Source organism: Rhea pennata, chromosome 3 (genome assembly GCF_028389875.1).
Source record: "Rhea pennata isolate bPtePen1 chromosome 3, bPtePen1.pri, whole genome shotgun sequence".
Classification (NCBI taxonomy): domain Eukaryota; kingdom Metazoa; phylum Chordata; class Aves; order Rheiformes; family Rheidae; genus Rhea; species Rhea pennata.
This window is the reverse complement of record NC_084665.1, coordinates 22173434-22245522: the sequence shown is the minus strand read 5'-3', so window position 1 is coordinate 22245522 and position 72089 is coordinate 22173434. Positions and strand designations below refer to the sequence as shown.

Here is a 72089-nt window from a genome sequence, read left to right as displayed (position 1 = left end):
ACTCGCTGCGGTTTGGGGGATACGTGCTACTGGAGCAGTCCATGCGTGCTGGCCTCAGCAGAGGCAACGGCACCAGCTTTGCCACCACCTCGGGGAATACAGTGCTTGGAGCAAATGCAGCACAGAAACTACATCTTGTTGTCCTTGTAACGCTGCATTTCAGATCAGGAGTGTCCACAAATTTGCTGCAAGTATAAGAGGCTGAGTATATAGTGATGCTGGTTTTTGTAACTCTCAGCATTGTCACTTCCTATTTGTATGAAGCAATATCTCACCAGCACTGAACATCTTCCTTTCCAGAGGAAAGTATCTGGAATGTCAGGATCTCTTGGGAAAACTCCCTGCTACTTTAGGATGAACTAGAAGAATTCACACAGTATTTAGCACAAGCATATTCTCCACACAGGCAAGGTACAGAAACTCCAGACTAAAGATCATTTCTAAGTCATATTTAAGCACTGCCTAGAAATTACATCAACATGTCATTTTCTTTGATAGTTCTTACTCCCAACTGCCTATTCCCATGCTTTCCAATCAGTTACAAAAAGTTACTTCCTGTGCAAGCCCAGTTCTAACCTCTGGCCTCTTAATCATGTCTCCCCCTCCCTGATTAACCAGGCACAGATGTGCAGAGAGTGGAGGACTCTTGTTCCACTTACTATCCGAAAACATATTACTACTTAAAATTTCTTAAGTTTGCTTCACTGAAGATACTTGGCTCTGCCAGGGTGACAATTACTACAGCATGAGTTTCTTTCAGGATTTATGAGAAGTCTTCCATAGATTCTGACGGCATATTTGTTTATTTCTATGTAACATTGATGAACTACAAAGTGTTACTGCCAAAGAATTTTCTCCAGGTTGGCGATAACACTGTATTACTATAAAATAAGAGAAGAGGTAGCTCAGTTTCCCTGCTCATGCAAGTCAACTACCAACAACAACTTTAAATGATAACTAGGCCAATTGATCCTCTATCATTAAACTTCTTACATATTTTTTAAAAAGGCATTTTTTTCTGAACAGAGGACTGCAGGATCCAGTCTTCAGCTGGGTTTTACTGATGTTGAAATCGACTCACTAATAACTGATTCAGTTCACATATACCACAGATATCTATTGGCAGCCTACAGCTTTTGGAAACTACCTGTATGGACTGAATTTGAGCAAGTGATCTGACAATACAGTTGGACCTGTTCATTACCCATCAGCTGAGCCATCTGATCACCAGAAGATACAGATTTAACACAAATGCAAATCTAAATCAGTTTCTCAAGCACAAATTTAAAGATCATGGGGCCCATTATGAAGAAAGGAGATCACAGGAACATCTTGCTTCAGGAATTCAATCTGTCAGGTTAGAGTAGCTCAGAAGTCAGGAATGATACTTACTTCTACTTTCACATGTTAATGAGCCTTTTCTTTCTTAGAAGCCTTCCTATTCCTTAAACACATACAGCATCAAGAGCTCTTCAAACACTTCCAGGGCAATTCCAGAGAAGTGCACCAGCATTTGCTCTTTAGCCCATACTCCTTCTTTAAGGATCCCAACCTAACTTCTTCCCTCCATACTTTCTACTAGAAACACTGAACTCTGAAGACATAAACAACTCCCTTCCCTCATCTTATAGGTGAGGACACAGTATGAGAATTAAGATCACACTTGAGCACATAAATGCCTGCTTGGAAAAGGGATATGGATCAAGGAAACCTCCTCTGATATATCTGTTGCATTACATACTGGACCAGGGACAGCAACTACTACTCTAACATCTGCACTGGTCACCAGCCTTGAATTGGGAATGAACTCCATGAAAAATGCCAAAGTAGGCTGGATCCCTCAGAGGTGTAATGTGGCATTGCTACAGCCATATCATTGTATTCAGAGGCACAGCTGGTTTAAGCTGACACTGAATGCCTAGGTCAAAGGCATACTAAGAGTCAATAGCAAAGGCAGAAAGAAAGAAGGAGTCACACTTCCCAAAATTATAAACTTAAAACTGCTATTAGGCCTTCTCCTATTTGTAGGCTATTACGTGAAGGCTTTTGCCGCTAGGCCTATTTGAATTTCTTTTTCAGCCTTAGCACTCCAAACGGGATCAGGCAAATGAGGATTAGGAAAGAAAGGAGGAAGGAAGGAAGAAAAGAAAGGAGGATGGAAGGAAGAAAAGAAAGGAGGAAAAAGAGAAATAGTAGCATAGAGCATTTTCATTGAAACTGATCTAGAAGGATGGCTCTGGCTTCACTTTCTCTAAGTTCTGCAGGCTGAAGAGATTGAAGTAGCAGTCTAGATAAGTTTGAAACTCTGGGGAGCTTATATAAGCCTATGTTTTTGAAGATCTCTCATAGATAAAAGAATATATCATTATTTTCTATAAACAGATTTTCATCTTCGTGTTAAGACCCAGTTCAGGGAGACATGCCTTTGTACCCACACAGGTTTAACAGAACAAATACATAAACAACATCTATCCATTAGCCACACAATGACAGTTTTGCAAGTGCTATCAGTCATTGTGCATGTGCATTTCTCCCTTTCACAACAAAAACGCAAGATTTTCTTTTTCCCCTCTCTTAAAATCTAGTTTAGTAATAGTATGACTAGGAATACCTGCCTAGAACCTCAGAACATACTGTACAAAGACATGTTGTACAAACAGAAAACACAATTCCATTTCTTTTGTTTTTCTCTCTCACCAGTAGGGCTTGCAAAAGGCCAGGCTGGGCTAGATCCTTTTCTTATTTAGCTCCAAATGTGAATGAACTCACTGATTCACTTTGGAGAGCAGTAAACATGTTCCAGTTCAGTGAGGGTACTTTTCATTTACTTGGTGGTGGTAAAAAATTCTTGTTATAACTCTCAGCACTTTGTTAAATAATGTATCTTCTCCCTCAAAAATACAACAGACTACTCCCCTTGAATATTTGATATGGCCAGCTCTTGCACTTCTGATGGGCTTAATGTGCCCCTCCTCAACCCTAAGGGCTCCCATCAGGAACATTTTGTGACAGCTTTTGTTACCACCCAGTAAGATGTCAGCACAACACTTTCTGACATTAACAGATCGGGGTGGTGACCACTACCCCATGCAGCTCAGGCAGCAGAGATATACGCTGCATGTCCAGCACTTCCACAGATAACCCATATTCAGTTCAATACCAAAACACACTGCAGTTTCAGTGCACATTAAAAAAAGTCAGTAAAACAAGTGAGATAATTAGATATAGCTCCTCTCTCCACTCACATTTACATTTTGAAATGGTTAATATTTGAGACTATCATTCACTAGGAAACATTGACATTCCATATTAGGAGAAACTCCATCATTTCAAAAACTGTCTGCACCAAGACATTTCAAAGGTAGTTCATTTACAGATGACCAAAGAGTTTTGATGAAAGTCAAAGTGCTCATTTCCAACAGCAACTTTATTTCATTTTAGGGAAACATTCAGACAATGAAGCCCTCTTTCAGAATGGAGAATTGAAGGGCTTCATTATTAAAAAGGTCAAAGTGAAACATTCTGACCTTATCAAAAGGCTTTCTTTCCAATTATTTTCTAAACAAAATTTTATCAGAATTGTGCATTGTATGCAATGCCTTGCTGTTAATGAAAGGCACTTCCTAATAAAAAAAAACAAGACATTTCAAAATTTCTAATTAGTTCAAGTTAAAAAAGAATTATCTAAGAACACAATGAAAATAGAAAAAACCAGCTTCAGCTCACAGCAAAGCCTAGACATCCATCTGTCATGGAAAATTTTAGCCCAAAATAGCTGAAGTTCAGCAAAGTTATAAGGAACTGAAACCTGAGCCATAAGGAAGTGTAAGGAAACATCAATGAGACTGACAGTCAGCAGGATAATGACAAAATGCCCATTGTCTCCTCCTTGAGGCAACAGAATTTAACCTTCAGGGCAAAAGGTTTGCCGGGAAGCCTGTATGCCTTCCAGGTGGGGAAAGCTGCTGAAGTAGCTAGAGGTTTAGCCTTGTCTCACAGTATTAGGATAAGTATCGGACTCAACTGTCTTTCAATCATTAGTGATGTAGCTAAATTTTGGCTCTCACAGGGAAACTGAAGACTCCAGGAGGATCACCAACCCTTGGACATGCACGATATGGCTCCAGTGCTGGCTCTAGCTATCTCAAACAGGGCTTAGGAAACTTCATTTCTTTTCACAGCTCTACTACTAGGCTCATAAGAGGCTGCCTGTGTTTGAGTGACAATTTTTTCTAGCTGAACACCAGCACACCACCTTTTTTGGGTCTCTGAATTGCTCTTGGGAGTCATCACTTGCTCTCTCCATTGCCCAAAGGGAGGGACAATACATCAGCTAAATATTCACAGCCTGCTGTGGAATTTTGGCTGTGGAGAAACTCCTGTCCTACCTGGATCACTATTTCCCTCTCTCTAAAACAAGTCAATGATAAAAAGAAATGCATGAAGCAAGATTATTATTTTCCTCCAAACCACCTTCCAAAATCCATTTCTGCTCCCTGAGAAGCAGCTTATCTCAAATCATATAGCTATCAGTTGCCCAAGGCAGAATTGCTGATTCTGCACTACTCAGCAGAGACTGTGCATTGTCCCTCAAACCTAAGTGAGGAGAGACTCTCACTTGTGGTTTTCTGCTATGCCATCTCCTACTTCTAAGCAGCTCCCACAAGTAGTATTTTTCAGCAAGATAGTTATGCCTTTTCCTCCCTACAGTCATTAAAACCTTGAAGAAGTGTGCATGCATGTGCATGTACATGCACAAATGCTTTTGTGAGTGGAGGGAAATCTTATACTACCTTGCTCTGCATAAACCCCTGCCTACCTCATATATTGTTAGAAAAATGACTTGGAAGCAATTAAGCAACTGATTTCTTCCACTACAGGTGGCTAAATTCCACACAGTAGAATCATCAGCAGGTGAAGCAAGAAGCAAAGAGAAATATCATCTCCAGCTGAAATGGAAAGAAGAATTTTAAGCAGGCAGAACATCAATAATGTGTGGATGTAGGCTCTGTGCCTAAACTGCTACTGAAAGCATCTGGCAGCTGTAGAAATAGAATAGGAGAGGTTAAAAGAAGCAAAAATACTATAGAATATTCCCCTGTAGACTTTATGATGAGCCAGAAATCCTTTTGCCCACTTTCCTGACATGTGGCCTTTGCTCTGATAGATTGCAGTAACTCTTGGTTCCTCTGTTCCTCATGTACAATATGCGGTCATCGTAGCAAAAGCAAGGCAAAGGTATCAGGAGTAAACAGATTATTCCTCAGTAATTTACCTAGCAGGCACTCTGGTTAGGAAGACTGCAGCCATATCCAGCCCTAGTCATCCCAGGAATTCAGCCGAGGGAGAATTAGATGCAATGTAGTCTCGACAGTTCACAAGAAGTAGCTCTTTCCAAGGTAGTGAGTGGGAAAAGGACCAGCTCTACAAAAGACTATCTTTAATTGTGTTGGTGCATATCATGTAGCTGCAGCAGGCTGTGAATATTTAGCTGACGTATTTCCATTGAGTAGGGCTGTGCTATAAGATGCTGCTGTCTAGCCATTTGGTGTTCAAAGCCAATAGTATGTGTGTAATTAAAATGAAGAAAATAGACTAGGAAAACATTCCTAGCCTTCAATAGGCATTAACTTGCTCCAAAAACCAATTCTCCTGCCTATACAATACTTTGATTGTACAATACTGTCATTTGGGTGCCATATGGGTGCAGAAGTCTAAATTCCTATTTAGCAGCCAAAACAGCAGTACCGTTGCATGTGTACTTGCCCTGTCACTACAATCCTTATCTTTGCACAACTTATCTGCCATGTAACACCAGGCAGGTAGTATCTTGGTATCTCCTCTGAGAGTTTAGAATAGCACAACACAAAGTACAGCTTACACCCTAAGCAACAGCATTTCCAGAGATTGCCTGATTCTGGTCTCAATTTTCTCTTCTGTGTAGTACCTGACTCTAAACCCCTATCACGAGCATTTCAAGATCATTGTAACAGTACTGAGTGTTATTAGAATGTCAGGTTCAGTTTTCAAGAGTAGCTCACATAGTCACTTAAGAGAAAATTTCTGCAAACACTGCTTAGACTGAAGTCACCAACAATGTTAAGAAAACATGGATTTTGCTGGTTAACAGTGCCAGCTATAGCCTCTGGGAAAGCTTTGATCAGGTGCCCAGGAAAAAAAAACCCTCAAAAAGTGCATGGGCCCTGTACGTAACAATTCTTGCCCTCTTGCTTTAAAATTAAGGCTTTAGCCTATGTAAAGCTATGTCAGCTGAGCCTGGGGAGGCAGGGAGGACAAGGGGAGCGCTGTTCCCATCAGACAGGTACTCACACTGCCACAGTTGACAGTCGCTGGCAGAGCGGCAGCCCAGCCAGCCTCTGAGCACATAGAGGTACTGGCCCAACCATACTGGGCTCAGCAGCAGGAACACATGAGCTTGCCTACACCAGGCAGGGCCTGCTGCATGACTTGCCAAAGCAGCACTCTTGCTCAGTCATGCAGCCTCAAGTTGGAAGGTGTGCAAACTGCTGCATGCAGCCATCTCTGAAATGATGCAAAGCCTGATGAGCTCCAAGTTATCTCTGCCATATAAAGTCAGCTCGGCCAAGCGGAAGTCCCTTTGGGCGTCTGCTGGAAGCCTGTCTTATCCAAATACGTCGAAAACAGAACCCCAAGGCTGAATGCAGGTTTGCTGAGATCAGGGCTATTCTCGTGCAGACAAGCTATGTGCTGCTGATAGCAAGGATTAATGAGCCAGGCTGCTCATCCGTTGCAATTAGAAACAACACTACAACTATTTTGGTGCCATTTCTCTGCTGAGAACTTGAACTGCTGATCAACCGCTTCTCCTTGTAGATCTCCATGTAATCATGGCCATGTTAAATATAGGATAATAAAGTGGCAGCAACGTTATATGCACTGCTGCTCATTTAGAACTAAGATGCAAGGGACTATTTGCTAATGCTCATACAGCAGTAAAAAGTGGTTTAGTGAAAGGTATTAATATGACTTTAGTGTCACTTGAAGTTAAAATTGCTTTAGCATTTTCAGTGCATATATGATAGCCAGATACAATCAGGACCTAATCTGCCTTGCCTTCGGTGCCTTCTTATGAAACTTTAGCCAAATGTTATACTTATCAGACACCAGCTGCAGTTTTAAGAAATAGTTTTGTGACGTTAATAAAGCAAAAGCAATTCTAGTTCCTGGGGTCTGTTCTTTACCCTGTGCTGTGACCTTAGACGTCTTGCTCACCTACCACAGCTGTAAAATGAAAGGAACAATACTTGTCTAAAGGTTGAAGTCTTGCTTCTAAAAAGTTATTTACTTATATGAGGGCAAATTATGACTCCCAAAGGGGCCTAAGTCCATCCTATACCAATGATACTGAGTTTTATACAGGGCCGCAGAGTGGTAAACATTTATCTGCCTCAATTCTCTGAAAAAGTTATATATCCATGAGTTAATTCATCCTCCAAATCCACCACCAAATCCATCCACATTAGGCATCAAAATTTCAGAGTAGCAATTGAACTTGGTCACTTCAAGCTTTCAGAGATTTTTATGGGGCTACATGAGCAGGAATTGAGTCAGCTGACACAACAGCCTATCTAGTGCACTTGAGTTTCCATTCCAGCCAGTGTCCAGGACTCAAGCTCAAAGTGGTTTCTCTCTAGAGGTCACACTCTAAGGCAATCAGCACATGAACTGCAACTGGACTCAACACTGTGCTCTGACTCTCAGCACTGCAGCCCTCACTACTGAAGGATCATACCCGAAAACCAAGGAGGGTCTGGGGAACAAGGCACAAACCGGGAAAGGTGTCAATGTGTTCCTCAGCACCTTTTCACCTCCTCTCGGAAACAAATTGCTAAAAGTGACTATCAGTAATGGAAAAAAATTGGTCTGAAGAGTTGGAGTATTACAAGACAGAGCAAAGCCAAGCCATTTGAGGTAGTTGCTGCATTCTAAACTTGAAAAAGTTTTCAAATGGTTGCCATCAGGGGCAAAACTTTATTTAGGACTGTAGCATATACCTTTGAAGGCATCAAACAAACAGCTTGAGGTAAGTTTCTCAACTCAGCTGTCAATATAACACAATTCTTCATTCCCACATTATTTTCCAGCACCCCAATGGATTTTAACAAATGACCAGAATGTTTTCCCTCAGTAAAGCTACTGTCTAGGTCTCTGGCTAGAATGTTTTATACCTGCATGTGTCTTGTACCAAAGAGACCTTACAAATTCAATGGATCTCTATTCAGAATCCTTGCAGCATAGGCAAATTGCTGTCCATCCTTATAGCAATTTACTACTATGCTCTACAATGCGATACTTCTTTAAATGCTCCATGTGTGTTCCAAAAGTGCAACACGATATGAAACTCCCAAGCGCCAGATACCTCCTTCATCTCTCCATTACAAATAAATCTTCATGATAAATTCATCCTCTCTTATGTGACATCTTATATATAGACAATCAAAGAAGTTAAGGTACAGCAAGTAGAGGTGTGAAATCAAGGCATGAGTCAAATTACATTTGACCGCTCATACAGTGCTTTCTTCAAGCAGGAATAGCTCATAACAAAGCTGTAAGGCACTTTCATTTACATGCTTTAAATTTATTCCCTGATTCATGCCAGTTTTATTAAGTATTTCTACACTGGGGGGGGGGGGGGAAGAGAGGGGGAAGGGAACAGGAAGAGGGAAGGAACCCTTCCCATCACGTACATAGGAACTCTTATCCCCAGGAATAAAAATTTAGCTTGTTTTTCTTGATGCTGAAATGAAATCAGCCCTGAAGCAGGAGCTTATCTATGTGCTCACTCTTACAAATCCACCTCATAGCCTAGAAACATGACAAACGCAAGCGCATTTCATGATGGAGAATTTAAACCAGACTGTAGCCAACAAAATTCCACAGAAGCTCAGTTAATATCTGAGGCAAGGGACAGTATCTCTAAGTACTTTAGGGTATTGACTCCATGAAGACTCAAAGAGAAGATTATCCACTGAATCACTAGCAGGATTTCTGACTACACACAAGGTAAGTACTGCTACATCTCATTTCAGACCTGACAAGCCTCTCCAATCTAGACAGCATTGACTAGAGAGAAAAGCAGGCTATTCAGCAGGTGATTGCAGTATGTAGTTCTTCATCCCATCAACATCCTTTGCTTCTAGTAACAAGGCAGTTCAAAGCTTGCAAGCAGGAGCTGCTGCAGAAGGATGACTTTGGCAAGGCCTTTTCCAGGAGCAGTGCTCTCTGAAGAACAGGAGTCAAACCAGGAGCCCTTCACTGTGGCTGAAACCAGAGAATCCCTCTGAAGTACACCCCCAAAATGACCAGCTTTAAATCTTTTTCCTCTGGTTTGAGGAACAATAGGATGGAATAAGAGGAAGAAGACAGTAGAATCAAGACAAGGAAGGTGCCTTGTTTTTCCAGCTAGTGCTCTGCTGGGAGAAGAGTCTAATGGGGGAGGAGGAGGGAGGAGGGGACAAGGGAAGAAAGCAATGCCCCAGGAAAAGGAGCAGCCTATTGAGCAGACAGATTAAAATTGTACCCGGCAGTGACAGGAGCTGACAGAACCCGGGATCACTCCCGGGAACATGGCACAGCTTGAACCATCTCCCACTGCTGCCAACAGCATGTTCTTGGGTATGCATGGGGGAAAACCAAAGGCTGTAATTATCACCTACTGATGTTAGCCTGCTGCATTTGGAACCTGCTCATCAAGTACCTCTGTGGTATCTACAAGAGCAGTAAGCAAACACACCACAGGAAAGTAGATACCTGCTAATGAGACAGCCATCAACTATGTGTTATCCCTCCCTTTGATTACTTCACTAATTCAGTCAGGACATAGCAGGCTTTATTTTTGTCTTCCCTAGTGAATCAGCATCTTGAGCTCCTGGGAGAATTTCCTGCTGCTCATAGGATATGTGCTGAAAGCCAATTCTAAAAGAGCTGATCAAGACTTAAGGCCAAAACGTTTTTCCAGTCTGACATCTTTCTATATCCCTTGTAGCTGTTGTCTTGGTCTCATCAGCTCCTGCGTGAGCTTTTGAACACACTTTCCTTTAACTTACCATTGGCTGATCTTACGACCATAAGGTAACAATGCACTTCCTATGCAATTACTTCATCTTGAAATACTTCTAGCCTGCATCTGTCAAATGGATAGGAGAGGAATCTTTGTCCTTCCCCACAGAATGTTAGCACAACATTTCTGAAAAGTAAAGTAGCAGGGAACCTTAGAAAAATCAGTTGCCAAGATAAAAAAAAAACAAAAACCAAAAAACAAACAAACAAAAAACTATTCAGTTTCATCCCAGGTGTGACCCAGAAAAATGAAGTACACTGGCTACTTAGCACTGAAGATTAAAGCATCGTCTGCCTCTGACAGCCCAAGATTAAATTTGGAATAGCTAGTAAGATCAATGAATTAAGCCTTTTCAGCTTTAACAGAGGTTTACACCAGCTCTTAAAACTCGCTGATAGTTTACAATTCAGTAGAGTTCCCAGGTTTCTACATAGAAAATGTATTTACTTTTGGAAGTGATATTTTCTTCTAAAACCCTTCCTTTCTTTGCAAGTTAGACCTAGGGACCCACTTCCATGACCTGGGTCTTGAGAGCAGCACTCTCGGAAGCAAGCACTTAAGGGTCTACCCCAAGCTCCCTGAAAAGGGAAATCAAAATAAATTTCTAGGCAATTAAGTATATTAGCATATCTCATATACAAGTACGAAGTGCTGACACTGAGCAGAGAAAAGGAGGTTCTGTTCTGCCCAACTCCCACACATGCCAACAGCTACTGAATGATTTTCCCAACTTGTGTTTTTGTTTTAACCAAGCTCAACTTAGAGGAGGCTGGGAACGTCACAGACAGCTGTAGGAGCCAGTGAATTGGTGAACGAATCTCTATTCTGCAATGAACATGCCAGAACTTTAAAGTCAGAAATAAGCATTCTGGAATTCTCTGAGTTATAACCAGAGTTATGCCGGTGTCTGCTTAAATTCCTTTGCAAGTATGGCCTTTACCCCTTCAGCCTTGCTTCCTTTCAGAATTGAGGGTAATTCTGTTCTTTTTTTGGGGTAAGGGTGTATGCAATGCTCAGACAGGGACTTTCTACTGATATGTAGACATACATCAGCAGTGTATCATATCACATACAAGAAATAGAGGCATCTCCTTCCAACACAAACAGGCAAGGCTCCCAAACAGTCTCACATATACAAATCCTGAAATTAATTTCTCCTGCCCTCAGTCATAGAGATGTCAAATGATCATCCACCAGCTTCAATAAATTCTGCCTGAATAATCAGCATTCCTTCCCCACCTATCCCCTGCTAAAGTAGTTTCTAGGCTACTGTTTCCAACCATTGCCATTAGTAGGACAGATCTTCCTGAACTCCCATCCTCCAGCCCAGCTTCAGACTCCCCATGAGGGCTCCCAAACAGCAGAGGAATGGGCTTGCACAAAGCAGGGGCCGGATACAGCCTGTCCCTGCAACCAACATGCCTGCACCACACTCTGTGTGCACATCACTGCACACACTGATCTGATTCCCTACTGCTGGTTATTTATCCTGGGCTGCAAAGGCTATTGTTTGACTTAAAAAAAAGCAAAAAAAATTGTGGCAGCCATATTCCATATAATCCACTTGCAGGCTCATGTGTTCCTCTTGTCCAACAACTGATATCCCTCATGGAGCTTAGACATTATTACACTCATCTTACAATCACTCACATGCAGCACAGGCTGGCAGGACTAAATCTCAAGCCAACCACTAACCTTACTGCTGCTTTTGCAAAAGACCTCAATTTGTCTGCCTCAAAGAGGTGCCAGCAACAAACAGCTTTTCTAACCTGCTCTGCTATCAAACAACAGGCACTCAGGTGAAGTTGTCTGCACTTGGAGCTCACGGAAAACATCTGAAAAAGGAGGGTCCAAATGCAACGAAAGGTGGGAGGGAGACCTTGTATACTACGGGACATCCCTTCCCCCTGGAGCATGAAGACTCTCTAACCAGCAAATCATGCCTTTTGTCTGAAGTAGCTCTTTCTTTAACCCCAGGAGTAGTTAGAATTCAAGTTGTTTTGCTGTGTGGACAACATTCACTGTCAAGGATGTCACAGTAAAAAACACCAATACTGACCACAGAAAAGAAAAAAAAATCAATTCCAGTAGAAAAATAATTTAATAAAGGGATAAGTTTCAAGAAAATATCTTTATAGTAACAACATTTTAAGTAAAATGTCCACAAAAATATACATGTCTAATGTGATTATACATAAGTTTTCTGACAGGTCCTGTTTTAAACTTGGTTCAGTTCACGGAGGTTTTGATTTAGGAGAAACCTTCAACACTATCAGGCTTCCTGGGATATAGCAGTTTGCACAACAGAATCATACAAGAAATGTTTTCTAACTCATTTTAGACTCATACAAATAAATTTTGAGTTGGTAACAGTCCAGAGGAGATCAGGTTATACTATATCATAAAAAAAAAAAAAAAAAAAAAAAAGGGAAAGAAAATTAAATGCAAACAAACAAGCAAAACAAAAGAGGTCAGCCACCTAAGGAACACTATCAGCCAGAAACATCAACCCTACACTACACACCACACTTAATACTGACGCAACTAGGAAAGGAGAGCAATGAAGGAAAGATGTGCAAAAGAGAGGAAAAGAAACCAGTATAAGCAGGAACTGTGGAACTTGTTACAGCAGTGGGCTATAGGAAAGCCAGGTAAAGCACACAAGATGTATTCCTACAAACCAGACAGTTTTGAAACATACAAGATAAACTAATTGCATGGAGATGGAAAGGAATCAATGGAAAAAAAGTTTATTTTTTATTTTTCCAAATGGCTACTGAGCTGCAGAAATACCAGGTCTATCCCAAAAAGCCCTCATCAAGAGTACTAATTCAGCTGAACAGCTCCAAGTTTGATACACTTCCAGAAGGAGAGAAAATTACAGCTGCAGAAATTAAAGGATGTAAGAGTAGAGTAGAAAATAAGGAAAACACATTCCACCAGCAGAGGACAGAAAGGAAACACTGAAGAGAAGATGACAAACAAGGAATATCAGTTCTGTCAAAGGGAAATGCATACTGAGAAAAAAAAAGAAAAAATAAAAGGAAAAAACCCTAAAATCCATCCCATAGAAAGCAAATGGAAAACTGCTAACAAAATAAAAGGACACACATTTTCTAAAAGGTTTTTTGTTTTTATAATCAATTTTTTTTTTACATAGACAACTGAAACACACCAATATTTTGTGCGAAAAATAATCTTAAATAAACTTTGCTCATTCTGGATTTTTGTACATTCTGATATACATATGTAACAAGGTTTATGGCACTGTAACCAGAATCAAAATCATAAAAAGGAACAAAATAATTGCTTTCATTTATGCTTTCTGAACCAAGCTGGCTGCCGTTGCACTACTAAACTTAAAAAATTATTATCTTATTATTAGTGGGCAGCCAACTGTAATCGGTCTGAACACTCAGAACAACCCCCAAATTATTATTGCACAAGAAGCCAGTGAAGGCATATGGCATAGAATGATCAAAGTCCCTTACTGTTAAAACCTTACACCCCAAAATAGAAAAATAGAACTGGAACATGAAACACGCCAAATAAACTTTTTTTCCTTCTTCTTTAGTTTGACTCAGGAGTATGAAAAGTACCTTGCAGACTTTTTAAGCTGCTCTGAGCTCCTTTGCATCAATGAGCATTTTGAGAAGTTACCTCTAGCAAAGCCTTTGCAGAATGAAGGCCCTTATGTTTCAGGGAGTTTTCTCTGCTTTGTTTTGGCTGTTTGTGTTTTGTCTTCAACTCAAGATTTCTTCAGTCTATGAACCAGCACAGACTACTTAGCCATAAATTCTACAAGTAGCTGGAAGGGGGATGTATATGTGTGGGGGGAAAGGTCAATATTTCTTCTTCTTGTTTTGATTTTTAAAAGTACTCATTTTGCTTCCAAAACCTCCCTGCTTTGTCAGTTCCTGGGTAGGAAATCACAGCATTCCAAACACTGCAAAGTGCCTGGATCACTTTTAAAAACCTTTCCTTACCCCCCCCCCCCCCCCCAAAAAAAAAAAAAAAAAAAAAATTTCACAGAAGTTTTACCTCCAACCCCCCCTCAAAACCTAAAAAGAAAAACCCACAACCCACCCATCACTGCCCTAAATTAGGTGAAGAACATATTAATCCCTTCATTAACCCACTCCTTGTAGCTTCATGGTCACACTACAGTTTCTACGCCAATCAACTTTGGTGTGAGAATTCGTGGTGTAATACCATTATTTAGATCTTCTTCAAACTCCAGTAACTGCCCCATAAAGTTAAGATTAGGAGAAATGATTGGTCGTTTGCCTTTTACAAATTTATAGGCATCCGTCATGGTCATGCGCGTGTGCTTCATTAAGTATGCTATAACTATGGTGGCAGATCGCGATACACCAGCCTGGCAATGAATTAGAAGACCTTTTCCACACTGGTGAGCTTCCTCTGGAAATGAGAAAGAAAGAAAAGAAGAAAGTAACGTTTTTGCCAGTTTGCAAATCAGAAAATCTCAATGCAATTAAGAATAATGGAAAAAAAGTTAAGACAGTAAAAAAAATCTTTTTTTTTTTTTTTAAATAGGCACAGTAGCCTTTCCTCCCCTTCCACTCCAGTTGATCTTCCCTAAGCATTTCAGAGTTGTTCAATATGAAAAACACAGGATAATTTAACACTGAAGATCTTCATATTTGCTTATGTCTCTTTATCAGATCAACTACACATTCAGAGACACTGCTCTACTGCTTGTGTGCACTGCCAGGGAGTATTTCTTAGGAGGTCAAAGCCTATGACAAAGAAGTAGGCAGCCTTGACTCTATTTCCACCTCTGTCACAATCTGGCTGTGTTATCTCAGCATCTTAACTTCCCCAACTTTCAAAGAGAGCCATCTCCTTTCCAAAAACAGATATGTTCAGATTCAGTTCATAACAAATATATATTTATTTCAAAACCTTATTATTTGAGCTTTTTATTAAGTTATTCTTGAAATGAGCTTCCATTGGGCACTCTTCTATAGCACCTCCGCAAAAGTAGCAGTTTTATCTTTTTATACCTTAGCAAGACTCCATCGATGTTGGCAGGAGACTGCAAATAACTCCTCATTTCTTGTTGTGTATCAAGTTCTGTGTGTTTCTACTTGTTCTCAGCCCCTCAGTCCAATTTTTTCAACTTCAGCAGTGTGAAAAGGGTATTTGCCATCACTCTTCCTAACTGATTTGCTGAACACAGCTGAACCTCTCCAGAGGTTCTCAGGGACTGGTGGGGAAGGGACAAGGGAGGCACAACCGTCACACACACACACACACACACACACACACTCTGTCTCTCTCTCCCCCCCACAAAAAGACGCATGACCTACACAAAAGCAAACAACACGGGCCAAACTTAGGGAGGCTTCCCTCTCTACATTTGGCTTAGACATCTTTTGTCCTGCACTGCAGAAGCAGCATGAATTTAGTTTGCAAGATTTTATGTGAAATCCAGCCAGACCAGAAGTAAGGTGCATCTTTTCTGCATGCAGTGATGTTTCAGCCAGCTGAGGGTAACCAAAGAGTCAAAGAAATTTAATTTGTTTTATGAAAGCATAAGCAAAGCCAACTTTCCTCCAGGTATTTTTGCTAGTTAGATTTAAGAAAACTGAAGCTCTGTAACAATATTTTTTCCCCTTGACACACCTTCTCAGAGTTTTTGATGATTTTACTTCCTATGGCTTTAGTCTAGTCTAAAGCTGGGTTTGGTTGTGTTTTTTTTTTTTTTAATTTTAATAAATATGTTTAAATAGATGTAATGATCTGCTGTTTAAACGTTTCTACACCTCCTCAAACGCAACTTGAGGCTTATACTAAAGAAAGAGAAGGCTTTAACTAGTTACTTTCTCAGCTGGCTAAATGTGCTGTGGGGGAAAAAAATGGAGAAATATTTATCAAAAACAAAGACAGACCATCAAGTTGTAATTTTCAGAAAGTGTCTCAAAGCCATTTTACTTTCAAACTCTTTCAGAGCAAGGCTGTTTCCTCTGCCCTTGGCTAGGTCACAAGCCTCACACTATCTTTGCATGGCTTCAAGAGCTCTAACCCTGCAGATCCTACAGATGCTGGATGTGGAACTTTCCCTCCTCTCCCACCCCAGAAGATGTTAATGGAGTTTTGCAATTTCTTTATGCAGGATTTGCCTCCTGCATCTCCTTGTCTTACTGAATGAGAAATCTAAGGTATTATTGGATTTCCTGACCCAGCTTTCCTTCCGAAGAGATCAAAGGAAGACTCCCTCTCCCTCATCCTCAGATGGCTCCATTCTTTCACTTTCCCCAAGGAAAGCGGTTTGCCTTCCCATACATACAGTAATAATTTGGGGAAACTCATTCAGTAAGCAGGGGGCTCTGACAACGGCAGAGTTGCTTTTATACGATAAATACCTGAACACTACAAAGCAGGTAAACAAACACCAGGACAGCTTTCTCTCAGCAACCTGGCAACACTACTGGTAGAGCTGAGGTTGGGTCAGGAACCATAGGAAAAAATTGGTTCTTGGGTAGAGATCCTTCAGTACTCTCTGCACTATAGAGGCAGGATGACAATCCCAAGGGCTCCTCCTAGAAGGCCTTTTAACAGTAAGAGTCAAGTTTTAATGTAAGGAGCACTCTGCTTTTTCATCCTCACTAAAATGAGGTAACTACAGCTTGTACACATCAGTGCATTGACCCTCCATCCTCACCTCACCAGCCAAGATACAGGAGGACCAGGCAGTGCTAAAGAGCAGCCTGCCTCAGAGCAGAGGTTCCCACAGCGCCCAGCAGAAGGCAACACCATATGGATTCAGCACACCCTGCACCTGCATTTCCCATGACCAGAGCACAGTCCTTGTTGACCTTGACAGTGTTTCCAACATGAACAAGTCTAAATGTACTCACACTCCAAATCAAGTAGCATAAACTGTGGTCATTTGCAGGCAGAAAAAGGAACTGCTCCCTCCCCACAGACCCAGTATGTTTTAGAAAACCAAAGGCACTAAGCTCCAGGGCATTGCAAAAGGCTGAGCTCCACACATGCAGCTGTGCCCAAGAAGGTACAGCCAGGGGCAATAGCACTGAAAACTTCTGAGGGTCTTCCCTTAACTGATGCCCTCATTGAAGGAGCAGTAGGTTACCAGACCTGCTGAGAGAGGCAGCCTGGCTTTAGGACAGATGGGTACACCAGTAAACTTAAGTAAGAAGCATGTGTTGATCATAGCAAGGTTAGGAGCAACATATGGGTAACATCAGATCAGTTCTTCAGCAATATCCCCAACTTCAGATGGAGATGCATTTCTGTGGCTGAACTCTCATGAAGCATACAGTATTTTGCAGACTATTAACACAAGTTTCTACCACACCCACTGATCCACACACACAAAAAGCTATCACCTCCATTTATTTTACCATAAGACTTCTGAAAGTTCAGTTTTCTCTTGAAATTGAATTAGGAGAGATTCAGTCTTCATTAAAGATAGTAACTAAGAAAAATTGACTAGAAGTTACTGTAAAGCCTAAGAAATGTAAAGCAATTAGGAAGAGGAGATGAAAATCTCAGTATTGTGGGGGTTCCTGAATTTGGAGGGCTGGAGATAGGCATTATTATCAATGAATAAAAATCATACCCCTAAGCTACTTAACCAAGAGATGCCAAAGAGCAAAAGTTAGCAGAAACTAGGCACTCAGCATTTCCGATAATGCAAGTAAAAGTAAATATAACCTTACACAGCCTTTGGAGTAGTTAGTGAAGCACAAAATTCATTCAAGATTCTTATAACAGGTAAAAACAAGCATTTCCAGTCAAGAATAATTACCAATGAATTCAAAAGCCTCTTCAAAATACTGCCTGAGATTTTGCTTGTTGCTGTCAGTGGCTGGTAGCCGCTTGTAGTTGAATATGCCTTTCTCATAATGATACAAGGGCAGGTGAGTGGTCACATTGATTACATAGCCTATGTTCAACCTCTGCATTTTCTCCGAGTCCTGAGCATCATGCTCGTTTCCGAGGAAGAGGAAGGGCAGGATGGGGGTGAGCTCGGCATTCTCGATGTCTGGTGTGGTAGGGATGGACTGAGGTAGCATGGGGGGCACCGCAGATGCACCGCCGCCTCCACCTTCCGGGCACTCTTGCAGCTGGAGAGAGTTGTCGCAAAGGTTTTCGTGGTTCTGTTTGAAACTGCTGAGGCCGCCTGGGAAAAGAGATCAAGCAGATAGTGCAATTAGATACCTCGAGGTAGGCACAGCTCTCAGCTCGCCACCCTGGACCTGCCTTCCCTCAGCCGTACAGCGGCCATCAGAACAGAATCTAGGCTCTACTGTCCCCCCTCATCTCCCCACCACTGTCATGGTGGTGAATGCTGACAATAGAGGTGGTAGTGTGAATCAGCAGCAGGCATCATCCCGGTGCTGCCAAGGCCGACGGTGCCAGAGAGCACGTTTGCAGACAAACGCGTCTCTGTGCAACATCAGTACACGGGGGCTGCCTCACCTACAGGTCTGCGGAGGAGGTGAGAAGAAAAGGCATTTATCCAAAACTGAAAACATTCTCAAGCCACAAGCGAAACAACTATAAGTACCAAAGTAGAACAGCAAGTCGGCTGGAACAGGTCTTTTAACTTTGCCTGTTCACAGCCATTGCTTATTTATTTGCCAGAGGGCAGGCCTGCAGGGCACCTACAGAGCATAGTATTTCTGACAGGCGAGGGTCAGCGCAGGGAGGGTGTAGTTCATTCAGACTTCACTCGTGAGAACAGTACACATTTGTGCAGTTGAACAAGAGAGCACCAGTCCTCATAACCTATCAGGGACTGAGGTGCTTGCTTAACCTGGGGCAAACAGGTCTCCTTTTTCAGCCCCCGTTGACTGAAAATACCTATCAAGAGTTGTTTTTAGGGCATTAATATGGATTGGGAAATGGATCTGAGGGGGAAGGGAAAAGGAAATTTTTGGCTCAGCATCTTCCCTGGCTTTATTGCAAGTTATGTTGCTGGGTTTTCTTTTTTAAAGCAGCATTTTTCCTCTTTTCAGGAGGGTGGCTCCACAGAACTAGAAAGAAAAGCAGACGTTCTTTCTACACCTCATTCAGCAATTACATCAGCCCCAGGCTCCCCACCTGCCTGGTTTCCATAGTGATTATACAAAGCATACAATGACATCAGCTGGCATGACATCAGCTCTTTGAGTGCAAACAATACAAGAAGAACTACTTTGTTTAAGGCCTTTGGTACAACTGCGTTCCTGGGAGCCAATGATGTAATGCTAACAGGTGGCTTGGGCTTGCCTTTGCCTCCTTCAAAAGGAAAAGGCAGAAAGAAATGCAGTGATGTCCTCCTGCCTGTATGCAGAAGTATGTTTGTGTTCTACCAGGTTACTTGGAGTAATGCAGCACATTGAAACAGTCCAAGTGTTCAGATTCAATTGCACTTAGTTAAAATGTGAGCCAAAAAAATCCAGAAGTGGAAGGGGAGGGGGAAAAGAACTACACTGAAGTTACTAGAAGGATTTACAGTAGCCAAAATAAATGCTGAATGTCCCCATCCTGCTTTTTTTTTAAAAAAAGGTTATTTATCTTTTTCATGTTTTTTTCCCCACAATGATCTAGCAGAGGAAGATTTTTAAAACAGATCAAAATATGTTGTCAAGTGGGCTTTGGACCAGATACAAAGGACTTCAATGCCGAAGTCTCAAGCACCACAAGACCAAGCATCTAAGTGCCTGTCCCATAGGATGGGACCCACCCAGGACCATTCCAGTATCCTACACAGTACATGCTGGGCACAAGACACCCCTGACCAGCTCACAACCAGTCAGGGCTTTGAGAAAGTAGATGCTTAACTAAAGCCTGCAAACACACAGACTTAGCCAGAATACATACCCAGAATCAGCCAACAGGGAGGAAATGAGGCATATTTGGGTCCCACACTGATGACAGAAGCAATCCCAGCCCTTCATCCTGGCTCCAGGCACTTGTAGTTCAGTTCTGGATTCTTCTAAGGGCAAGTTTTCATACCTTTCCTCCTTTCAAGACTCAGCTGACAACCAAAGGATGATTGCTGCTTCCTTTTCTGTATTTTCACCTCCTTGAACATTCACACTGGCTCAACTCCCTCCCCTCCACTGAAGCAATTCAAGTCCTAATCTCCCAGACAGCATTAAGACCCCCAGCCACTGCTGTGGGATGGACATGCATGCCAAGAGAAGGAACACAGGAGCAGAAGCTAAACATATAGACACTCAGTCGTGTCAAGAACAGAGTACTTCCAGGTGTGCACTAGGATGCATATATCATACAGCCACAAAATCTTCACAGTGGTGGCACCTATGGAGCTTCAGTACTTCAAGGAAAAGCCAAACAGGGTCTGCCATTTTAGCTCTAAGCACCTGAAGCCCTGATATCTTCTTTTAATACCTGTGCCTGCTCCTCACCCTTTAAGTCCAGACTTCCGTCCTTTAAATGCTGTTAACTCACATTTTCAGAAAAATCCAAGAATTACAAACAACATGCAGAATATTTCCCCTGCCTCAAAACTATACTTATCTTCAGCTGGTTCTGCAGTTTACAGAACAAGGAACAAACATCTACCTTGAAGTTCTCTACTCACAAAGTTAATAGGTGAACAAGAGGGGAGGAAGAGGAACGACAAAAAGCCTGAGCTCATCTGACAGCTGTATCACCTAGCCTTGACAGGATCTTCTCAGGAAGCTCAAGCAAGCAAATGTGACCATGGCCCCCAAACTGAAGATATCTGAAGATTCATTCAAACCAACAGCCCCAGCCTTGAGTTTAGGCTAAAGGCTAAACCCTGATCCACATTCTTATTCTCAGCCCTAATCCAAAATTTGTTCTGCTTTTACACAGGCAAGCAATCCATTCCACTTAAGTATTTCTGTCTAAACAATATCCAGTGTGTGTTAGGATTCCCAAGAATACACCTGAAGAATAAGCAGCTTGGCCACAGTGACTCTAGCCTTAATGCTTGTTTTTCAACACTCCAAGTCCTCTGGTCACAGGCAGAAATAGGATCCTATTGCTTCATCTCTCAGGTACTGATATACTTGTGGTGTGGCAAACATCATCCTGCTTCTCCAGCAGCCTTGTAAGATAAGAGCTGGAAGGTCTGGAGAAAGCTGTTTTCTCATTATCTACGCATCTTTCTTTCGGTGCCTCCACCTGCTCTGCCAATTAGAAGATGCTGTTGCTGCTATTGCCAATTCTTCCTCAGTGCTGCATGAGAGCTTGGATCCAGCAGGTGAAAACAAGGAGGAGAGGACAAGAGATCACCACAGCATGCAGAATTCCTCTATCACCATACCCAGAGGCGAGCAAGAGGAGGTGCCAGGCAACCCTCACCACTCCAGCATGGTTGCCTGGCCAAAGGATGGGAAGGGGATCCAAAACACAGCACTTGCAAGATGCCCAAATACCAGTACTGTGTAGCAGCTAAAAAACATGAAATAACCTCATCAATTTCTTTCCTGACACCCATCAGTAAAGCAGTCACCTTTTCCTAATGTCAGTCCAAGCAATTCTCAGAGCACTGACTCCTGAAACCATGCAGTACTAGGTAGAGTATTAAGCTGAATTAAGCTCAGACACATGAACAAGGAAGCAGTGTACAGGAACATAGGTGCCTTACTCCACTCACACTGCACTTAGCACAGAGCATACTAGTTGATTTACGTAGCACTAATGTAATTTAAATGGAGCTCATGTATGTATAGCACTCAGGTTTGTCGCATGTTTAAAAAAATACTTCCAAAAAAAAAAAAAAAGCCCAAGTGAAATTCTTTATGACCAGTGGAAAAAAAAAGGCATAGAGTCAAGAAGGGATGAATACTCTACCAGAACTATATAAATTCAGCACATGGAGTAATTCAGGGGTGTCGGCATCCCTTTTGACAGGTGGCTGCTCTTTCATTGTTTAAGGTCTTCATGCAGAAGGGGGAAAGGAGGTGGGAAATAAGAGGCAATACCCAGAGAAAAAGCTGGCACTTAGCTATAGCAAGTCTGGTCTAAGAGTTCATTCATGAAGCTTAATGAGGACAAGAACCTGTCTATATCCCTACTACTCACAGAAACTCCAAAGCACAAGGAAGCTGGAAGTATAGATTTAAAAACACATCAGTTGTGGCCATAACAGAATCTGTTGTATGACCAAAGCTGTTTAAGCCCCCCAAAACCTGGGACAAAAAGGAGGTGTTAAACAGGGAGAGAGCACGAGCGAAAAGCTGAATCTAAAAGAAGCCTTTCACTAATAAAAAAATGCTGCAATTTAGAAGTAGCATATGCAGGTACCCTAAGCACACAGCTAATATATCACAGAAGACTCTTAGCATGCATGGCAGTGCAGTTTGAGCTACAGCTGTGAAACCTAAGACCACTCATTTCAAGGTGCAACACACCAACAGAAAACAATATGCCAGCAGTTAGATTACTAACATTCACTTTTACAGAAGGTAGTGTTTGTAACCAGTCTCTTCTAGCTTCAAATATACCCTATAGCTTTAATTACCTACTCTTAGTAAAAAAAAAAAAAAAAAAAAAAAACACAACAACACACACACATCACACCACACTTCACACTGGATTCATGCTGGATACATCCCATGCATTGATGCCAAGAACAAGCCATGTGCTTTTGCACACGCTCTGCTATAAAATGGATATTAGGTAGGTTTTCAAAAGGACTGAACCTACCCAAATCCCAGTGAAGTCAAGGACAGGAAAGGATACTTTGGATTTCCAATCACAGTATTTTTCCATAGGGATATGGAATCAAGGAAAAAGGATGCTTCAAGACAAACAGGTTGGCCTGCTATGTACAGAAACACATCAGAAACCAAAGCACTCATGTTAGTCGCTGATGTGAAGAGCCAGAGGTTTTTACAGTTATCACAACAGAAGCTGCATGACATATCCACCATGCTATCGCGCCAGAACAGTTAGTAAGCAACAACAGACTTCTGATTGTCTGAGATGTCAAAACTTTTAGGAAGTTTCAAGTCAGCCCCATACACGTTCCAGCTATTCAGACTTGTTTGTTCAAGCTCTTTGCAAACATCTGCCCACAAGCATCTTGCTTAATGCTTCTCAAAAACTCTTGTTGAGCAGCACCGAGGCAGCAGCTGCACTCAGTTCTGAGCTCCAAAGCCACCCAGGAACTCCAGGCTTGCACCAGTATTATGAGGCCAGATGAGCAGCTGCACAGGAGCCAGAGTAGCTCTGGTGTTTGCAAGAAAGTTAAGCCAAAAATGGTGTCTGTCATCTGCCATCAGAGAAAAGGATAACATGATGCAAAACAGACAAAAAGACATGGCAGAAAAAAAGCCAATCAGCTTTTACAAGGGGCCATGACCACACAACTGGAACAAGCATCTTAAAAATAAAAAGGTATATTTTTGTTTTCTTTAAAGATAAGAAATAAAGGTAGAGTACGGTGACATTTGCCCTCCTTCACCACACCTTCCGCGATACCTCATTCAATCATTACTGTTGCTCTACAGTAGGGCGACCATATAAGCTAGAATAGGAACTTATGACACGTTACGGTATGTTTTGGTAGTCTGCAATGTTTCCTACCTGAAAACAGGTACTTACCTCACTGTAAAGGGAGTAGGTTACCCAGGCTGGTTTTTTTTTGTTTTGTTTTGTTTTTGGGTTTTTTTGGTCTCTGTGCATTTTTCTCTCCCTCCACTCCCACTACAGGAAGAGCTTATGCAGAGGCAGTTACCAAAATACCCTGACCATCAAGCAATATCTATCCTACCTTTGCATTACCTCATTCATGTGGCCATATACACTTTGTTCTGAGAGTGGCAGGTACTGTGTGTTCCTGTAACAACTGAAAACAGGAACATTTTTATACATGACAGACTGCAGATGTGGGATCCACATTTAGACAAAACATGTGATCCCTAGAGACAAACAAACCTTTCATACAGCTTTCAGAGCTATTCAGATGGACTTCTGGATTTGCTCATCCTTGATTATTTTTTGAACTGGCTTTATAGTATTGTAAAGGCAACAGAAAAGTAGAAATCCCACAATGCTGTGAAGTAGCAGTAGAAGGTATAGTCTGTCTGCAACTCCCGCAAGGGAGCCCTCACAAGGGAGAGATTTCAGTGACACATCAATTGTGTTAGTAGAAGAGTTAAGGGTTAAGGAACAAGCCCAAGTTTGTGAACACCTACTCAGCATGCTTCCTCCCAGTATCTGCACTACAAATCCAGCTCCTACAGTTAAGTTTGACTGTGCGTAAAGTTGAAGTGCTATAGCTTAAGTAACTAGCTTTTTGGGCATAAGAGGAACAGGAAGAAGATATTTAAACAATCAGTGTGTATGCATTTAAGATGACGCTTTGAATTTGTGCAAGTACAGCCTGTTCCTTTAAACGCGTGACCTCATTTATTTACATTACTGTAGAAAAGCACTGCCAGAAGCAACAGCTGATGACAGTCTCATGTATTTTTCCACTAAGACAACAATTAAACTGCTTCTGTGTTATTAATGAACAGATGACTTTGTGTCAAGTTAATTCAAAGTGCAGGATGCCTCAAGGTTAAGCAGGCGCAACTTCAACGTACAAAAATAGCGGCATGCTGCAGGCCAGGTATTGCCGTGCTCTGTGCCAACCGCCCGCTGTGGCCGCCCCTTCCCACCACGCAGCAGGGACTGGACGCACGGGGCCCCAGTACCGTACCAGCCAGCAGGCTTGCTCCACAGGGAAGACACGCCACGCTTTTAGTGGCGATCCATGGTCCCACTGCAGTGTGGTGCCTCGATGCTGAGCCACCGCAGTGAGACTGCAGGAGCAAGAGGCTGTTCTTGCTACCTCGAGGAGGGCATGCTGCAGACTGCAGCACCAGCTAGGGTGTATGAACCAATCTGGGTCATGTTGCTACATATCTTACTCAAGCACTGACAGAAGACACGCTTATCTTCACAAGCGCAGTCCTTCCTTATCTTTACCCCTTTGGCTCAGGCTACAGCCCCACACCACAGACCCACTGACTCTATCAGGCATTACCTTCCTTGTCCTGACCTTCACAAACTGGCTTACAGATGGCCAAGGCTGGCTGGGCTTATCTAGACATAATTGTTTTTGTCACCCAGGTCACAGGTATGCTGGAAGCGCTTTCCCAAGCAGGGGGGGGAACCAGAACACTCTGGCACCACGCTGCTCTGAGGGATGCAGTTCCTCTGCCAACATGGGGACACTTTTAGCAGCAAATCCATCACAGCTTCCTTCCCCCAAGGGAAATGAGCTTTATAGGGCAAAGCAAAATTTTACCAGTTCAGGCCAAATCCCACAACAACCATCCAGGTCACGTGACTTCATACCTCTAACCAACAAAGCCATGCCTGTAGAAGCTTATAGCACAGAAATAGCCTTAACTCCACTTGAGAGTATCTGTCAAAAGTACTGTTTTCTCTTTCTGCACACAAACTAGTTATGGTTTTTGGTCTCATATAGTCATCTCTCAGGCTTTTCTTCCATTGAGTAATACCCTGCTCCTCTCCCTCTCTCTTTGTTAAGATGATGGGCATCGAAATCAGTAACTTTGCCACTGAAGGCATTAAGTCTTACAGTTGAATCACCCTCCAATAAACGGCTAATAGATAAATTCTTGTTCTCCTAACTCACTATTTACAAAAATACGAGCAATGCTCATGGAAGCTTCCATTCTTGAAAGAAGCACAATCCTCAGAGGCCCATGGGTTGGGCACTCAAAAGTTTTCTAAATGAGTGCTGATGCATTCCGTGGCTTGCAAGACAGACTCTGCTCCAGCTTGCCAGGCACAGCCACCTCAGAGCTCAAGTATTTGATACACAAACCCAGAAAACACAGTGGAACCAAGCTCTTAAGATCCAAGCCACAGATCCCCTTTTCAGCACACTAAGAACTAATGGTGGAGCATGCAACCTTTAAGGAAGGGGGAGAGGGGAAGATAGATCACCCAGAAGAGGGGATTTAAAGAGAACAGGAGCCAGACATTCAACAAAGCTATTCGCACTCAATATAAGATTTTTTTAAACACATGGCCATAACCAATTCAGAGGTCCATCCATCCTGCCATCTTGTCTCCAAGAACACCAGTAAGCAGAAGTCAAGGACAGTAAAAGCAGTTGGAAAGCACCTTTCACTCTGCATTTCCTCTCCAGTCCTCCCTCTGCCTCCCATTACTTCCAGCTCAAGCAGCAGTAGGTAGTTCTACAAGGTATCAAAAGTACTACTAGGCACTGGTGGAGTGCCTGGAGAACAAGAGCAAAAATAATCATGTAGCTGAAGATCTAGCCACCACACTTCTTCACAACTGCTGCTGACACCATTTCAGTCATAGCAAAAAGCATTCACAGTACACATTGGGGATCATTCTCTGCTCATTGTAAAGCACTGTTCAGACAGTGAAATTCCCTGTGCATCACAGGCAGCTGCTTTCTTGGTACACCAAGACCTTCCTTGTCCAAGTAGTACTCCCTCTCTCTGCAGCAGGCAGGAAAGGACCTTGCTTCCTATACTTCCTCCAAAGCAACATGGCCAATTCAAGTACATCAGTTCAGAGTGTTTTTACTCTCAAAGACAGATCTTTCTCACCTTACCACAACCACTCCCAAGCGGTCAGTGTCCAGACTGTTCACAGCCTGCCCTCACTGCTGTAGAAAGCTCAAGTGCTGCTCCATGGTTGAAAATATTGTAGCAGCCCACATAGCAGGAAGAAAGAGAAGAAGGGCAACTCCCCTCTGTTAAAGGAAGTGGGGACCATTCAGACCACACTCACCTAGACAGAACTACAAGTAACTCCTTCAATTTCAGCGGAACTGTATTTAAAAAAAAAAAAAAAAAAAAAAAAAAAAAGAGGGAGACCAAAATGAGGTCCAGTCCACAACAGGGCGAAACCCATCCTTCTGCAGTTTAAGGAGAACACAGTGATACTGAGTGTTTTATATATTTCCCTTTTGTTATAGCAGAAATTGTAAGTTCATTACTACAGCTTCATTGGAGTTCCTCAGAGTAGAAGTTTTACCTCATTCACCATCCTTTCACAATGTAAGTATCTTTTTCTGGCTTACATTTGTTTCAAGAACCTATACAGATTTTGGAATGGGGCAGGAGGAGGAGGGGAAGGCACAAGTGACTGAAGACTTCACTTCTTTCGCTACTAAGAAGTGAAATATGCTTACAAGATCAGAAAGCAAGACTTACTTCTCACCTGTCAGAGTTTGCCTGCAGCAGGTTCCAACAACCCATTGCAGGGTTTCTTTCCCCTGTCACCCACACAGCATTCAATATCAGCCTTGCCACAAAAGATTAAGCTTTAAACAAACAAAAAAAGTAAAAGTAAACATAGTTCACAAAGAACTGCTTCCACCTTGATACACTCAATCTCATCTAGTCTCTCCCTCTAATCAAGCTGTCAACAGCACTTTTAAAAAAAAGCAAAACTGTGCATTCCACAGAACTTGCAAGGTCAGTTTTTTTCCATGTGGGAACTATCCAGAGAGTTTGGTTTATATGCAAATTCTGGCCTAAAGGAGTTACAAGCACATCCTTGACATGATTGCTTTAAGGTCCCTTTAAAAGTCAAGAGAGTGACACAGGATAAAAAGGATAAGCTTTCAGCATCGACACACACATGCACACATTTACACGTTATTTCTAAATTCATTTCAGTGCTGCTCGTATCTCTTGCCACAGCATATCCTCTCCTACTGGCCTCTTGCAATCTCTGATCTTATCTACTTTTATTTGTCACTTTGACACTAGTAACAACGCAGCCTTCTTTCCTGAAGGACATCACCAGCAGAACAAGGCCCTCTTTCCCCCTCCTGTGAGGCAGGAGAGAGATCACCAAAGGCACCTTTGCTGGACTGCACCAAGGGACGCTGGCTCTGCCCACCTCCACTCCCTGCTCTTATTTCCTCCAGAGACACTTCTCTGTGCTGCCTTCTCTTACCATTTTTCCTACTACCCTCTCAGTCATATTTTCACCCATTTTGCCTCCCACATCTGAACGCATGACTTCATTCATTATAGCACTATCTCACATTGCTTTGCTTTTCACCTTCCAAGGACTACAAGACCATACAAATTAGTTCTGATTACAAACAGACAGAATTTCTGAACTATATTTCTCAAACCAAATTTGAGAACAATGACTGCAGTTTTGTAATTGGAAATCCTCCATATACTGGGTGAGCAGAGACGGTCTGAAAGAAAAAGAGCATTCACAGGAACAAACTACGTGACTGCATCCTTCAAAGCACTGAGTTATTCCTAGGGAGTGGTCAGAAAGGTGAAAGAAGAGAAGGACTGTTCTTACTTTTGGTTAAAGTTATATATAATATGTAATTGCAAATGAGAAAGAAATTCCGTGTCCCAAACACATTACTGTGATTTTACAGCAACAGATGACGACTGCTCTCCCTGGAGAGCAAGCATTTAAAGCAGGAACTGAAAATTATACATTACAACTTCTCATAGCAGAAGTATGTTTTCCCATGGAGATTTAAGCTAACATGAAGTCCAATTAAATAATCACTGGAAATGTCAATGTAAACCCTGAAGGAACACGTACTTCTACTGCGAAATGCTCCCACTGGAAATCATATTAACAGAAAGGTCATCAAGAAATGTTAAAGCTATGTATAAAGGAGGCAGAGAAAATGACAGTGAGGGAAGAGAAACTATTTTAATGCAACAGAGATACCACAAAAGGTTTTACATTGACAAAGAGCTACAAGTCTGCTTTCACAGACAAAGGGGTAGGGCAGACCAGACTTGCCTGAAATGCTTTTTTTTTTTAAAAAAAAAACAAAACAAACAAAAAAAACTATTACCAATTCTCTCCTTTGATCACCCATCATTGCATGCATCTATAATGCAACTTGTGCATTTGCCCTTCAGTGCAGTTTTACATGAAGACAACCAGAAGCTGGTGTGATCATGCACTGGCATGCAAGAGCCTGAAAGCAGTGCAGAGGACACAGTCTCAGCACATTCGAAGAGCAGTCCAGGGATCATTTCAGAAGTCTGCAGTCCTGGATGTGCAGGAGTAGACATTTTGTTCAATTTGCAAGTTTTTGAGAACATCAACATTTTCATGGTTCAGCCATTTATTTATTCAATTTACCCTTCGAAGGACAACTCCAAGACAGTTTCATTCTAATGATAGAGCAATCCATTTTGTTTTGTTTTTTTCTGAGAATGAAGGCTTTTTTCCAGTTCAAACTGCTGTTGCTCTGCATCAGAAACACCAGCAACATGTAGCATTGACATGAAAAGGAAACAGGGTGCTGCTACACCACATCAGCATTAGTGTGAATTCTATTCATGCCTAGTGAACCTAAAACCTTGTTTAAAACGAAGTGTTTCTATCCTTTTGGCTAGAAGCTACTAATACCTGGCTCTCATTTATCACTTTCTAGCAAAAATATCTCAAAGTATGTGGGAAAAAAAAATCAAAAGTAAAGGATACCTTCTTGGTATAATCTAATACCACTTTTTGTGGTCAAAATAAAAGCAGCAAGCTACTGGTACTAGCCAATCACAAGCCATCCCCTACCTTGCCATGTGAAAACCAGGGCCAGCCATCACTGCCAACTTGAATCATGTAGACTTCAGAGTTGTTGACAGACGCAGGCTGAGGACCACCACAGTGCTAAGCATCTCACATACCTTTTCCACCTCACAGCAATGCTTCAGCAGTTGAGTACCCAGCAAATCACCCAGCCATCAGGAAGAATATTGTGCGCACTTCATAGTTCATGCATACAAGAACTCAGTGGAGGAAACTCAAGTCAAAGAAGGGATAAGTATTTACTGTAGAGAAGGCAGTTCAAGAGGTGCCGATTTCTCTTACGTGGAAATGAGCCCCTGACTCCCATTTCAGTCTCACCTCACACAGAACGGTTCCCTGTGCAGGCAGGGGAACCAAGCAAAGAAGCAAGACTGAGCTGCTGGAGGGAGTTTTTAGGCAGCAGTATAGCCTGCATGCAAGGACCCTCTCCTGGAAGGCTTCTGATGGGAATCTACTAATAGAGTAGCCTGTTTACAAGCTGACTGATTGCAGGTTGTCTGTGCAGGAGGAGTACTCCCTGCCACTATGGCAGGCCTCCTTGCCCAGAAAGGAGGCAGCCTGCAGCTTCCTACCCACAGGGCCCTGCTGTCACCTGGGTGACAGCATTGTGCCGGCAAGCAGCAGCCCCAACGCATAACTCCACAGAGGTGTCATTCTACCAGGGCCACCACTTGCCTTCACCACCTGTCCCAAAGCCAGTCCAGAATGAGACCACAGACAAGATGCTTGAAGCCACAGCACAGCAGTATGCCCAGGGCTGTAAGTTTCCCACCTTGGACTTATTCTATCTAGGAACTCCTGGAAAAAGTAGTAAGCCCTGAGCCAAACAGTTGAGCTGCCTGAACCACACACACGTCCGCAGCTGGCACAGCTGCAGCTGCACACACAAAGGTGCATTTTGTCATGTTTATCACCAGCAAGCTCAGAGAGACCATTGCTGCAAACCAGCTTCTTCTGGCATCTCCTCTGTGCATCTTCACCTCCTATGCTGCACCTCTTCTTCCTAGCAGGAGCACGAAAAGGGAAGATGATCCTAATGGCCAAAGAGGCAAGGAAAGACCCTAAAAAAAAAAAAAAAAAAAAAAAAAAAAAAAAAAAAAAATCCAAAGCACAAGAATTGGCCCATTTTACATCTCATATTCCAGAATCAAGAAAATCTGCATGCATGCTGGCAACAGGGAAGCTAAAGAGATGTATATTCACTGAATCTGGAATTAAACAGCAATCAAGGAATTCCTTCCATGCAAGAAGGATCTCTTTAGCCAAATCCTTTGAAATAAACTGGGTCTCCTTATCTCCACAGGAGAATAAGTAACCAAGCACCACGTTATCCCTTGATAGAGATAACACTGCCTAATACTCGACTAGACTAACTTGCAGCTCATTTTATCAATGTGCAAAATTGCTTTTATATTTTATATATATACACACACACATATATAAAAGCATATAGATGTACATATAAGCATAAGATTAATCTCACATTTTTAATACTTAAAATATGCTAGCAAATTCCAAAAAGCAGCAAGAGGCTTATCCTTAGTTTCAATTGAGTGAATGGCTAGAACTCCCATCATCTTAGAAGAGACCACAGCCAAGAGAAATTAAAGAGCCCATCATTAACACAATACATGTCAATTACTTTAACAATAGCTTTTGTTTATAACATTATTAGTTAGCCTATACAAGTTTTAATATCATGCTTTGGCACAATAAGCAGACAGTTAAATTCACTAACTTGACAGAAGCTTGCAAGTTATTTTCTGTTTCCAAATCTTTCAAAGTTATTGTAAAAGATATATGCTAATTCACATGCATGTGCAGATGAGGGGGTGACATTTTTTTTTGTTACCTTTAATTAGAAACAGTTCTTCACTGTTGCAGTGAATCAATCAGGAATTAACTCGGACATCCTGGAGATTTTTTAAAGTCAGAGCATAGTGAAGTCAGAACCAATGTGTTCACACAACTTTTTTTCCGTTAATTTCCTCCTTCAAAGCTATTATCTTGGAAACAGAATGACGCATTAGTGCAAAGCAGTATCTAATGCTTATGGGAGCAGTGGCTTCTGTCCCACAGCTACTGATGAGCATTTGTGTTCCCTTGGCAGCAGATGCTGACAGACTTAGAGTCACCCTGATAGCGCTAACCTCAGACTTCTCCAGCGAAGACAGTCCAAGGTAAAGACATGAACTGTCCGGATACAAGCCAGTAGAGCTCTGGGTATAGTCTAGCTGGACTAGCCTGTGTGGTGCAACAGAGGGACTTGCCTCTCCCATCTGCCCCTCTTCTTGAAGACCCAAAATGATGTTCTCCAGGTCCAGAACATCTGAAGGGACACATGCTACCTGGGAACCAACAGCTTTCAGAGCAGGGGGAAGATGCATCAAAACCACCTCTAGTAAGCCAAGAGGATTTCAAGCACAAGGTTGGCTTAATCATAACTATTAAGCAAAGTATTTCCTGTACTAAAAAGTCACAAGGCATTAAAAATCCCCACAGCTTTGCTACTGAAGCTACTGGGGCAGGGAGAGTCAATCCAGCCACAAAGCACAAGTGCCCCAGAACCTTCCAGCCACAGAAATAACCCCATTGCAACATTTTTAAAAATAGGAGCAGCGCCTGTTCATGTGTACTTTTTGTGGTAGCTTCCTGTTCTGCCTCCATACAGGACGCACCAAGAAGCACAGCCAGTAAGTACTATTAGCCAGTTTTCTAGCCTGGCCAATCCGGCAGCATTGGCCAGTAAAACGAGTGTTTTACCAGTACAACTATTACACTATTATAAACACATTCATCGGATCAAAACCACAGCTCAGAGGCAGAAGGACCTATCTGAAACACTTGCCAGATGAAGCTGATGCAAATAAATATGATGCTCCAAAAAGAATTGCTCCAAAAAGAATCTTTATTCAGTGTTCTCTCAATAGGATCTTTGCCAGCTCTTATAATTTTTAGAGAAGAAATGGAAGAATGAAAGCCATGATATCTGGCATTCTTCTTTAAAGGCTGGCTTACTAGGCAACTTTGTGCTAATGAAAACCTCCAATTTACTTTTTTTTAAAAAAAGTTTAATTTCTACAGTACAGAGATGTTTAAAAACACTGAAGACAGATATAGGTAAGTACCTTGTGAAAAAGCTCCATGCAAACAAGGCTCATCATAATTAGGTCAACCTTGTGGTTTCTGGAGCCAGTGTTCCCCAGGCCTACCAAAAAAATCCCCACAAGGCCAAGGCACCAAACAACCTTTTGCAAAATGGGACAAAGCATTAGATCATCTTTATGGCTTAATTATGATCTATTAAACAAAGTATGATGTCTTCTGTAGCCCTGTAGGCCCTGTTGAATATTTGAGAATTATTGCTCTCATGGTTGGTTAGCAAACACACAAGATAAAGCAGAATGAAGACTGTGTGCATGCTGTTATTTATGGCATTTATTCAGTTTCTTGCATAAATAAAACTAATTGTTACATGCCTTTTCACAGAGTAGAGGAGAAGTCACAGCCTATAGACAAGTGGTTGATCTTCCATTTCAAGTGCCTGATAAAGCCACAGTATCTTATCAAGAACTTTGTGTTCCTAAGTATAATAAAAGCCATCCAGCTGCTGCTTTAGATGGTGGAGGGAAAAGCATGCACATGTCTTAAAAAAAAGTCTATATTGTTAACATCCAGACACCATTCAAATCTCAAATATAGCTACATTTTCAACTGTACCTCTCAAATAGATTACATTCACCTTAAAAATAATAATAAAAAACAAACAAAAAAAAGAAAAATCATCAGCAAGCAGAGATTTCACTAGTAGGTAGACTGTCACATCTTCAACAAGGTAAGAGGAAGGACAGCATATTAGGCATTCAGTTATTCATAACCAACTTTTGTCTGCCAGGAACATTGCAGGAGATACCCCCAGAATTTAAAAGAGCTGGAGCCAGATTTTTGTTCTTCACAAACAATAGAGATATCAGCCTAGGGAAACTATTTGCTTCTTAATTCTTTTTGATTTTCAAGGGTATGAGAAGCCAGACTGCTAGAGGAGGAAATCAATGAAAAAACACAAACAAAAATACACTTTTTTCCCCCTTCCTCTTTCCAAGGAAGGCAGTGCCTTCCTTGACGGGCACTAGTGCATGCCAGCACATCAAACTCTAAGATGCCATCATCTGAGAGGAAATGCTACACTTCCCATTACTGTTGAATGGGCATGGTTTAGAGGTGCACAGAAACAAGTCAGTGCAGAAGCAGTAATTTGAACTACAGAAATTTCTGGTTTCAACAACCTTATTGCCCAAGTTTTATCTATGCATATAGAAATAGGTACACATACACATCTAGTGTTCAAATGTTAAGGCCAATAAGACTATCTATTCCAGTGGAAAAAAGATAAGATTTTAAGCTCCAGCAATCAGACTAAAAAACAAAGGTGAAGTCTCAGTAGAAACTTTTGCTTACTAGATCTAGCATAAGTTTTTCCTGAGTGGCTGATGAAGCCAGATTTCTCCTGTAGCATAGGCAGAACACTCTTCAGTTTAAAACATGTCAAGTTTTAAACATGCATTACTTAATACTTAAAAATACACATTTCCCTATTAGTATCATGACCTAATAATTATTCAGCACCCTTTGAGATCTCTGGTGGAAATAAATGGCAGCTATGTTTTGTTGATCAGCCGGTTTCATCAACCATTATGTCGAGTTCTGCTCTCAGTTACACCTATGCAGTGTAACTCAATTCGGGCTTAAAGTAATGCTGTCACTGTGGAACTGTAAGAGCACTTGCAACAGAATATGACCAGGTCAGGTATTGCAAAGGCAGTCAATCATATTACTTTGTATTAACATGGTACAATGTAACATGGGTACTTATTTCTTTTACAAGTCCCTTGGTCTCTCTGCAGTTGTTTTAACTTCACTGATACTCTACTTCAGTGAGGTAAGAGATCTGGAAGTTATTCTTAGACCATGGCAGCAAGCATAAAGTGGTCTGCTGGCATGTTTTATACTCCTTGCTATAATGAGAGCTAGTCACTTCATTTGTTTTCCTGTTAGATGAGCAATGAGAAAACACAAAGCCAGAGAATAAATGAGTTCCTTAAACCAAGGCAAAAAAAATAAAGAAAAAAAAAGAAAAAAAGAAAGGGAGGGGAGAGCGAGAGCGAGCGAGCGAGAGTGAGAGAGCGAGAAGCAACTAGCTTTGATTGCCACTGGTCGGTTCTTCCCCTAGCCCCTTTTTGCCCCACTCCAGTCACTGTTTAGGAAGACAAAGGCAACTTTTCTCATTTTAAAAGCTGTTGAAATGTTTTGGCACAGATGTTTCAATTCTCATTTCCAGTTCATTTGTAGATTTAATTTAACTTGAAAAAGACGCTTAACTCCACATCTAAACATTTCATTCTTGGTAAAACAACACTTTTCTTTTGAATGCTAATGAGTTTCCGGCTTCCTATTTTCAGGTCCCAGTAGCAAACTAAAGCACGCGCGCACACACACACAAAAATATAAAATATAAATAAATAAATAAATAAAAGGACCCTAGGCCACTTCCACTATGAGTTATACTCTAAGGGTAAGCAAATCCTTCCAGTAAGGCAGAAACACCAGTGCTTATGTGACGATTTCACCATGCCGCGCTGCGGGGTGCGATGGGGCTGTGTCTCTCCCAAGGAGGCCCACCCAGGGCTACGAGCCCTCCGGGAGCCATGTCGTGAAGCTCTTCCCCCCTCCTCCCCCCCGAATCCAGACACAGTTTTGTCACTCGCCTCAAGCAGAACAGGCGCTGGGCTCTTGTCACTGGTTTTGCTCATCTACGAGCAGGCTGAACAGCAGCTTCAGCCATGACAGCGCCTAAGGCCAAGTATGTTATTCTTATTTATTTATTTATTTATTTGGGGGGGGGTAAAAATAGGACTTCTGTTGTGCTATCTGGACAAAGAAACAATAAAACCTTTGTTCTAAAGGCTTATATCAAAACGCAAATCTTGCACTGATGACCGAAACTGCCCATATTAAAAGCAGCAGCAAAGAAGCAGAGATAAGAGAGGCAGAGAATTGTCTAAATCCCTCTATAAAATGGCATAGACCCAAAGTCCCCAACTCTCTCTTGTCAGAGTGCTAGTTCACACTAACGTGACTGCTAGTCACATTAAAAATAAATCAAGGCCTTTCTTTGTAACTTGAGCCTGGTAAGGTACCCTATGCATATGTATCTACAGATCAGTCCAGCCTTTGAAAACAGTACCGAATTTTTATACCACTCAAAGATTCAGGTATCTAAACCTAAACACACACCGGACCACCTCGCTACCCTGAAGAACGGTAAGCTAACGCTGTAACTCAACCCGGTCCGCTGTGGGCCTGCAGGTTTGCTGATCAGGTTCCCCCCACAACACGACACCACACCACGAAAACAGCAACAGGGCTGCTGGGCTGACAGGCAACACCAAACATGGAGAACGTGGCACCACTTCAGGGAGACATAAACTTGGCCAGCCAGGCTAGCAACCAGTGTTTACAAACATAAAACAGAGGATCAGATGGGCCAGCAATAAATTAGGATCGAACTGCAGCGAGCAAAAGAAATCGCTCAAAATAAAAAAAAAGTAGAGAAGGCTCCATAAGCTATTCCCAGTTTCATTGCAATCCCTGAACCCACAGACATGTATGTATACACACACACACACACACACATATATACACATACACACTCCCCATCAGCGCTAGTGCTGTTGAAGCATGATGGAAAAAATTCTATCTGACAAGTGAAACTAAATAACAAGCACTTCTAGCACCACTCCCCAGGCTCGGAAACTTAAATAGAGCTTTTCTAAATGCTGCTTTACCATATGCTCAACTCCACTCAACCCCAATTCAAGCCCCACTTCAAAGATGGGAGAGGAGTTAAGGTGAAAACGGAAATGCGCTCGTCTCTTCTCTCCTCGCTTCCCACTTCCCAGCTGAGGTCTGCTCTGGCCCAGCCAATTACTATTTCCAAAAAGCAAAGAATTTTGATTTCCTTCTAGCACAATTTCAACTTTGTCGGCAGAACTGGTTCAGGGAGAGGAATCCTACTCAGCAGGTCTTTGAGACTCATGCTAACATTTCTCCATCATCTAAAAGAAAAAGTTGCCCCAACAACACTGCAAGGACCCTGTTAAACCCAGCAGAGTGCCCAGTTGCAAGGCTTAAACAGAAAGCCTTATCACCAGCAACATTGCACTTCAGCGGTAACTTTACTCTACAAGGAGGATCTTCTCCATTTTGTACAGCTTAAGGGCACCACCATGACCTGAAAGATTCAATACAAGCATACTGGAAACCAATAACAAGCGTCAAAGCAAACCCAGCATAACTATTTACTCACTATGCTTTACTTGCACAGGAAAGCCCAGTGCTGTTTTAAGCTTTCACAAGAGTCTAATATACTCTAAGGGAAGGACCTCACAGGACCCATACATTTGGCCTATTTTCTCTACTTCATTCACAGACTCTTCTAGGAGATATCAGTGCAGTGAAGCCTGCTGCTGTATTTCGTAGACTGAAAGAAGTAACTTCTAAAGGGAAAAAGAATACGTGAATTAAGTATACATAATGAGCTAAACAACAGATCCCTCTGCGTTTCTCAGTCCCATAGCCATTTTCTAACAACTATGTGTCTGAATGGCATAAACCCCCAGGAAGAAGAGATTTAACCTAGAGGGCAGCACTGTTATAAATAGATCTACAGAATAAAACGGAAGAGGGAAACGTCTTTGGATGCTGCTTACGAAAAGGATTCCCTAAGCAGTAGGGCTCATTTTCCCTTACAATATTAAGGGATAGATCAAAAAACACATTAAATCAGAAGCTTTTAAAGGAAAACTATATATAAACAAATGTGCAACCATACACATACATACAACCCTTTCAGATGACTTTTAAGCAAAAATACCTCCCTGTATCTATCCATACTCTAAACCTGCTCCACCAGAATAAGGCATGACTGCTCCAGTTTCACTGACTCGTCCTCAAAACTCATGCAGGACCAGCCCATGATGCAATGCCATAGACCAGCTGGCTTCACTTGTCTTTCCTCCTCCCTTTTACTCTCCTACTGCCTATCTGCCTCCAACACCTATGAGTTCAGTTTTACATGGACAAAAATAATCAAGCCTGAAGCTGCTAAATAAAGGTCAGTCTGATGATCTAAAATGACTTGAGGAGAGAAGTACACCCTCCTGGATCTCTGCCCCTTGGGCTATAAATACTTAGAGCAAACACTTGGGGAAATTCTTTGTCTACACAGACAGACACTAGGAAGCGCATTTCCTCCCTCTTCCAACTCCCACCTCCCTCCACCACTCAAGGACAACAGTCAGAGACAAAGCAAACAACCCTTGCTGCTGAGCTACCAGCTCCATGATTTGTCGATGGAATACATTTGCTTTGCCACCCACGACCCCAGGCACACAGGCCATCCTGGAAATCAACCTTAAGCAAGGTTTATGGCAGAACTTTTAATATGGCTGCTAAAGAGATGCATGGCAAAACAAACCATGAGATTACATGGGGGGAAGGTGCAAGATTACCTTTTAGGACTAGAGGTTCCTTGCCTTCTCGCTTGAGTGACTCCAGCACTATGTGGAGTGGCTGGGAAGGCATTACTCTGCTTGGCTCATTGGTATTCTCATCATAAACTATGATTTCTTTGGAAAAAATCCTCTTGAATGAGTCCTTGCCTTCCCGACATGAGATCAAGTCCAAGACAGTGATCTTGCCCTGCTGGAGCCTTCTCCGGCTGATCTTGTCAGAACAGTTAATGTGAACAGCCCCTTGAATGTGGCTCTTATTATACTCCATGAAAGGCCTGCAGTCAATGATGACAGGTCCTTGGTTCTGTTGATGGCTCTTGCTGCATTTGGTCATCTTCTTTGCCAGATCACTGGGGTAAATGATTTTTATGCTAGCTAGCTGCTTGGTTGTGCCCGAGACTGGGCTCCCCACTCCACCCAGCGGGCTCAAGCTGCCGGCGTTTTCATTGCTGTTGACCATCTGGTTGGCAGGGCAGGAGGTAGACGCTCCGGCGTGGGCGCTACTGGTGCTCGCTTGAGTTTGGGCCTGAGTGTCCTTGTCGTATGTTGCCACAGTGCAGCAACTGGCACTGCTGCATCCACAACTCAGGGAGCGTGCAGAGCCGTTAGATGAGGGCATATACGTGAGATTAGCAGTCTTGAGGGACACGACAGCAGTGCCGAGCAGACTGGAGTGGCTCTCACTGGCAGAAGAGACAGATTCAAGATAGCTAGAGTCTAAACAAAGGTTGAGATCCTGAGGTCTCACCGGCCTTGGAAGTGCAACTACTACCCTGTCGTCTAAAGGAGACGGAGGCATGAGGAAGCTGAGCACTAGCAAATCAAGAAGAACTCGAGATCTACCTGCAAGAGGAAAAAAAAGGGGGGGGGAGGAAGGGAAGAGAAAAGCAATGGAAAGAGATTGTAGGATCAGGCAAGTCTACAGATGTCATAAATCAATTTCCCAATATTTATAATCCATTGTAATAACTATTAGCTTCACTGCTGTTCCCCCCCCCCCAAAAAAAGAAAACTCTCAATCTTGCAGTGAACGCTTCAGCTATTTGCACAAATGCAAATGGCACACAGAATATACAACTAGCTTAGACTGCGCAGCTTCACCCAGGGAGAAGCATTTGTCTACATGCAGATGGTGCTGAACTATTCTGAAACACTGCTGCAAGGCATGCAACTGATAATGATAAAAGAGGCATGTTCTCTTCTTTCCCTCGCAGTAAGCAAAGGAAACAACTACTGGACTAACTCTACAGCTGGGAGGAATGCACAGCAGCTGAATATGTCAGCAGTGATACATAACTTTCCCAGCAAGCTGAAATAAAATTAGCTTTTGAATAAATTCTCAAAGATAGCTGCAAATTTAACTACATACAACTAAACAAAACAAAAACAAAAAAAGGGGGAAAGAGAAAACAGGAATATTAGGTTTTGAAAGTTTCAATAGAATGCAAGTGCATGCCTTGAACTTGCATCTTCCCATTACAGATGTTAATCCAGTTTCAGTTACCCCCCTCCCCAGCTAAAGGCTGAGGAAGGCTAGCATTCTCCAGTGATCTTGGAGGCATGAGATCCCCCCTCCCTGTGATGTTTCAGGGCTTCTTGAAATAGGGGTCTGCTCTACCCCCAAGGTTGCAGTCCTTACAAACTTCCACTTGTCATTTGCTAAGACACAACACACAAGCTTCCCCTCCGTGTAAAAGCAAAAGGAGACCAAAACCCAGAAGACCCAGACAGCACCTCCCCTTCCCCAGGGATTTTCAGAGCAGTTGATGCTCTCCTCCAAAAAATATATCCTAACAACTATTCAGCTAGCACAACATTTCATCAAGGACTGTCTAGCAGCTTGCAACACTGCTTCACTTCAGCTTTGCATCAGCCCTGTTTTGTTTTAAAAGGCACAGCTGTCCCTCTTGAGCAAGGGGAGCTCCTCTCAGGGCAGCACGGAGGAAGCAGCCCTCTTCCACAAGCCTTTAACCACAAAGAGCCTGAAAACACCTTTAAGCGTGAATAGTGCTGCCTGCGAGCCCGGGTGACAGCGGATGGGGTGTCCCGGTTCAGGCAGAGCAACCTGCACAGAGCAGCTCACCTGAGGACTCTTCTAGCGTATCCGCGCTTTCCTGCCGCCTCCCTCCCTTCTGCTTGCTTAAATAGGTAAGAAAACAAGCAAATGCTAAGCGTTTTCAACTAATGCAGCTTTTAAAACAAGTCAAATCACCCACTTCCCCTTGCTAAAGGGCGGGAGGGCGGGAGAAAGAAAAGGGAGAAAGATTAAAAAAAAAAAGAAAAGAAAAGAAAAGCGAGAGAAAAGAGACAACTCGAGTTTTATCCCCGAACTCGGAGGCGCTGCCGTAGCAGTGCGCCCGCAGCACCCGCCGCAGGCAGAAGCGCCCGCGCCTGCCCGGGGCTCCTGGACAGCCGCCTCGGGGCCGCTGCGCACTCACCGTCGGGACAGCGCGGGTCACGGCCCAGCCCGGCCCCCCGCAGCTGCTGCTGCTGCTGCTGCTGCTGCTGCTGCTGCTGCTGCTGCTGCTGCTGCTGCTGCTCCCGCCGCCGCCGCCGCCGCCGCCGCCGCCGCCGCCGCCGCCCGCCCGCGCGCGCCGCCCGCCCCGCGCCCCGGCCGCGCCGCGCCGCGCGCCGCCCGCACCATCCTCGTTACTTTCTCTTTTGCTCCGAGCGTAAATGTACGGCTCCCCGCTGGGCGGGGCGGGCGGCCTCGCCGCCCAATGGGAGCGCGGCGCGCCGCGGCGGGGCGGGGCCGAGGGCGGGGCCGCTCCGCCGGGCCGCTGGAGGCGGGGGGGGTGGTGATGTCATTGCCAGCCAATCGGGAGGGCGCGGTGCCGGCCCGCGCCCGGCGGGAGCAGCTGCTCTCCGCGGCCGGGCGGGGGCAGGCGGCGGCGCTGGCCCCGCCCCCGCGGCCGTTGGCGGGGAAGGGGGGGGTGGGGCGCGGCCGGGCGCGGCTTGGCGCGGCCCGGCCCGCGAGGCTGCCGGCCGGCTCCAGAGCAGCGCAGAGTGGCTAGTGTCGCCGCTCCCCGGGCGAGCTGGCACGGGGAGCCCGCTGGGCAATGCCGCCTTCCCAACCTCTGCAGCGAGCGGCTTCGTTCTGCGCTGCGGCACTGCGTCCGGGCGGCTGCTTGTTGAATGTGCTTCCACGTAACCCTGCCTAACAAAGACATGCTTCAGTTAGAAAAGCAATAAACTCGCTGGGTGGAAGCTGATAGATCACTGGAAGTGCCAAAAAGGGTCCTCTGTGTGCAGTTCAGAGCTTGCTAGGCCTGTAAGTCTCTGTGTGCATGACCTCTATATTAAATTGAATATAGTTACTCCGTGTTACGCAAATATAGATCATCCTGCTTCTGGCATACTGCCATCTGGTCCTTATTGGGCAAAGATCATGTACATTTGGATTAGACTAAACTTTCCTAGAGTAAAAAGGGAAGTTATATAGGCTTGAGGATAAGCTTTTAGGAACTAGTTACTAAGACAAGCGTAAGTCCCTTTCATCCTTTCCATCAGACCTTTGACATGGGAGAAATAACGAGCTCTCACCCTTGTTACGGGTACACGACCAGGCAAAAGGTGAAAATTGATTTTCAAGCTGTATGGATCTACTGATCAAACACTGGAGCACTCTCTGGCAGCAGCATGAGATTTTTGCATTCTTTCCTTCCCCACGGTGCAAAAATCTATTGTAGTGTTTCCTGGTTCAGCAACAATATCTCAACGTGTATCTGTGCATCACATCAGAGAAAATCTCATTGCCACCCAGGCGATCCAGTGGGCTGACAGAATGATGCATCCCACCATGTCCTCTCCGACAGCGAGAGCGCCAGGAGCATCTTACTTACAGGAATGCAAATCCTTCAGTCTTGAGCAGAGGAGAAAGGTGGAGTTAAAGCAGATAAGATCTTGTTACTATGATATCATTGAACCCACTCTGTTGAGTGGATACACCCAAATTAGCGCCTAAGGATTTTGGTTCTGGGATGAATGTGCAAAATCCATTTTTCAACTGGGATTTTCAAACTATGACTACCCATCCTATTTCTAGTTGGATTACAGATAATCCAAAAATAGTGTAAAATGCAGTAAAACTAGCTTTCAGCAATTTGGAGAAAAAAAATCACGAAAACAGGTAGCAACATTTCAGAAGTATTGAATTTTTTTTTTTGGATGAATAGCTAAAAGTTAAAAAACAGGTCCATTTGTTCTCTTCACAGCTGTTCTTTAAACAATCAGCTTCTTTCTCTTTAATGTTCCGTGTGAGACAGTGATTCATTCAGCACAAACTCATACTTAATGGTTTCTAGTTTTGCTTTACCACAGTAGGGCAACAGTTCTAATGTGCAGTGGAGAGAAAAGAACTATAAGATGTTCAAATATGCAGCAGTTTGACCTCTAGAAATCTCTGCTCCTTGCATCTGCTGAAGGTAAACATGTGCATCCTGAGCAAAGATTTTAAGCAGGTAACTCATGGAATAACTTCCTTCTCACAACAGTAAAGACAGTAGTCCTATCTGAAGGTATTAATTGCTGAAGGCTTATAAAATACAAGTCACTGTGATACCCAGTAGAAAGGAAAGTTGCATTTTTAATAGCAGAATGCAGTTACTTCGTTAACAGCTCCCTTCTCCAACAACACAGTAAACAGAATAATCAAAAAATGCAATAGTCTCAGATTCTATCCACAAACTTGGTTCAGTTCCCCTCAGGTGCCAACATGGAACACAGCTGCCGCTTTTTCATACTCTCTGTTCCTCTTTGTCGATGACTTGCTGAGGTTAACATCAGTTTCACCACAGAGGCGAAGGTTAGCTCATGCTTCCCTCAAAATGGTCCTTTTGGGCTGCCCTCAGGCATAGGGAAGGAGCTCCCCACATGTTTGTGCTCAATTCACAGTCTGAAAATGGTCTTCCTCCCAACCATGGGAGCTGGAAACTGTGTTTCTGTCCTTGGGCATCCTCTGAAAATTAGATGTCTCCTAAAGCAAATATTTGCTCGAAAACACTTAGGATCTTTGACATAATATGGTAGCTATCTTTCACTTCCCTATCAAATCTGTCAGTACTAGCAACATGCACTGAGCAAATATTTCATGAATTGCTTATTCAAGGAGCTCACCTAGCAAAACAGCTGTACAGAACTTACCAGAAGAAAGTAGTACTCAGTTCTGAAGATCAGCTTTTGCCAAATCTTCTTACGATGCAGAGAGAGGCCAAACGTAATTTTATCTTATATTTGACTTAGATGTATATTTTTATAAGAATATTGACTATAAGGGATATTGTTGCTCTCTATCTCTTGTTTCAGAGGATTTCCTACAGAACTTTTGCTGACTTCATCTTTAATACATTTTGTTAGCCTTTGACATAAGGCTAGCCTTTTTCCTGCTTGCAGACACCACAACCACTGTGATTTTTTTTCTGAGCATATTCAATGAACAACTTTATAAATACTTTTATGTTCTAGACTTCAACACACAGTAGAGATACATCTCTGTCCCCTAACAACTAAAATTCTATTTTCCAGAAAACACACAAGAATTCTTGCTATGACAGCTGACAGATCTTAGTCAAATTTCCACTTCCAGAAGTAGCAGCACATGGGATTTTGACATTTATTTTCTTCAAATGCTTTGGCCATCAGTGTGCACTCGCTCTTTGTAGAAATCGCAGGCAAAGTGAAATCATTTCAGAATTCAAAAGAATCCTCACAAACTGTCACACTATACTAACCACATAAAACCTAATCAAACCCGTTCAAGCCAGCAAAAAGGGTAAAGATTGCTAAAAACACACTGGAAATTTAATAGATGTGAACAAGAAGCCATCAAAATTCTCACCAATGACACAGAAATCATTTAAGTGCTCTCAGACTGAAGAGTCCCTTATTATTGAAGGATTTGCTCCATTTGAACCATTCTTTTATCTTCCACTCTACAATCAGGGACCTTTTCTCTTGTTTGGAATCAAACAAAAATTTCACCTTAGCCAACACTGCAATGTACAGCACCTGTCCTGTGTATAAACAGAGATGAATGTCTACATCCTATCTGCTCTTAACATTCAAATCTCCTCCTCAGTGGTGTGTAAAGAAAGGATTTAACAGGATTTAGCAGACAATGCTTACCATCGTGATGACTGCTCCATGCTCTCTACTCAGCATGGATTGCAGAATCAGGCACTTCTATTTCAATTTTTATAAAGAGCATTTGTCTACATTGCCCACTCAGTCATAGGGTGGTTTATTTCAGAGAAGCAGAGTAACAACCAAAGTTAGGTGTTCACTAGCAGGCTTTGTGAAGACACAATAAAAGACAGTCTCCCATAGACACAATAAAAGACAGTCTCCCATCCCACCTGAGACCAGGATCTAAACAGAATAAAGAAAGTTCCAATTTTACGGAAAAATGTTGGATGTCAAGGAGAGTTCAACCTTGAGCAAGGGTGTGCTTTAACAGGACTAGAAACTAAACACCTATCCCCTGTGTCTGTAACCACACTCCTCTCTCTTCAGGACAGAGGACTTAATCCAGTGATAGGGGTGGGGTGTGTCATCTGCCCACACGTGTCCAAAATGCACATATGATCATCTCCAGGTGTACACAGAGAAACTACTGGCTTGTATTTCTGTAGCTGTGCTCTCAGAAGGTGCTCAGTGTGCCTTGAAAATTGAAATTATTTTAATTTTAGAAACAGGAAGCAAGAGGTTGAATGACTTTCGCAAAGTTACATAACAAGTTACACGGTAAAATGGAAAATAAGGAAACTTGGAGAAAGCAAAGGTGCTAACCAACACAATATTTAAACATCAAACCTAATATCTTGTACTTTAGCAGCTATTCCATGAACCAGATAAAAGCAGATCTCCTTGGGCCAAACTGTACTTCTATATGTTCACTCCCTAAGTCCACACATTTGTTTTCTTAAGCACTGTTTGATTCCTTATAGTTTTCAATGTACCGCTTTGCAGCCTCCCCAACCTTTGCTTGTCCTCATTACTGAATATCAGTGCAGTACCTGAAGCAAAGCTGATAATTGGTTTAATTTCTGTTTACCTTTTGCAAGAAAAGAATAACTCCCCTTTTTTGGAAGTCTGTTTTCAATGCACCTTCTTCAGTAAACCACAAACTTCCCTCTTAAATGATCCTCTAGTATGAGGGAAAATATAACCCCATTTTAACCAAACAGTTCATCTTCAAAGGAAGCGGATGGGTTTAAAACTGTGCACAAAATGAGTTTATAATGAAAACTAGATCCAGCATTAGCCCTAAAGAAGCATCCCTGTACTCCTGTTTGCTTTTTGTCACTTACCTGCAATGGGGAAGCTGCTATGAGGGTAAGAAATTAAAATGCTACAGTTATTGCACTGAAATGCCATATGGATGGTTTTGCTGCATAGTAAGCAGTCTATATAGGTTAACCCTGCCACAGCAATGGAAGGTCGACATGAAGCACAAGATGGACCTGTTCTAGGTAGCTTCAGCGTAGCCAGGGTGAGTACAATACAAGGGATTTACGGGACTGCAGGCTGATCCTATGAGACAATGGGGTGCCTAAGCGGGACTGTACAGTAGCAACAGCAGCTACAGCATGTCACGTCATAGCTCCTAGTCCCAGCAGAGGCATAGCTTTGGCCTGGGGTAAGCCTTTGCATGGGAGCCTGCATGAAGATGTTACCCTGCAGTGAAAGTGTGTACTGCTGCCCTCTCGCAATCCCTCTGGCAATCCAGACATCTGTCAGCAGCCAGGCAAGGGAGGGATCAGCCTTCTAGACAGCTTTCTGCAGGCTCAAAGCCCAGCACAGAAGCTCTTCATCTCCAGAGCAGACGCACCAGCACCAGCCTGTCCTGTTGTGCTGGGCTTTACTTTCTCAGAGTGAGCCATGGGACTATTCAGGCAAGAAACAGCACCAGCACCCAGTTGCAAAGGTGAACAGCACTGTTTAAACTAGACATACATGGTTAGACAGGTGAAGTCAGCAAATATCTGTTGATCTTCACAAATGCTCCAGTTTAACTCTCAGTTGCTGCTGTTGGGCTGTGGCCAGGCATCTACCTCGCAGCCCTTTCTACTGCATGCATATGTCCTTGCCATCCTAATGCTCAGTAGCACATCTCTGCTCAAGACAAATATGTGAATGTTCTGAACCATTGCAGGCAAGCTGCTGTCACCAGTGGCTCCATGAATCCCTTCTGCAATCCCTTCTGCCTGTGGAGAGTGGGTACGGATGAGGACTGGGAGGAGCAGGTTTCAACATCTTCAGCCAACAGAACTAGAGTAAGATGATCTGTGTTCATAGCCTTATCTATAGGATTTCATTAAGCAAATGCAGTTATAGGTTAACACTGTAATTGCTCTACAGGACGTTTCCCTACAGGTTCAAAACAAACATATTTCTACTTACCTGGCAGTTTATGCCACCTCTAAAACAATAGACAAATGACTAAGTAGGAGTTTGCTTCAGTGAAGTAAAGTAGTTTTTCAAACCTACTTGGGTCAGTGTATTTAAGCTAAACCAACCAACCATGGCTGGCAGCAACCTAGCCAGGAATCTCAGCAGGATAGATACAGACTTTTTTTTTTTTTTTTTTTTTTTTTTTTTCAATTCTCTCATCATTATGGTTTCCCTGTTTAAGCAATTGCTCGGTTATTAACCTCCTCAGTATAACATGTACTATAGGAAACAGAACAGACTCCTGTCACAAGAGGTCTTCATGTCTACTTCTGGAACCCACATACAGTCAGCATAAAGCAATGTAAGGAGCTCATCAACAAGAAAGGATAGATGGCACATCTGTGTCTCAAAGGAGTGTAAGTCAGAGAGAGGGAGGGAAGGAGTAAGAGAGGAGGGAAAGAGAAAGGGTCCTGCTTTCTGATGATTTTTATTTATAAACCATGTTCTGTACAAACACATGGTCTTAGCTCCTTTTCTTAGGATAAGACCCCTCCTCTGTCTCTCCTTAGGATAGCTAATGGAGAAAACATCAGTGAGGGAAAGCAGAGCTAGAAAGCAAGAAGAATGGAGAAGCTCCAGCTAAAGTCACTTCTACAGTCTGTTCAGCAGTTTAGGGTCATAAAGGCTAGACCACCCTGGCTTAAAAAAAAAGAAAAAGGAAAAAAATAAAGAGATCAGGGAGGGTGAATTATTAAAATCATCTCTACAGGAAAATAAGTGCATGAGTAATTGCTGTCCTGACAATAACTGTGACTAGAGAAAGCACCACAGCTATTGACAACCAGCTGGGCCAAATTCCATTCTCTGATGCACCCAAACAACCTTATTGATTCAGTAAGAGCAAAATCTGACTTTCTGTGTGCTTCCACAAGGTCTCTTTCCCAGAGGCAAATATCCAATTGTCCTGTCCTGTCCTGGCAGCCTGGAATCTGCAGACAGACATGCATGAGGTGGGTTAGGGCACACCAATACTGACATGGGGGGAAAGAGGGCTCCTTCACAGCCCCTAGGAGAGAGGTGCTCTAACTGCATTCCCAGGCAAACCTAAACCCTGTTCCCCTTTGCAGAGACAAGTAAGGCCAAGCCCCTTCCTCCTTGTCCTGTAGTAGATGCTGTCTGCCTGCCAAAAGTGACAGCTCTGGGCCTTTAGTGTGGCCTCCCTCCTGGTTTTTCTTTCTCAGGCTAAGAGGCAGCTCCTCCCTCCCGACCCACAAGAGTGAAAATACCATCCCTTCCCCTTAAAAGGCATATTGCATATTTCTTTCTCCACTCCCATAAACAAAAGGGGAAGCATGGCAGGAATATGACCTTTGTGGCTTATCTGCAGTTGGAAATGTACCAAAACAGATCTTTGGAATTAATTGTTTCCAGTGCTGCTGTGGCTGTTTCAGCAGCTGCCTCCGTATGGTCCCCTGTTCAAGAAGAACAGCTTTCTCAGATGAGAAGGTCCTCTTCTCCCAAAACAAGTTTCTACACCAAAGTTTCCACCAGGACAGTATCTTTGGTTCCAGTCTGCCTGCAAACACTAGCCAGGATCTGAAAGTCTGGGATGTGAAAACGTGCAGCACTGGACTGCCAAATCAAGAACCACCAGACAGTGGGTATGTGTCTTCATAACAGAACTGACCTTTTTCTACTTCCCCTCATTTCCATTAGCAGTCTATCTACCTTGAGTACAAATCACAGCCAAAATAACTAGTATTAGCAGTCCTTGTTCTTAAACAACCCTTTGCTGAACAATGTAAGTCACTGCCCAGCCCCCTCCCTGCATCAGTTCCCACCACTTGCTTCTGTTTCTGCCTCACTGCCTGCACTGTACTGGTGCACATGTGTATAGGCATGTGGCACAGAAAGCTGATCCCATTCAGACAGAAATTAGCAAAAAAGTCCCAGATTCCTCTTCTCATACCCTTTATCCACCAAATCAGCTCTCTAATTTGCATTGATGCTTGTGCCTAAACACCGCAGGGGCAGCAATGAGCAGCAAAGCATTGCTTCATCTAGGGTAGGCAGCACTTGTTCCCTGCCTAGGAGCAAAGAGCAGAAGAGCTTCATTGGCAAAACACTACCCATGCAGGGAAACTACTGGCTTCAGTCCTTTGCTGGGACTCCTCCTGAGACTGCTTGTCCATGTACTAACTCTGCCACATTTGGTCTTAACATCACAAATGCCAGCTGAGCAAGTAACAGCCGTTCTCAGGAGGTGTGAATGACCTGGCTAACTCACTCACTCAGTAATCAGGGCAGGGCAGAGAAAAGGACTCCAGTTTCCCAGCACTCCCCACCAGCTTGACAGAGACAAAGAGGCTCTGAGAGCATATGCAGCTTATGGGCAGGGTATAAGGTAAAGAACATCAGTCACCTGTCAGCAGTCCTTCACTCTTGTATTTGCAGGTGTTTCAGAGGAAACTAATTGAACTATCATAAAATCACTTTGAATGTTTGTCCTAAGAGAACATCCTAATCTGTTTATGGCAGAGTCTTTATATTATAAATTGTTGCTCACTTAGATTAGCGTTCAGTGCTAGTTTCTACCCCACCTCATTTTCATCTGTATTAAACAGCTATCAGCATCTTACCTCTAATAAAATGAGCATCAATATTCCTTGGCAGCAGGCAGAGGAAATTCTGTGCAAAGCAAGGGTTTGAACAATGTAGTGGATGTGCAGACTTGTGAACCTGGAAGCTTGCTCAACTCGTTTGATCATTTAGCGCAACCACTTCTCTTCTTTGATGTGATAGAGTCATCAGAAAAGGAAAGCAAATTCTCTTCCAATTTATCTGCCTTCTCCAAGGCACCACCACTAGCATAATGGGAACAACTCCTGAACTACACAGACCTCCTCTGTGGGCCAGAGACTCATTTTTTTAAAGTACACTTAAGTAATTCCTCTCCTCCTGTTAAGGCTCTAAGCAACTGCTTCCCTTCCATGGGATAAACTGCTTTTTCCTCAGCTTGATTACAGCAATCCTAAAATTGGAACTGAGAAGTTAACAGGAAGAAAGAGCTGGGATCTTACTGAGATCAACTCTATTTCTGTCATGTTGACTGAAATAGGCAGTTGACCTTGTTCTACTTATGACTATTATAGTGCAAGCCACAGCTTGCTGTATCACCCAGTACAGGGCAAGCAGGTACAGCCGAGGCTGGATAAAACTTCCCCAATCTTCACAACATTCCTTGGCCTTGGATCATCCTCCATCTGGGGTTCTTACCACATTTCACAAAAACTGCATCCCTAGCCACAATCAAATGACCAGTCCTCACTCTAATGCAGACAAAGTCAGGCAACAGGGAAAGTGGAATTTGTATTAATGGGTTCCAAGTTTTGATCATTACTCAACGAGCAAAGTGCTCTGGGTCATATGACAGCTGTCCCTCCTCCACTGTTTCCCCAGGGCTGTGAGCAATAATTACACTCACCATCTTCCTTACACTGATATGACAAACCAGTTTATCTACAGAGAGCACTTCCCTTGCCAGTCTATTGTACCAAAAGCAAATGAGCCCTGTGCTAGTTTGTACAGCTTTCATTTAAATGATTTCCCATTTGAAAAGGATGACAGTTTAATCAAAAACATCTCCTGCCTTTACAGAGCTTCTCCCCAACAGAAAACCACTCCTCACTTTCTTTTGTTTTCACAGCTGGTGGCTGTGTGTGACAATACATCTGTGAGCCCCTTTAATTCTTGCCAATGTACTTCTACACTGGCCATGGGGGCTACTGGGGCTTCCCAGAGGAGGTGCTCCAGTCACCAGGGAACAAAAGGCCACACTGTTAATACCTGCAGGTGAGGTGAGGTGAGGTGAGGTGGACACTAGCATGCAAGTTGCTCATATGAACTTACTTCCTTGAGAGATCACAGCTACTTTTAACTTAGCAAGATTCACTGGCATCGCTGAGCCTTTAAAACGCGCATTGCTCAGACAGGACCAGCACATTCCCTTGTTGTGGTTCAGATATCTCATACTCCTTTGTGAGATTAACATAGGGAAATAACCAGGAGATCAAGGAAGGGCACAGCAAAGTTTAAAGTTGTTAGGTTCACCCAGTAAGAGCAAAATTGATCTTTAGTCTTGTCCTACCTCAGTGGTTTATGCTTAAATGATTCATGCTTACACACAAACTTTAAACACACAGACAAGTGTCTATGGTCTTACCAAATAAATCAGTGCGAGTCATTCAGATAACAAAGCAGTGGGATAATCTAAAGGAAAAACTATACCTAGATTTTCTCAAGCAAGAGGATCCCTTTTAGGCAAGGCTCAAACTAATCAGTATAAGATCTCAGTGCTTGCATAAAATTTTTAGGGCAAATTCTGTTCAGTTGACTCATGGGGTTGAGGGGCTTCCTGCAGAAATTCCATCACTCTTTGTACAAGGAAAGCAACATGATGTAATCCAGGAACAAGAGGAAGCTGAACTCCTCATGCCCACTTGTTAGAGTACAGCAAACAGTATCTGGCCATAAATACAGATCACCACTTTATGCAAAATGCTTATTCTTGCTTAGAAGGTAGATTACTCACACTTGGATTAGGCTGGCTGCATCTAGTAGTAAATTTCAGTGCCCTTCTCTTTTAAGGCAAGCAACAGAAAATAAAAGAAACAAGTTCACTTATAGTTAATATTAACATCCTAGACATTTCTTATGACTTCTGTTTTCTCACGCTAATGATTCTACAGCTGATGTATTGTGAAATCAGATTGGAGGGACTCACAAAACAGATGTAAGCAGTAGAGATTACAAACCACAGGCTTGTTTTCCCAGCCTACTGAGGATTAACACCACACCTACAATCTATTTCAATCCCTTCTTGAAAGATTAATTCATTGGTTGGACCAGTGCTCGTTCTTCCCCCTCTTATCCAGTGAAAACAGCTCAACATGCAGTCAAGAGCAGATCAGTCCTTTCACTTATGTCAGCCCAGTTATGTAGTTCTCCTGATTTCTTTTAAAACCCTTTAGTCTTTGTAAGAATCTCATTCTCATTGAGCAGCCACATGATTGCTACTTATCTGGGCATGAAATCCCTACCAGCAAGCCAAGGCCCTGGCTCCAGGTACCAGAAGCACTTTGCCTTTTAGTAGGTACATTGTAGTGTAAAGGCATCTGTTAGTGAGACATTCATGTCATAGTTTTGGGGTTATGTGGTTTTGTTTTGTATATGATAACCCCTCAAGGAGCACAACTACAGCTTCAGTGTCTGCTAGTGGTTTTGGTTAGCTCAGCCCTTGTTCCTCTATTCAGCAGCAAACTGCAGATATTGGGAACCAGATGTACAAGCTCTGACTGCAGCTACTTTCACCTTTTCAGGCCAGTACCAGAACCAGTGTGGGGGTGGTATTCAGGGAGGTGTGTGATGGGCTGTTACCACTATAATGGTTTTTATCCAAGACTATTGCTTTGTCAGTTCACCATGGTGGCCTCCACTTTGCGGGTGATTTCTGTAACTCATGGGACATCATTTTCAGCTCTGATTGGAAAGAGTCACTACCTATGAAAATAGTGGTAATGCCAGTACTCAACAATGAGTCAGTGTCGTCCACTCACATAGCAGCAACTGCATTAACCCCTAGGTTAGCCTATTTCTTCACTGCTAAAGAATTGTTTAGCATGAGCTCATAGTAATGAATCTCAGCACATACAGTGTTGTATGTCCTCAAAGTGTTACCAGCACATTGACCAATCTTCCATACCACCACAGGAGATAAGGCAAGGGGAAAGTGGCGTTTAGCAAGCCATTCAATACCATACTCCACAGGTATCCCTACAGGCTTCAGAATGTCTATCTGAGCAGTAAGATACTAAGGGGAGCATGGTTGCTTAGAGATCCCAGATGATTTAATAACAGACTCCTTAGAAAATAAGTATTGGCAGCAGACTCAGAGTTAAAAATCCAGTGCAGATGTCTCTCAGCTCCAAGATAAAACCAGTAAGAGCATTCCAGGACATGTATTAGAATTTCAGTTCTATGTGAATCCTGCATCAAAAGCAAAATGCAAAGACAGGCTGATGACATGAATAAGGCCAGGACATTTTTGACTGTTGTTATCAAATTCTGCTCTGTGTCCTAAGGCTGTGCTAAATTTTGCCATTATAAACACTGTTGAAGAACACTTTTTCTCCTCCCTCTTTTCCAAAATAAGGCAATTGATTACAGAGATCTAATAATAAACATACAGTTATCTTGCAGGACTTTATATGTTATTTATGAAGTGGTGACTCAGCCTTAAATGCAGAAGCCAGTGTATGTAACTGTAACCTAATAGAAGAGAGGTTTCTATAGAGAAGTCAAGTAGAACAATAGGCTCTACACCAGGACAGAGTATTGTGCAAATGTTTTTCAACTTATGCTGTGCCAATCATTCATCTTGCATCAAGCAAATCAAGTGGATTTCATCAAAAATAAAAATAATCATTTTTTTCCGAGCAAGTACATTTACTGTTACTCTGATTAAAGTAGTTTTCAAAGAGGCCTAATCTGATTAAGCTAATAAGAAAATAAATGACAGCTTTTCCATCAGACACAGTGATACTATGGTAAACGCTGTCATTCTGCATATCACATGTGTCCTCTCTGAATTCTGTCAAGTGACTTTGATTCAGGATATTAGACCTCTTCCTCTTCTAGGCAGCCATGCCATCCATATGAGGCATCTAACTGTAGCTGCCTAAATTAGACGCCATCCCCAGATAACCCAAGTGCTCTGAATCACTGGGTGGAGTCTCATATTCATTGATAACCTAAGGAGATGCCAAAGTCAATAGTGTGAGTAATTACTCACTTTTTTAATCAAAGGAGTGTAAAAATAAAAAGTGATGATTTAATGAAGTGAAAGATTCTTTTTTCATGAGCTTTAAGTAAGTCACGGTCACAAAGCTCCTGTGGGAACAGTGAGTGAATTATGGTCTCCATTCTTCAGGGGGAGAAACAGAAGCAGCTCTGCTGAGTCCTGTGGCCAAGGCTGAGCAGGCATTAATGTTTGGCAATGGCTAGTTACCATTCTGTGCTGATCTTGTGGGAGGAAACTCATTTTCAACATCTCCATGCTCACTTTTGGCTCTTTGCCTTCCCAAAGAAGGGATTACACCCTTCATCTTCTGTAACAAATCTGGATCCCTTTCACATCCTGGCCCCTTTCTGCTTTGCTTCTTGGCCAGGGAAAATCTGCCCAATAAACAGCTGTCAGGCCTGTGTGTGTTTAGGAAACACTGCAGAAAATCACTTAAGGAAGGACAATTTTTCCAAGAGGTATTTCCAGACATATTGCAATAGACATATATGTTGACAACAGCAGCTATCAGATCCCTTTGTGTTTGTACAGGCACAATGCATGTTCAGGAAGATTTATCTTCCCCATTTCTTTACTTCCTACAGTGCAGAATAATCTCTTCAGTACTCCAAAGGGACTTTTTGGATTATATTATTAAAGATGTACTTCTCTATCCAGATGGGCAGCCTTACATGACAAGTCAACAAGTATTAGCAGTAGCAGCACTGCCTAGAGGCTGTTAAGAGTACAGAAAGAACTGAGAACTGAAGTTTTATTACCCTTTTAAGAGCACAAATCACACATTAAAAGAGTTTCAATGAGTTCCAAAAATAGAAATGTAAAGGATTTAAACTTATAGCTTTGCATTATATTAACTATATGTATACACACACACCTGTATGTGTGTGTAAGTGTGTATATATACACATATAGAAATACATACACATTATATACATACATCTATATATATATTCACATAAACACACAATATACATACACACACACACATATATATATATAGTTTTGTTCTAGCATTACAACCAAACAGGCTAGCAAATGTCACATCTTAGCCAAACCTAGTGTCCAGAACTATTGGTAAGTGTAGTTTGAGTACTACAAAGGTCTGTGCCTGTGTGTTGCCCTTGCTGGTGTACATGGAAAAACTCTCGAGTGTATTATGTGCTCAGCTAGACAGCAGCCTGCTTATTTTGAGAACAGAAAGCAAGCTGTGGATACACATCTGAATAATTTCCCCTGTGGCTCTGCATACCATACCTGTAAACTGCATACATTTGCCTGTACCTAACAGGTGGGTGCAAATGGATTTAGTATAAGTTTTCCCAAGAATGGGGAAACTATGCAATAAAAATATGTACTTTGTGTGTATCCAGTGTTACTGAGATGAAAAAGTGAATGTCAATTTTTAGCTCCAACATAATTTTAATTGTAGAATTGTAAATACTCAAACAGCAGGGTAATGGAAATACTCACAAACTCTTATCTGTAGCAGCTCTGTCAGCTGCTGCTATAATGCTGTTGTTCACTTCGAACATTTTTCTTTCTCAAAAGAGTTTCTGCCTGTCGCCTGGTTATCTGCAGGGTGAGCAGAATAGGGATTGAGAAATGTGCAGCAAATTTTTTTCAGATCTGTGGAGGCTTCCATAATGAATCACCAAAGCTTTCCCTGCCAGGGGACACATCTTTAATCCCCAGCATAGCCCAAGCATGGCCAGGCCACCTGGGTTCACAGCTTGTGGCTGCTGAGGCCAGAAGATGAGAGGAGTCCTGCTATTCCCAGGCCCTGCAAAGGCCCCTGGCTTGGTAGCAGAGTCCTCTGTGGGAGGACACTTCGGAGGCTCATTGGACAAGAGGGTCCTCTGTGGGAGCGAGCCCCAGCACACTCCTGCAAACACTCCTCGCCTCCCCGGGCCAGGCGCACTGACTCCCCGTGCTGTCAGAGATGGAAGTAAAGCTTGGATCTGAATCAAGCTCCGCCAAAAAGCTAACTCAGAGTGGGACTCAAAGACAGGCTTTCTCCCTGTTTAGTCATCCTGCAGGTGCGCAGTGCTGCAAAGTGCGGAACAAAGGCCTCCAAGAGACAGAGCGCAACCAGCCATGAATGGCCCTTGTTCGTACTTTCACTGAGCAGTGTAAAGAGGCCTTCAGGCTGCTCTAAGAGTAAATATATCCTTTATCTTGGTTCTGCCACTGATGAGGATCTGGTTGGTCTGTCATAATTATGTACGAGACAAAACATCCTTTAGAAGCAGAATACACAAAATTGTGGACGTCAACACAAAGCTTTCTTTACCAATTATATCAGCCCGTCCCTGGTTTGTGGAAATCCCCCTTTTCTTCCTATCCACTAACTGGTGCCCTCTTAACTGTCAGTCACACCTAAATACTCAGGAAGGGCTGAGATACTCCAAAGGGCATCTTTGGTAAGGTGGGACATAGACTCATTCTCTTTGGGAATGAGGGAGTCTCGGGCTGTGGTTCACTGCTGTCTTCCTCCCAAGCATATTGCCTATGCTGAGGAGGCTGCAAAGCACACCTTTGTGTCTGAGGACTTCTCTGCTCACCACATGGCATCTGAGCTCTCAGAAGGGAATACAAATTGGCTCTTCAGAACCAGCAGTATAAACTTTCCTCAGCTCTCAATGAAGTAAATAGTGACATTTGCACACACTGCAGTAAGATCAGAGCTGAGCTGGCCCTGAGAACCTCGGAACAACCAACTCCATAGGATAACAAAATCAGCACCCCTTTGGCTTTTGATTTAGATATCATGTAAGTTTGATTAAATTGCTTGTAGTTAGTACTAATTGTAAATGCCCCAAGACATTGTAAAATGTCCTCTTTGTACAACACAGAGCACACACAATAAAAATAAGAAATTCCTTCATCGAATTGAGGATATATGTAACTGGCATGATAGACTGATAAACAACAGGTCTCTTCATCTGTTCCATTCGTCACTGCAAATAAAATGCAGTCATCTTTCATTTGCAGCATTTCTCAAAAGACTACATTGTATTATAAAATTATACATCCTTTCAAAAGGGATGAAATAAAAGCTTAGGAGGACAGTTATGTGATCTTATGGATATTTCATCCATGACTAACATTTTTCTGGCAAACTTTGCATAAACAAAACTTTAATTTTTGCTCAGGAGAGCAATCAAGGCTTCCAAGCATTCTGCCATCTCAGCTGGAACAACTTCCCATTGCTTAGCGCAGTGGGGAAAAGCAAAGGACCTTGAGCCACTGCTTAAAGGTCTGGGACTTAGACATTTCACAAAGGTATTCCAAAAAAATTTGGAAGTAAAGAAGAGCTTGGAAATCAGTTTAAGATACAAACTTAGGTGTGAGGATTTTAAATAATGCAGATTTGATCAGGAGAGGAGAGAGGAAGGGAAAAGAAGGTTGTTTCAATCTCATTGCTTGTTCAGCGCATAATAAAGGAGAGGATTTGCAAAATTTAAACTTACTCAGTGTAGGATTTGGGAACATGCATGAGTAAGCAGCTAGGAGGTTTTGTTTTGATTTTTTTTCTTGACACTGCTGTCTTCATTGCTACATTTGCTGAGGTCGGTGTATAAAATGGAGGCTGCAAGCAGAGAGGTGATAAATGCAACTTTTCTCCTTGACAATGTCATGCCTTCAGACTTTCAGCCACAAAGCTGGATGAGGTTTGAACAACGATGCATACTAAATAGATTCAATTTACATAGTGTGCATATATAAATATACATATACGCACACAAAATGCTTTTGGCTGCTTTCAGTGATTCCCTCTATGTTACACAGACAAATTGCTGTTGTGGATGATCCCAATGACCCATCTATTCTGATACTCAACTGCTGGGAGTGAGTTCAGCAAAAGATTCAACAAACCCTTTAGTGGACAATCAAGGAATAACTACACTATCCAATAATCCCAAAGGCAAGAATTGTTAGTGCTATTGATTTGCCCAGATATAGTTATTATGAACTGTCGCATTAGGTACCTCAGTGTTTCATTCATTCTCTCAATCCTATATGCCTCTTGACCTCAAGATTCTTCCTGAAAGGAATTTCCACATGTTAGTTTTGTCTTCTGGTAAGCAGAATGTTACTACTTGTGCATTTACTTCCTTCTCACTTTTCTGGAATATTCCTTTTTTCCTACACTGCAAGAGACACTGTAAGAATTTTGTCATCTTATTTCTCTAATTCATTTGTTAGTTAGATGAGTTAAAAGGACTCTGATTATCTCCTTCAGTTTTAGTGAGCCATTCCTAATCTTCCATTTTGATCTTTCTCATTATGGGAGCCTTCCTATGCTCTATGACTCTTTATGCCCCTGCTAATGAAAAAATGCCAGGGAGAAGAGTCATGTTCTGATTTTGAATTATGAGCTCATTCGTCTTCATCAAGGGACAATGTTGCACAGTTTGTGATCATTCACCATAGTAATGACTAGAGTTGACCAGTCATGGTCAAATATTTGTTGCACAGGAAACACTTTATAGGAAGATTATTCATTATCAGGCTATGGAAAAGGGAAACAGAAGGTGATTCATGAGCTTTATACATTTAGAAATCAAAACTGACACAGAGGTTGTAATGACATTAGAAACATGGCACAGCATATAAAGAAGAGAATGCTTTGAATGAGTACCATCCCACCAGTATACAGCTCAGACCCTGCCAAGCTACATATAAAGTGTTTTCTTTTGCAAGGCAATTACGTGTATCTATTGGGAGAGGGGGAGAGGTTTTGCTGAAATGCCACACAAAGGCAGTATAACGCATATCCAAGGGTTTCACGTGGCCAATTTAACAGCAGTCAGATGAATGGGTTATGGAACATGGCCATGCCCTACAGCCACTGTAGTCACCCACAGGGCTCAAGTAATTTCAAGAATAAGTACTCCTCAAGCAACAAAACACCACTGCTGGTTGAACAGTACAACAGCTTCGCAATCCCTTGAACCAGCCAGAGGGAGGATCTGACTGCACACTGTGTGTAAATATGAATTCACAGACAGGATGTGGTTCTATTAACCTTTGGACTTGTATCTACTTGACCAAATCAGACAGTTTATTTTCTTTTTCATCACAAGATACCTCTTTGTTGACAAGAAAACAAAGGATTCAGAGGCTTTTTCTGTACTAATGGACAACTTTTTGTCTTGAAGACTCTCAAAGTCAACAGATACCAGACAGCAGTTATCACAGAGGATGGAAAATCAGGCACTTATATTCCAGAACCTGCAGAGAGAGAGAGGCGCTTGATAACCTATCAGTAATGCAATATCCTCACAGATACACCTACCACACACTATAAAGACCAGGGACAGAGCATTTTTTAGGATAGCTGTTGGCAAGTGTTGCCAAGTATCTTACACTGCTCCTGTCTATACAATCATCAGGGGTCAAATATTCTACTGCATTTAAAAACTTTCTTGCCTCCCCATTCTATTGGTACATAATTTTGCATAGCACCTTTAAGTGTTAAATTGAACTCACCGTAGCTACATGCAAAATAGTCAGAATCAGTTGCCTTAAAGTTGTTTTGGTATTGCAAGGAGAGATCACCACATACAGGAAAATACTCATTTTCCCCTAACATGTAGATGTTTTATAAACTGGTGAATTAAAATTAATAACAACTCATTTTAGCATAAGGTATAATGAAAAGTGTTCAACTGAACCAACACAGCTTATTCACCATACTTAGCCCATTTGAAATAACTAGTATGAGTAATTCTGAGTGGAAATCTGAATAAAAGAATAACTCAGGCTAATGGTAACAATGCGGCCTTAATTTTAGACAAACAGAAAAAGCTAGCAAGAACCCCCTCTCCTAATCCTCAAGAAAGGCAGATATTTTGTCCTTACTACCAGATCCCCTAGTAACAACGTACTGATGGAGGGCTTTGATGCTTGAGTGTTTCTGATGGACCACATATTTTGTTGCTTCAGAAAACCAAGTGACATCTCTGATGTTGCTGAACACTCCCCTGCTACTCTCAGGACTCTGAGGCTTGGTGGATGTTGCTGACCCCTGGGAGCAACTTCCCCTTCCCCAGCTATATCCATTGCCATGGGCCAGATCTGCACACAGAAGTGATGGGCATAACAGCACTAACTTGGCAAATGCTCTATCCAGCTGCTGATCCAGTCTTGCCTACTGAAGCTGACAACAGAGCCATTGCCCCCAGCTTAGAAGTGCAGTTTCTGTGTGCTCCAGATATGCATATCCTGAGAAGAGAATACCATGGGAAAAAGTTACAAGAATTATTCCCTCAATGCTGCAATGGTAGTGTAAAAGATTCAAGAACCTCTCTTCCGGGACTGGTAGTGAGATAAATTTTCTGGCCCTACTGAAGTCACCACAGCTTTTGTCATTCATATTCAGCTGAATGGAATATCTAAACTTAGAAGAACAAGTCAAAAACGATAATTTTATTAAGTGTTCTGCTGGGAGATGGCTATCTCAAAAGCTTGGCTATAATCCTTACTTTTTAGTGACACTTTCTTTAGCCCTAGGATGTGACCTGCATTACCATTCTCCCTGTTACTGATATGCCAAGAGAAGATGAGAGGCAACTGAACAGCCTTTTAAAAAAGCTCTTTATATACACACACATGTGTGGGCATACACACTACTATAAGAGTGGAGAGTTGGGGATTTGTTCTTTAATTGCAAAGTTTCCTTGAGCATTTATGACCCAAAAGGGACAGATACAAGTACCCATTTCACATACTCCTCCAAACCTCTCTCTGCCTCCTGTAAACAACTGGCCGACACAGAGATGTTTCAGAGCTGTGGAGAACAGAGCTCCCTGTTGCACTGACACCCAGCACAAGGTCTGCGTGGCACTTTTGTCCCATTTAAGCTTTCAACTACAGCTTGTATGGATCAAAAAATGTGACGGGCTCACAGGCAACCAGAGGAAGGAGTTTTGCCTGTAGCCACCACCACCATCCTTATCTGGAAGATATAAATATAGCTGTCTCCAAAGCTCAAGAAGTTTGCCTGTGCTTCCTCATACCTCACATATCAGGCTTGCAACAAAATATTTGCAGTGCTTGCATCATGCAGGCTATTGCCACATCACCTCTCTTCTGATTACATCACTGACTGGAGTAAAACCCAGTCACTCCTACCAAACTTCTCCTGATGTCGTGGGACACACCATGCCTGAACCACCTGGCCTAAATAATTGCCTTGGTAAAGACTCACCTTTGGAGGAAGAAGAATGTAAGCCTCTCTGGGTCAGTATCATGTTCCTTGTCCTAGAGAACAATCCAGTTAGTTAAGAAAGAAAGTGGAAGGTGGCAGGGACCCTTGAACATATTGTTTGTAATATTTCCCTAGCAAGTGAGTTAGGTCTCTAGCCCACATCACTTTCTCTGAGGCAGGCCTTTAGAGAAGCATAAACAGAGATGGCTACATGTTTAGTCAAGGGCTCTATGCGTATTTATCTTGTGATGAGAATATGGCCCTTTTCTCTTCATCTGTATCCAGGTCTCTGTTTCTACACAAGTCATTTCTACAATAGTGCTTCAGTCCCCTTCTTCATGCCACCATCCAGCAATTAGAAGCAAATACACCATAAGAAAAGAAAGGAGATGGATAATGAAAGGAAGAAATCTATTGCACAAGAGAAAAAACATCTCCTGTGTATTTTAATTATGTCTTTATGCGATTATGTACCTCTGAATCAAAAAGATAACTTTTTCCTGGAATGCCTTGTGATACACTGGTCATGCTATGCAACCTAATCAGATAGGTACCGTGAAATCTACACCAGACTTTCACTTTGGATCATCTTTCTTGGAAAATCCCCAGTAACTGCAGATGGATCCCACCTCTGGAAATTCCCTACTCATTGCAATTGAATCTCTTTCGTTTGTGGGTAAAACCTAAGATATGTGCTTTACGCTTGCATGCCTGTACTGCAAGGCCAGTCTTGCATGAACAAGATTTGAAAAGAAGACGAGATGGAGGATATTTTTGGTCTCTCAGATAAGGAAGGAAGCAAAGGCTGAGAAAGGTAGGGGAGAATTAGACATGCTTCAGTTGCCATTTATTGTCCTACTGAAGGCAGGGGGAAGATCAGATTAAAGAGGCAGCAAAAAGGAGAATTGAATGAGAGAGACCCAGCTCTTCCCCATTTTCCTAGTCCTTCTGCAGTCCAAGTCATGCAGAGGGTACATATCCTGGCTACAGGCCCTTGTTAAGCACATTATGACTTATTATGACGAGGAAGTCAACCTGTGTCGAGCTGAGAGGGTCACGTCCAGGTCCTTCTGCTCAATCAGGGAAGGGAGAAGCCAGGGTAGGGTGGATGAGAGCACAACAGCAGCCGCTCAGTCCCAAGGTGACAGGATTGTCTCTCCGGTGTCCTAGTCAGCTGCAGTCAGTAAATCAAGCCCCATTGTCATTCACAGGCCAAGGCAGTTGTAAAAACTATCAAAATCTTTATGGATAGCTACAATCCTTGATAAATGCCCCTCTCCTTTCTGCCAAGCAGATCCTGGTACAAAAATGAATTAGACCTGACAAACTGAGGGTTTTCCTTTAATAAAATGAGTTTTGGCAACCACACTGAGCATTTTCGGGGGGGGGGGGGAACAGCTGATACCACAGCGAGGGTAGCTGCTTCCTCATCACAAAGGGTTAAAACGATGTGCTGTCCTATGCAGAGCCCCTCCTCACACCAGCATACTACCAGAAAACTTGTCCCTACTGCTAGCCTAGTGCTTCCTCATATGAGCATCTCCCAGACTCCTCTACAGGCCTAGTTGCTACAGAAGCAGTTTCACAGGAAACTTTCCATCCGGGCTCTTAATGGGATGTAAGGAAAAGTAATTTTCATTTAAGACAACATTAGTCATGACTCATTGATCAGAATTAGAAGAGAAGTGACATTTTTCTGCTCAGGCAGAAGTTGACTTGGGCAGAAGGAGACTTAGAAGTGGTAACTGGTTATCAGATGATGATCAGAAGTCCCCTAGACCACAGACCTCCCTGTAATGAGCTATGGATCATCAAGAATTTGTGATTTAAACATTACTACATTGAACTACTCTCTGTGACTGTTCTGGGAACTCTGGGGTTGCACCTGCAATTAGTGTTATCTTAAGTTACTTACTCAAATACTAACTGCTTCTCTATCAGATGCATCTTGACTAGTACATTTGAGTGAAATCCAATTACAACTAAATTTTAAAACATTTAGGTCCCATCATCTATTTTATTTCCACACCAGTGATGCTCTCTTTCTATTCCATTAGAAATGGAAACAGAAAAAAAACCCTGGAATATCAGAAAACTACCGTTCCATAGACGTATGCAGGCTGATTTGCAGACCCGAGGGTTTGTACCATTTGAAAACTGCTGAGGTAGCACTCAGAGCAGCTGCTGAAGAGTTTCTCTCCAAATCTTTGTGGGGAAAATCTGTGCTTTAAGAATAAAACCCTAAATTCCCATCCTGCTGCTTCCATGACCTTCCCAATGGCCTTGCTGTGGGATAGAACAAATATGAATTCCTTGAGGACTACACCGCGCTACTGCATTTTGTGTGTCATGTCTGCCACCCTCAGAGTTCTTGCTAAGCTTCAACTAATTAAGCTAACTAAAGCTTTGATGAGACAGGCAAGTATTTTCATTCCCGCTTTCTAGAGGGAGAAAATTGGACAATGATGATAAGCATGTTGCTTAAATCTGTATCAGCAAGTTGATACAGAGCTGGAATTTGGACTTGGAAGGCCAGCGTTAGACCCTTTTCCTTAGCAACATGTCCATCCATCCTCTTTTCTCTGGTGCTTCTTGCAGATCTGGGCACAGATCTGTGAAGAAAAAGTGAAGTTAAAGGAGGTTGTGGTCTTATAACTCTAGCAGAAAGAGGCAGCTAACATTTGACAGAAAAATCTTTAGTTAAAAAGCTCTATGCCCAACCAGTTTCTGCATCATATGGGTCATTGAGTAGCACTGTTTGCTTTTACAATCAGAATTATATTAGGGACAAGATCACACTGATAATTTTATGGGACTGATGGTGGGGAAAAGCTAAGATTAAGTAGCAATCACTTAATGGTCATTCAGCAACTAATTTGGATGCACTTGAAAGGAATAAACTGTGAATGAGGCTGTTCACAGGCAGTCAGACATGCCTGCTAGCTGAATCTCTACTAGTTAGTATCTTCCCAGGGGGCCTGACCCTCTTACACCACTGTCACACCATCACAGCTGCACTGATTTCAGAGTATCAGAAGGTCATGTAGGTTGGCAGGGATCTCTGCGGGTCAACTGGTGCAACCTCCCGCTGACAGCAGGGCCAGCCCCAAAGTTGTGCGCGACCTTGCAGTCAGATCAGATTGTTCAGTGTTTCTGCAGAGTTTTACCACTGTAAAGGAGTGAAGGAGTGGGGATGCTATTCCAAATATAGCCTTGAAGCTACAGGGATGTCCAGGTTGCCAGCTCCCTACCATGGAAGGGATGTGATGAAGTGTTTGTGTTCGTGCTGTACGAGCTGTTTTCTGCTGCATCCTGACATGCGCAGTCAGTTCTGTGTAAAACTCACTGCTCAGCATCATGAGTCAGGATCAGGATCTTGACGCACCCTGTGGAAACAGCTCATCCCTCCCTCTCTTTGTCTTGGTACTGGCTGAGGTATATACTGCGTTTGTCTTTTCTTCCTATCTTCTTATTTGACAGCAATTTCCATTCAGTGGCTTTCACCCACAAAAGACACCCACCCACCATTTTTGGACACATTCCCAAATTAATTTCAGGCCCCCAGCAGTTATAGAGCAGATATTTTGAGTGGGTGAAATGCAAAAGAAAATCCACATGGAACAATATGCCTTGCACCTGACATCTCAAGTGAATGAAATCATGGCATGGCCCAGATTTTCTGCAACTGCCCTGGGAAAGGCTTTTAAAGAGCCACTGTCTTGTGAGTGTTTCTGCTGCACTGCATTCATTAAAGCCTCCTCCTAATCTCCAGCGAATATCCGCCCAAGCCCATAACCACTGTCTTGAAATTATCGTGAGACTGGAAGTCTCTAACAACGTGAGATTAGGGTAGCAAAAGATATCAAAAGTCAGAGCTGAAATATACTGCAGGTCCAAACAGATTTATCCACTTCATTTTCCTATATTCAGTTCCTATCAGCACATTACACTTCTCCGCAATATTACAGCTAGAACATATACAGAAGCTATGACGTTAATGAAGATAAGGGCTCTGCCCCCATCTGAGTTCAGAACTGAGACTCTGATTTAGCTGTGCATCCTCTATAGCAGCCTCAAGGAGGATCTACCAGATCATCCAGGTGCACCTCCCCTGAGCATACCCTGTGCTCCCTCCAGCACCCTCAGCACCTGTGGAGGCAAGTGCTGCTCCCTGCTCCCTTCTGGTGTTGGTGATTGTGTTACCTTGGCGCTCTGTTGCAATGGAACATTTTCTCACTGAGCCAAAGGCCTGATAGACTCATTTATATCAAAACAACCTCTCAGTTGGGGAAGTTTTCATAAAGGGCCTGAAATCCCCTTTACAAATTTTCAGCTCTCAGTGATTCCCATCTCTTGTCTCCTTGCTCTGCATTAGAAGCATTAGTTACACAGGCAGCAACTTTCTTGTCATTATGGCCTGCATCCATCCAATCTGGAAACACAAATGACAACTCCTTTGATCCTTCTGAGCTAATTAAGCCTAGATGGTGACAGGAAAGGAAAGCAATTCAGGGAAATATTGTATCATATTCCCTACTGTCCCAGAAAAGATGTCCTCCAAACTTACCCCCTTCAGGCAAAAAAAAAAAAAAAAAAAAAAAAAAAAAAAAAAAAAAGTGCAGCTGTTTTTGTACAACTGACAGGCAAATCTCCATGGAATTAGAGGCTTGGATCATGAAAATCCCTACAGAGGTCAGATGATAGTTTCAAGTTGCCCCTGAGTGAGAGGGCACGACGACAATGGTCCGAGTCTGGGGAGACAGGACTCCTGCATCACTTTTTCTCTACTCTGCAAGGAAGTTGTTGGCTTCCAGCCCGCAGCACTGGCAAACTGTGATGCTGATTCCAGCTCACCGTGTTGAGGGGTTGATGGGCAATGCGAACAGCAGAAGAAAGGCCATGAAAGCAAAGAGGCATCCAAAAGACCTCCAGTAAAAACAAGGTAGTGAGGAAAAGTCCAGAAAACTTTGTTGGCAAAGTACTCATCAAAAGCAACTTGGAGCTATAAGCAAAGAAATGAATTATGAAAATGTTTAAATCTTTAATAGCCTGTGAAGGCATGGTGGCAGTTACTGACCACGTTTAATGTTAAAAAAAACATTTTTGATCATTCTGAGCTGTCAAATTTATACTGAAAATGTTGCAAAAAAACAGATATTGCAAGATTTTCATTATTCAGCACCGTAAATAAGACTCATTAACAGGAAGAATCTCCATGGCACTGTGATGTGCCTTCTGCACAAGAGTGAATTAGGAGGAGCTAATTTCAGATTGAATTTGCCTGCAAAGTTCTGTGGCTTTGCTGGAAATGCTTATTCTCATACAGCCATCAAAAAAAGGCTTTTTATAACAAGCTAATTATCAGTTTAATCCATATATGAGATTATTATTTGTCTATTTGAGGAGAATAACCAGCTTGCACTGTGACAAAGGGCTAGAGAAGTGGAAGGTGTCCTGTAAGACAAGTAAAAATGGGATTTCAGGATTGATTTAAAAGGCCTGCCTGAACATAATTTGCTTCCCTGTGAGGGAACTGCTAAAAGATAATCAATATCTATGTAGCCATTTTTTTTTGTTTTAGAAATTTTTGAGTAAGGAAGAAACATTGTTCTTAGTATGAAAATCCATCACAACAGAACCTATTTGAAACAATCTCAAGTACTAAAAATATTTTAACAAGTCCTAGCAGTAGTTCATTCTTCCCTGCATGTCTGTTAAATGACATTTGTGAGAAAATAACTCACAGAGTACTGGGCTTGCCTTTCTGTGTTAAACAGAGAACACAGGCCAGTGGATCCAAACACTGATGGGTGATTTTGAAAATTTTTATTATTAGGAAAGTCAAGAACTGAATCTGCTCCAGTGCCTTCACATTCACCATTGATCAAAGTGATGATGGAGAGCAGCCAGCCCTCCAGAGAGAGCAGTTGCAGAAGTGTCCTTACATTCAGGTTTATGGCCACCTCCTCTGCAGCTGCTGGTGAGGACATACACTAGCGGGATGTCACACGTGGTGGTTGTACAGCTCTGGCAGCATGTGGCAGGGAGAGCGAGAAGGGTAAAAGGGCATGCAGAAGCAGAGAAAACTATTTTAAAGCAAGCTACTGAACTACCCATAGCACCTCGATGCAGGTGGATTGTAGCAGGATTTATTCAGCAGTACGTTGGCACACCAGGTAGGAGCAGCGAGGCTCTCTGGAGAGCAACTGTACTGCAGGACCAGGTGTCTCCTGGAAATTCATCTTATGCCAGGTGAGGAAAAATGCTGCCCTGTTCCTCCAGTCACTTGCAAACCCAGATACCCCCATCTCTAGAGCTGGAGCCCTGGTATGTTTTTTACCAGGCAGTTACACTGTGCCCTCATGGCTGACCTGCACATTCAGTGCACACCAGCCCACTCCCCCTAGCTCATACTGTTTGTTCTCAGTCACTGTTGTTAAATGAGTTCTTGAGTGTTTTTAATTACATAGTTTTAAAATGGAACTTTGTTTTTCTTCTCTGTGTATGACTCCATGAATATACCAAATAGTGTGAGATTTGCAGTGAAAGCAGAGAAGACACTAACAGTTGTCATCTCAAGTATGTTTTTCTTGCAGCCTGCATTGTCAAGCTGTGTTTAAGTGACTCACTACCACGAGTGAATCCAGAGGCTTACAAAATTTGTATAAGGAAAATTAATAAAAAACAGAAGCTACTAAATTACAAATGAATTCAGTAAATAAAGCTTTCTAGGCCTCTTTGGTCTGGAAATGTGTTTTTTTGGACATTGACATCTGGTACTGATTAGAGCAAGGGATGGTGCATATACTGGGACACATTCAAGTTAGCTAGAAAGCTGTAATTACTTCCAGTGTTTCAAAGCTTGTCTGTATATTGAAAAAAAAAGAAGTCCAAATTTCAGAATTTTCTTGAAAATTCTTAAAAAAAAAAAAGAAAACAGAAGCATGAAAATATCTTACTTCTATAATGATATCATGTAACATAAGTTACTATTACCTTTCATGAGTTTTAATATTAACATTACTTCAATGTAAATAACAATGTGAAAAGTAATAGGAACATTACAGGTTCAAATAAAATGTCTTCATCTCATCAAAACAAAGTAGTGGCATTGATCAAAGCACAAAGAGGATGTCAAAGCGACTACAGTTCCCTCCTCCTACCCCCTTAATGCTGATGTGCTCCCACAAAGTGTTTCGATTTTGACAGACTCCATTTTCTGATGCAAATTTGGCTCAGAGAAAAAGCTTTGAGCCAGGTCTGGAGAAAACAGCTTTAAAAAATCCACACTGCCACACACATACACAGAGGGCTGAACACTGTCCTGTCAGAAAATAGGTACAAATTCAGGGCAAGTGGGGAATAGAAGACTGGGCTGCTTTTTATCATGGGCGCAACAATCTCACTCTTGTGTTTCATATCCCTATGTAACCGTTTCCTCTCACATACTCAGATTGCAAGTTCTTTTTTCTTAGCTGTGCTCTAGGTCCTGTGGAGACTACCGCAATGTACACATTAAACAGCCATTGGCAGCATAATATAATCACCCAGGAATGCACTGGTTGTCACATGGTGCTTTGCTCAATACAGCTGTTAACTAGCTCAGCCGAACAATAAACATTTGAAGCATTACAAATGTTCTTCAAGGGGGAAGGTTTGTTATTAATGTAAATACAAAAGGACTCTTGAAACAGCCCAAAGACTTCAGCTTCACTTGAGGAGTGCACAAAGTTATGAAGCTTTTACAAAATACAGAAGTTAAAAACCAAGAAATTATTTCCCTATTATTCAAGCAGTGAGAACTCATTTAAAAATATCTGTCTGACCTCAGGGGAGTCATAACCACAGAACCCAGAAGATTAAAGAAAATAAGCTTAAAATACCTTCCTCACAGAGTCATACATTTCTTTCCTAAACGTAAGAAGTGATGGGTGAACCTCAAAAGGTCCAGAGGTTTGGATACATCTCCAGAGGGGCTGATTCCTTTCTAAAATCTCCCTTCTGGGAGACTTCCACTCATATTTCTTAGGAACAAAGACTATGGTAAAGCTTGAGCATATTTACTTGAACTGCCAACCTAAGCTCTTCATCACCTGTTTATGCACACTGATTTTCACTAACACAAATACCCAAATCTACATATCTAATACCGCTAACAACAATATTGGCCAGACCACAGAGGAGGTCAGAAGCTGTAAGAAGTCTACAGAAGTTGTTCAGATGGCATTTTGCATGAACACAGCGTTCTAGGAGAAGCCAAAAATTGTCATAAAATGAAAGAAACCAGAAAAAGCAGAGTTTCATGGAGGGTGTAGTTTTCCCCATGATAGGTTTTCTTCCCTTCGTGTGGACTACTAATAGCACAGAAACTACCATTTGTACAGGAACCAGACAGTAACTCTCTCTCTCTCTCTCTCTCTCTCTCTCTTTTTTTTTTTTTTTTTTTTTTTTTTTAATTCATATCAGCTTTGAATTACATGTTTACTGGCATGGGCTTTAGAAGTAGATAAAACCTAGCAGCAGCAATGGCTTACAGATCAACTGTCATCCATACTTCTGTCAACAAAACCCTTTAATTAAAGCATTAAGTTACACAAGTTCTAGTTAGCATACAACTAGCAACATCTCAAATATTTGGATTGTAAACTATCATCTTCTTAACTTGGAGACAGGCATCATCTTTCCTACTTCACGCTGAAGGCTTTGTAGACAGTTTGTAGGTGCCTGGCAATTCCTTAAATATGGAATGACAGAAAGCAGTGCTGAAAAAGCTTTGTAGCTCAGCAATGAAGTAGTGCAGGAAAAACATAGTAGATGTATAATGCTTTGCAATCTTTCATTTTCCTGTTTTGGAATCAAAGCTGCACTTATCTCAGACCTAGACTTGAGGGCATACTAAGCTGTGAAGTTCATTTACACTCTACTTGAGAGAACAAAAAGCTGCTGATTTTACAGTACTTAGTAGCCAGCTGCTTTTAATTGTACAGAACTATTTATTTATACAAGATATCATAAACATCCTATTTAATCTTGCTTTTCAGATTCAGGAAAAGGGACTTGCATATTAAATAAAGGGCACTGGTCATTAGAAAATGTATATATGGGGGAAGAGAACAACTAAATAAATTCCTATTAGCTAGATTAAAAAATATTATCACATGTGCTAAATCTGTAAGTATTTTGATTGCTATGTAATAAGCATCTGTTAAATTTAAATAGACTGAGCCTGCTAAAACTCTCTGAAGACCAGATGTAAAACAGTATTCTTCCTATCAAGTAACTTTAAATTCTTATCTGTCTCAAATCAATAGAATTATGTATACTTGAAGCTCACTATAAGTATCTACCATGAATGATTTCTGCCCCTTATTCCTCTAATTTCAGTCACAAAGCATTGGTCTGATAAAATCATCTGTTGTCTATAATCCAATGTTAAAATACAAACCAAACAGAAGTCTTCTTATAAAGTAGCCTGCAAGACAAGCAAGTGTTAAAGAACAGAAGCCCTCACATGCCCATGGAGTGAGCAGTAGACCAGGGATCAAGATATCTATACTCTGTTACCAGATCTGACACCAATATTTTGCTGTGCCTGGGGCACATTCCCCAAAGCTGTATTTTCAGATTACTCAGATAACTACTAAGTGGGATTTGGGTTAAGCTCCATTAAAACCTTGAAAACTCTTACCTGTTTAATTGGGGGGTGGGGGAGAAGGAGTTGAAGGGGAATCCCAAAGGCTTGCTTTCCTGTTGTTAGATGTCTGGGTATCTTTAGAAACCCTGCCTTCATCCAATACTATAGAATAATTATATCTATCCATTCCAAAAAATTCTGTGAGGTATCTGGATTTAGCTTTCATTTTAATAAAGCTTTTCAGCAGATTTGAGGCATCCAGGTTTAAAACTATGATCCAAAAATAGGTAAGAACAATTCCTACCTGCTGCTAAGTCCTGGAGGAACCCAAGTTCATGAAATTTCTGTTGGTCTGCAAATTCCTGAGGTTCCTAAAGAGCAGCTTTCTGTCTGTGCATGACGAGAGCTGCCCTAGAGGGAGAAGTTTGATATTTTCTACCCTAAGCCTCATCTATAAACTAGACATTTCCTCCATCTTCCATGAGAAATGAATCCAACAGGCATGTCTACACTCACAAAGTATGAATGCAGTCATTATCTCTCAAAAATGAGACTGTAGGGATGTCACTTCCTCCCCTATCCTTTGTATATTAACCTCATTAGAGCAGTTGACCAAGAAGAAGAAGTTCAGAGTCTTAGCCCAGAGGCATCCCGACCTACCTCCTCATGAAGTGTTTAATCACCTAGATGTACTGCAAATTAGGAAGAGATCTTTCAGAGAAGGGAAACAGACACAAGAACAACTCTTCACCTCTCCCCTTGGAGCATTGTCACTGTGCAACAAAAAATGTGAGGGAGAACATAAGTCTGTATGTTGCCTAGTTAGGATGGACTTCAGAGAGAGGAGAAGGTTCTGGGTCCTGATCCCAGCTCCTAGGATTGTGTTTGTTTTTTAATCAATGAGCACTGAATGTGAAGTATGGAAACAGCCGCTGAAGCAGCTCTAATCTGGGCCAAAGCCTAAGAGGATGTTATTAAAATGCAACAGACACTACTTCATTAAAATCCATCCAGCACAAAGAGGCGTATTTTGCAAAGCTGGGCATGAGGCACATTGCTGTGGAAGGTTTCTAAAGGATTGCAGTATAATCCAATGCCCATTGACCTCAATGGGAAGCCTTCCCCTGACTCACTGGATCAGGTTATTATGGCAATAGGTCTTGCTACGCTCACATGTATCACTGATTCTGGAGTGTCTAGCGCACTGCCATGCATATGTTTCTGTATTAGCCATAGTGCAGACAAATGCAATACGTGTTATTTGTTTAGTGAAGTATCCCACAGGCATACAACAATTCCATTTCCAGCATCACTTTTAGGCAATTGATGTTTACTTGCAGGACGTATCACCTGAAATACCTACAAATTTCTCTGTGCTTGAGGACTGGCTATAACAGGTATGCATCTGTCTTTTTGTGAGCTTCACCTTCAAATCCTTAATCACTCTACCCCTTAGAGAAGCAAGAATTCATCTGGTGCTCAAATCAATATAGATATATCGCATTTTTGTAGATTCCTGGATTTTTCCTCTTGTTTCACCTCCCACAGCTCTGAAGGCGCCCTCCTCTAATTAAAGCCATCCATTTGTTCCTTGTATACAGAGAAACATAACACAGCAGGAAACAACTGTCATATCAGATACCACTCTATGGTAATTGTGGTTAAATACTGACTTTTTAATGGTAACTTACTTATAAACGTTTGGCAGCAGATGCAAAAATAAGTAATCACTCTTTCTGGAGGCCTACCAAAAT

At 42.3% G+C, this 72089-nt stretch overlaps 1 protein-coding gene across 1 annotated transcript; it reads right to left on the bottom strand.

The window, feature by feature from the left end:
- Window positions 1-14193: 14193 nt before the first annotated feature.
- On the bottom strand, window positions 14194-40769 carry DUSP10 (dual specificity phosphatase 10). The gene is made up of 4 exons (XM_062571777.1): window positions 40677-40769; window positions 38236-39081; window positions 17901-18275; window positions 14194-14524 (listed from the first exon to the last, which is right to left on the bottom strand). Exons 2-4 carry the CDS (start codon window positions 39035-39037, stop codon window positions 14259-14261), a joined length of 1443 nt encoding a protein of 480 aa, XP_062427761.1. The 5' UTR covers window positions 39038-39081; window positions 40677-40769; the 3' UTR covers window positions 14194-14258.
- Between the last annotated feature and the right edge of the window lie 31320 nt (window positions 40770-72089).

Excerpts from the sequence above, each read along its gene's own strand:
- DUSP10 (XM_062571777.1), bottom strand. The coding sequence starts at position 39,037 with ATGCCTCCGTCTCCTTTAGACGACAGGGTAGTAGTTGCACTTCCAAGG. Across the intron at positions 18,276-38,235 it reads GGAACCTCTAGTCCTAAAAG|GCGGCCTCAGCAGTTTCAAA; the intron begins GTAATCTTGCAC and ends CTCTTTTCCCAG. Across the intron at positions 14,525-17,900 it reads AGAGGCTTTTGAATTCATTG|AGGAAGCTCACCAGTGTGGA; the intron begins GTAATTATTCTT and ends TCTCATTTCCAG.